This window comes from Eublepharis macularius, chromosome 18, assembly GCF_028583425.1.
Source record: "Eublepharis macularius isolate TG4126 chromosome 18, MPM_Emac_v1.0, whole genome shotgun sequence".
In the NCBI taxonomy this organism is placed as follows: Eukaryota; Metazoa; Chordata; class Lepidosauria; order Squamata; family Eublepharidae; genus Eublepharis; species Eublepharis macularius.
This window is the reverse complement of record NC_072807.1, coordinates 29641061-29713149: the sequence shown is the minus strand read 5'-3', so window position 1 is coordinate 29713149 and position 72089 is coordinate 29641061. Positions and strand designations below refer to the sequence as shown.

General features: G+C 43.1%; 2 protein-coding genes across 2 annotated transcripts in view; one reads left to right on the top strand and one right to left on the bottom strand.

The window, feature by feature from the left end:
* Positions 1 to 21819, bottom strand: part of LOC129345295 (tropomodulin-3-like) — a 40951-nt gene extending 19132 nt beyond the window's left edge. The window contains exons 1-3 of the mRNA XM_055002359.1: positions 21723 to 21819; positions 6295 to 6490; positions 5439 to 5595 (exon numbers count right to left, since the gene is read on the bottom strand). Of these exons, the coding sequence (XP_054858334.1) occupies positions 5439 to 5595; positions 6295 to 6420 (283 nt within the window). The 5' untranslated portion in view covers positions 6421 to 6490; positions 21723 to 21819. The remainder of the gene's footprint in view (positions 1 to 5438; positions 5596 to 6294; positions 6491 to 21722) is intronic.
* A 2933-nt stretch (positions 21820 to 24752) lies between these two features.
* Positions 24753 to 65571, top strand: TMOD2 (tropomodulin 2). The gene is made up of 10 exons (XM_055002628.1): positions 24753 to 24829; positions 36490 to 36682; positions 39005 to 39161; positions 49604 to 49726; positions 50951 to 51034; positions 58365 to 58495; positions 59358 to 59465; positions 60999 to 61142; positions 62583 to 62727; positions 65186 to 65571. The coding sequence occupies exons 2-10, from the start codon at positions 36557 to 36559 to the stop codon at positions 65218 to 65220; spliced, it is 1053 nt and encodes a 350-aa protein (XP_054858603.1). The 5' UTR covers positions 24753 to 24829; positions 36490 to 36556; the 3' UTR covers positions 65221 to 65571.
* Positions 65572 to 72089: the final 6518 nt, after the last annotated feature.

Below are 72089 nucleotides of genomic sequence, written 5' to 3'. Positions count from 1 at the left end.
AATAAACAGTAACCATGTGCGGCTGCAAATTTAAACAGAAGACCAGTGTGTGCATGTTTTGGCGGGGGGGGGGGTGTGCCTGAAGAAAGAGGATGCGGCCTGAACCTTTCCTGCAGGCTGCTTTTCTACTCAATCTCACGAGCAAGCAAATGCGTGGAGAAGCTGCTTGGGGCAGGTGGGAACCTCGCGCAGAAAAACAGCCTGCAGGGAAAGCCTTAAAGAGGTTTCTAGGCATCCATGGCTGCTCCACTCCTCCCTGCCCCATCCCCAAAGCAGCACCTGCAGAAGGCAACACACACTTACCACACAGCCCTAGGTTGGCAATCCTAAGCACACCTGCTCACTGACCTGCACACGACTTATTTCCAAATGAACACGCACAGGATTGGCTCCGATATGTGAGGCCCAATATTAATATCGCGGGGCTATTTTTAAATGCGGCAACTGAGCCTATTATGAGCGGCTTCCCTCTTAAAGAAAACTTCCTGCAACAGGAAGTTGGTGCCATAAGACACAGTTCTACCTACAAGCCTCATCTCGTTCAGGCTCACCTGTAATGAGCCTGTGCTTCAGCTTCAGCTTATTTTAGGGGTAAGATCTCTTCAGTCTTTGGAAACAATGACCTAACTTTTGGGCGAAAGGCCCAGAACACTTGGGAGATTCCCCAGCCCCCCCCCTCACACACAACGCAGCAGAAGCATTTTTTTAAAAAAAAATCTCAGAAGGGGTCGCAGAAGTAATTTTTCTGATTACTTCAGAACATTTCATTTACTTCAAGAGGAGATCACATGAGGAGACATGGCCGACTGCTTAGCTCGAAACTGGGAAAACACTTCTGAGCATAACACTTCTGAGCATAACAGCATAAGAGCTTTGGAGGACTACTGGGGAGATTACGTACAGCGGAAAAACAAATACAACTCAAGTAGGTGAGGTCACAGAGATTAGAGAACTAAGAGAACATCTGTTCCCCCCCCCCCCAATTACACATCAGGGTTCACTCAGCAAAAGAAAAATGTAAGGTTTGCAGAAAAATCAGAACACTTCTTTTTAAAAATTGTGTGTGTGGGGGGGGGGGGGTTAACCCCTCCCATATGGAATGCCTGCATTTTTGCAACTATCACAACTGAAATGACACAAAGAAACAACCCCAATAGCATTCCGAGCTCTGAGAAGGGAGATGCGAGGCCTTCCTTTGCAGTGTTGAGGGCCGCATCTGAGCAGCTCCTATGGCGAGGACGGGTGCTTTGTCCCCCCACCCTCACCAATTCAGAATCCTGCTCCAAACGGCCTGTGAACTGGTCTGTGCAAGACTGGGGGCTTGAAGCCGAAAGGTACGGTCCACTCTAAAACACCTTTGGCATTCAAACTAATATTCAAAAGGAATTTTTAAGAGGTATACAATTCCCTGCTGACTTCACCAATTACCTGAAAGCTTTGTTAACACAAGCACAGAGAACCACAGGGCTGAAGTGGAAATTTGGCTGTAGTTTCCAGCTTGGAATTTTCCAGAAGAACAATTCCTAAAGATTAAAAACATTTAAAAATGGATCTAATGCTAAGCCAGCTGACACTGGGTCACTCCAGATATGCAAACATACATGAGAATGCCTTTCAACTTCGTTATGCTGCAGTTTTAAAGAGAACTGAGAACCAAGCCACAGAAAACAATGGGATATAGATGTCGTGGAAAGTGTTTGAAGCAAAGCCTAGCGCATACGATAAGCAGTGTAATGTGTAAAATGGAATAATAGCCCATCCAACAATTTAATGTTTTACAAACATTAATGCAGAAAACTTTATAAAACTCTAGTCCAGCCCCGTTTTCCACATCAGCCAACCAGATGTCTGTGAGCATGGAGGTAGTTGCACCTCCCCCTTCACCCCAGTAATTGGCATTCAGAGATCCCTACCTCTGAACAGGGATAGTCCATTTAGGCACGATAGCTAGCAGCCACTGCTATCTCTAACCTCGATATGCTCACCTGATACTCTCCGAAAGCCACGTAAAGGCCAAACTACAATTTATCATGTGTAGGGTCAACTTGGCCAACAACAGCTAGGGGGCAGGGAGCTTCAGACCCCAGCCCTCATTTTCCCAACATGAAACTGGAGTTATTTGTCCCACTGGGGGACTTTGTGGGTGTAACCCATCAGTTCACATGCAGACCCCCCCAATGGAGCAAATCATGAAAACAGTACAGGGGGTGGGAATGGCTGAAGCCCCTTCGTCCTCACTACTATTTTATTTATTTGTTTGGGTTCTTTGTGTTTATTTATGTCATTTATAATCTGTCTTTCTCACTGAGACTCAAGGTGGATTACACAGCGTGAGATTAGTACAGTTGGTATCAAGGACATTTCCATAAACAATGCCATAGGGTAAATAAACACAAGTTTACAAAGACACGGCATTAGCAAGAATCCAAAACGGAGCTGAAGAGATGCTGAAACAGAACATAAGCAATTCTGGGACTGACATTAGACAACATGAAGCACAGGTAGCTCAACACATATTTAAAGCAACAGATAGTATGTAAGGCAACGCAGGGGTGAAGTTGATGGTCCCTAACTTACGAGTGAAGCATCTGAGACCCCCTCCCTAGAATACAGCCCTCATAACTGAGTAAAAAGCCTTTTTGAATAATTCAGTTTTGCATTGTTTGTGGAAAGCCAGGAGAGTGGGGGCTTTCTACTACCCATTACAGACATAGCACACAGTTCGGGTGTGGGCTAATGCCATCACACCTCAAAACAGTAAATTCATAAACTGTGTGTTATGTGAAAGAAATAAACACAATGAAGTCAATGATCAAGAGCGACTTGTGGACTGTAACACTTTTGGAGATGGACTGTCTGGAAACATAGGATCCTCCCATTTCTATGCTCAGTCAGTCTGGTTACAGCTTCAGTTACAGTGATTTCAACAAAGAAACAGCAGGCCAGCCTACTAACCTAACACTGCTTTGGTGGCAATAGCCTGCTCACTTATAGACGAGCAAGTCCCAGTGAACTTTGTGGGACTGACTTCCAAGCAGACATGTACGGAAAGACCAGGGTTGCAAACGGAACAGTTCTTGATTGCAATGAAGTTTAATTACAGCCCTTCCTGATATTCATTGACCACAAAGCTCCCATTGTTGAATTAATGAAATCTATACTTTTAAATGTCATTTCATGAAAGGAAGTTAGTTACATCAGTTCTCTCTTGGGTAACAATGGCCAATTGTATTTTTCATCAACAACTGGGACAGTACCAGTTATGGCAACTGGTTGATCACAAAGATGTGCTTTTTTACCCTTTGGGAAGTATAAACCAAGAACGGGAAAGACTCTGCTGTACTCCTTCTGCATGTTTCCTTTCTTTCTTTTTTTTGCAGTTCTACCACACTACATTTCACAGAAGCAAAGATGTAGGCGATACTTTTCTAAACTATTTGGTTTTCAGAACCACAAACACGAACATTTCTGGAGACTAAGAAACTACAGCAGTCACTCAGAGAACTACAAGCCCTGAAGACAGACTGGCTGTACACGCATTGCAGCGGCTCACATGGTTTTAACTGAGCTGCTAACCCGGGAAACCCAACACAACTTGAAGATTCACAGGTTAGCAAAGCACCATGGGTGACTAAACAGTGAGTAGTTTCCAGAGAAAATCACTCCACAGAAGTAATGTATGAATTGGGCTGATGGCTGAGCCTCTTCTGAAAAAAGGGATCTGTACCCACTAATCACCCTTCCAATTATTGCTCAGCCTTTCATTTTCCCTTTCTAGGAGCAGGTAATTGCAGACCAACATCAAACGTGTCAGGAAGAAACAGGTTTGCTTGTCGTAAACCAGTCTGGTTGGTAACATCGGTCTGCACAAAAACCTGTGTTATGCCTTAATGCCAGCTTCCAAACTGTTTGAAAATATTTCCTGCTTGGCAACATGAGATTGTTCATTTCTCAGAAACAGCAGCGCACAATACTCTGCAATGTTCGTTTGTGATAATACTCCTGCCTGAACTGCAAAGTATGGTTTGTTTCTTGCCTAGAAACCAAGATTAAGCCAGGGCGATTAATTCATTTGATCAGTCCTACTTTGGAATCCCAAGTAGAGGCAACAAACCATCAGTGTGCGGTTCACACTCAGAGACGAACTGTGGTTTGTTGCATACCAGGACACCTAAATCCAGAGCGGCACACAAGGGGAGGAGGAGGGTACATGCAAATCTGAGGTTCATTTTTGTAATGGCAAACTACAGTTTGTTCTTATGTTGAATGTGACATATGTCAAATGAAGCCATAACATTTAAAAGATGTTTTTAACACCCACACACCACGGTATACAGGACAAAAACCTGTTAATGGCGGGTGTTGTATGAAATCATACTGAATGCACCATTTGAAGAAATGCAAGGAAAGCTAGGTCAAAGCCTCTCTCCTCACCAGGAAATATCTGTGGATAAAGCCACTCCTGGCTGCACTAGGTCTTCTTTTTTAACAGCCATCTGAAGGCAGTCATCATTGCTCAGATTGATCAGGAAGCTCAATCTATTTGGAATTCTGAGATAGGGTGGTGGGTGCAGCTGCAAAATGGCCACCACAAGGAGGTGGAGCCAACCACAAAATGTCAGGAAATGAGGTAATGCATAATTCTAATAACTCTTCCACATTTCAGGCAGAAGCTCAGTTTAACAGAACATCTGGTAAAATGAGCGTATGGTTTAAAAATATTTCCTTGCATATACACATCTGCCCACTTTCTAAAAACATTGCACAGGTACCGCAAAAGGTGTCAGCAGGCACCATGGCACCTACAGATGCCACACTGGGGACCTCTGGACTACACTAAAGGAACTTATTATTCAGGATTGCAATATACGTGTTAGCTTGAATATAAAATAGCTCTTCCATCAGCAGAAGTATCTTCTGCTTGGGCATGGAGGAAGGGGGCATTGCCAGACATAAGGCAATATTGCCAATTTCCACCCTGTCCCACATTACATGACATTCTGGAAGGTCCCCCATTCCTTAAAATTAGCTGTTGGGGAGTTGCAAGTGGTTTGCAGTGGCAAATGAAGCGGTAAAGTCCACTTTGGCATGTGAAATGTCATACACAGTCCTTTGGGGCCATGGCACAATCAACCACACAGCACTGTAGCAAAATACCAAGTTAAGCGTCACCACGTGTAGCAGAGGGGCATGTTCCATCCCCCTACCATGTACTTAGTATAACTTATAAGCCAAGTGTTCCACTTGCATGTTCTCCTACAGTCAAGCAAGTTTAGTGCCTATGCAACTGGACATTGCAGTTGTGCAGGCAATAAACTTGCTTGACTATAGGAGAGCATGCATTTACATGGTTTGTGCGTTCATACAGAGTGCCTGAATCACAAGTGACATTATGCGCATGGTGGGAGGAAGTGAGATACATTCACATAAACAATTACCTTTCTTTTCTCCTGTGTAAGGGACAACGTCTTCCCTGTCTTTATGCTCCAGTGCTTGTTTCTCCAGATATGCAAGGAGTTTCTCTCTGTCATAAGGACCAGAGGGCTTTTTAATAGTCTGGTCCTTCTGTCGAAATCCTGCTGGAAGAAGGGCATTCTGCAAAACAAAGACCATTTTTACACAGTTAATTAGGAAACTAACTACACCAACTGTTCATTAAAAGGCTGCTCTTACTGAGACAACAGTGGAAGGGGCTATTTTCTTGTACTCTACAGTGAAATAGATTTTGAGGGAAGAAAAATTTCTAGGACAGTTTCGCAATGGAGTCAGTTGCCTTGGAAGGTTGCAGATTCATCTTCTTTGGATGTGTACCAGGAAATGATGGATGGGTGGTCTTGGATGAGTTAAGGGCAATCTACCGAATGACAAAGAATCTTTCCCCAGTGATCTATTGTTTCTTGTACCGAATTCTCCCACTCCAACCGTTAAGTTTTGTCCCTTCATTCACATACATAATCCGGGAATGAGAACTATTTTTTTTGCCAGGTACTATTAAGGCATTCATTTTTGGCTCTTACCCAAAGAAGAGCTGGTGTACAGTAATAGCAAGAGAATCAGCTGCGATTTGAGGTCTCCGCTTCAAATCTCATCCCAGCCACAAACTCAGTGAGTAACTTAGTAGGGAAGCCACTCTCTCTCTTTCCATTTCTGCTCCCCTCTGCAATAATGAGTTATTACCCTAGAGCTGTTGTAGGGGTTACTAACCAAGATAGTATATGAAGTGCTTCCATATAGCTCCAAAAAGGATAATCTAATTTAGCCCCCAGGAGCTAGTCTAGTTGGCTGAAAACACACCTCTGGATCAAGGTCATCCAGCACGGATTCCAGCTGCTTCAACTCTTCTTCCGACAACTTCCCCAGGATTTCATCTTCATCAAGTTCCTTGTACTTCTCCAATTCTTTTCGGAAGGGGAGCTCCATAATTCTGGCAGCAGGGGGAGAAGCGGCTTCTCAAACGTACAGCAAAAGCTGGAGACTAATGTGTTATTAACTGGAAGTGTAAAACGGGGGAGAAAAAAAAGAGATACTCATTAGCAAATGCATCTCTGCAGCCAAAATTTGCTTGCTGGTGGAAAGAGAATGGAATTCATTTGGGTTACAAGCGCACAGGATATTGCAGAGCAGCAGTTTTCGGTGGCAGAATTCCATCAGTGCAGGGAGGGTTGGGTTTTTAAAAAAATTATTTACTGAAAGCATTCTGCCTTTCCAACCCATTCATCCCCCCCAAAGCAGTTTATGATCAAACTGAAAAACAGTTGACCGTAATAAAACAAGGAAAGAAAAATAAAGGAAACAGAAAGTGAGAATACAGAAAGTGATAGCAAATATCGCCAATGTAAGTGTCAAAGGTCATCAAAGCCCAGAGTAAATTTTTAAAAAAGTGGCAGGCAGATATCTCAGGATAAAGCATTCCATAACGTGGGGGCCAGCACTAAAGTGGCTCCTTGCACAGTCATCAAGCATCGCTCTTACGAAAAATGCAGTACCCAAAGTAGGGACTCTGCAGGCTATCCTAATGCATGGGAGAAGACAGTCTTTCAGAGCTGACAGTGCAATCCTATGGTGAGTTACTCCAGTCTAAGCCCATTGACTTCAATGGGCTTAGACTGAAGTAACTCACCATAGGATTGCCCTGTTTGTTTCTACGGCATCAGCTTGAAGCAAAAATAGCCCCCAAACTACATTGCAATGCAAGAATGACCCAATAAAGCACATCAAGAGTGATTTATCCTATAATCTAAAATTATACCACCACTACCCACCGTGTTTGTAACACCTCACCTTCTTTCCAGTTTATTTTTAAATAGAAAATACTTTCAAAAAGTGTTATCCCCATGGTCATTTGAGAGCTTCAAACTAAGCAGTTAGCTGCTGTAGCATAGCAGTTAAGTGGTTGGGCTGTGAATCAGAACTCTGCTGGTTTGAATCCCACTACTGCCTTGAGCTCAGCAGGTGGCCTTAGATAAGACACTCCACTCAGCTACCAACTGTTGAACCAGGACTCCTTAACACCTATCTTGGCTGTGGTGTTGTGGCTGTGGTTGGGTTACAATTCTGCACTTGGCTGGTTTGAATCCCGCTACAACCATGAGCTCAGCAGGTGGCCTTGGGTAAACTGCTCCTCTCAGTCCCAGCCATACTGTGGGGATAATAACAACCTTGACTTTGCTCTCCACTCTGAGTGGGGCACGAATCTGTCTAGAAGAGTGGTATATAAGCCCAGTTCTTATATAAGCCCAGTTATTTTGTCTTGCTATGGAAACTCAAGTATGGACGCCTCTGATCAACTGTAAAGTGCACAAATCCCCCTTTCAAATACTCCATTAAGATTTTATCCCACCCTTCCTCCAAGAAACTCAAGAGCAGCATAATGTATTTCCCCTTCCTCCATACATTTTCACAATTACCCCGTGAGACATGTTGGGTTGAGAAACAGCAATCCAAGGGCATCCAGCACACCGCATGGCTGAGTTGAGATTTAAACCTGGGTTTCCCCCCGTCATCGATAGGACCTCAGCACACTGTACTGGCTCTCCCTCTTAAAGCCCAATCATTTCTGATGCCATCCTAAATAACCACAGTTCATGGACTGTGCCACATTCTGGCAATCACACTAACCACAGTTAGTTTAATTAATTTTGCACAGTGTTATCAACTATACCCAGGGCTTTTTTTCTGGGAAAAGAGGTGGTAGAACTCAGGACCGCACAATGACGTCATGTTGGGTCAGCTGGAACAAGGGGGGAGTTTTTTAAGCTTTAAATCGTCCTTGGCGAAAATGGCCACATGGGTGGTGGCCCCGCCCCTGATCTCCAGACAGAGGGGAGTTTAGATTGCCCTCTGCGCCCAGTGTGGAGGGCAATCTAAACTCCCCTCTGTCTGGAGATCAGGGGGCGGGGCCACAGGCCATGTGACCATTTTCAAGAGGTGCCGGAACTCTGTTCCACCACGTTCCGGCTGAAAAAAAGCCCTGACTATACCTCTGAAAACAGACATCTTTGCAGAAGACTCATGTATGAAAACAAAGGGATAAATACACGTAAGGATTTTGAAAAGGGAGGTGGTGAGATCTGCAATGTAAGTCCCCCTTCCAACTTCCTTGTTCATTAAGGGCCCATTGCCCTGCATCTAAGTCAAGTATTGCGGAGCTCAAGGCCAAAGGATGTTTAAATTACTCTCCCTTACTGTTTTACACCACCGCACATTTTTAAGAAGTGCACCTCTACAATTTATTTCAGTAAGCATTTTAGTCAGCTAACACCAAAGGGAAGCCCAGAGATACTAACTATCCTGTTTGACTGCTTGGGAAAGGCAAGAGCAGAGTACACACACCTCATGCTGAAGTCTTATCTGTATGCATAAGCCCCGGAGTCAGCAAGGTGTACAGAATCTTTAAGAGATCTCTCTCTATCCCTGGCTCAAGGTCACCATCACAGCTTGGCCATGAAGTCTGAACAAAGAGATCTTAAGCTATGCACTTGGCAAGTAGAACACAAATAAGGTGAGTAAACAGCAAATAATGGCTGAGTCACATTCTCATTCCATTTGCTGTTACTCAAAAAAAGAAAATATTTACTGCATTTATGAGCTGTCGCATCACTTTCAAGAGTGCTCAATGACTTGAGATGTGGGTTCAAACCCCTATTCACTACAACAGGGTGTTGTATCAGTCACATAGCTTAGCCTTAACTCCCAAGGATGCTGTAAAGGTAAGAGAAGGAAAGGGCTGTGTATGACACCCTGATCTCACTGGAGGAAAGATGGGACTATATAACAAAGCTGCCTTTATTGCATTTTTATATTTCTTTATTTAAAAGATTGACAAGCTCACCTCTCTCTCGCAAAACAAGCAGGAACTCAAACCAGGTAAGAACATGAAACAATACACAAAATCAACAAAGAATAATAAAAATCAAAATAAGATTATCACAAGTAGTACAATAGCAAGATTCAAGTCCAATAGCACCTTAGAGACCAACTAGATTTCCAGCGTATGAGCTTTCAGGAGTCCCTTCAACAAAGCAACAGCAATGGAAACACCGCCCCCCCCCCCCCCAGCAAACATCTAACCCCATCTCAACCCTCCATTTCTGTACTGCACCCCTTTAGGTGGGCCCAAATGCCCCCCAGAACTAATCTTACAGGCCCTCTGAAATACCAACTAAGTGGGTACTTTATTCCATAAAACAGGGGCAGCTACTGAAAAACCTGTGAATGGGATTGCATAGAGATCCCACCTTCTTATTCACCAGTTAATCAATCAGTTAGACCTATCCATTCTGTGGCCTATCCATACTGGCAGCCTTGAAGGTGGTTGACAAATCATAACTGAAAATAAAAACCAACACTATATTTAAAAAAAAACTGATTCAGAGAATATGGCCTCACTGCTACCTTTCATTCACTCTAACTCAAAAAGTTCTCTGGAACAGCACTTTAGTTTGTTCCGGGAGGTCCTGTGAGGTCTTCCATAAGGCATTCCATAACTGGGGGCAGCAACCCAAAAGGACCACCATATTTTTCTTGCTACCACAGAGGTTCAAGGACTTTGGACTAGCTGCTTTATATTCTTGCCACCAGATTTCAATTCATTAACATCAACATCGAGTGGCTGCTGCCGTGACAAGGAAAGGGGTACATGCTGTTTTCAGGGGAGCACATTTTCCTTTCACTGTTGCCCTAGGTAAACATGAAGAACTAATTCAGTTATTCTTACTTGATTAGAGAAAAATGCAGCTGCTGCTACATCCTGTGTGTCAAGCCCAGTGCTACATATTACACATCTCCTTGAGATTGTTCACACACATGCACACACACACACAAAATATTTCAACTCAATTGTTTACTTTAAAGGAAGTGCCAGATTATTTGATCTCCTCACGTGACTGCTGGTCTATTATTTGATCTCCTCATGTGACTGTTTGAGCTCGGAGAGTGAACACAGAATGATAGCAAAAATATACAAATAGATAATCATAAACTTGGTGTAATTCCTAACACTTTGGGAGGAGGGTGGGATGGGTGAGAAAGTTGACATTTACTAGTAAAACCAAGAACTATTATGAACGAGCACTAAAGAACATCTAACAACTGTTCAAGAACAGCAAAGAGACAAAGAAAACTCTATGATTCCCAACATGTCTCCGAAAGCAAGAGTCTTCCCTCTCTAAAAGGGCCTTGTATACTAGCAAGAGTTAAAATAGGCATTCTATTCAACTTATATTTATGAACACCAACAGAGATATGGAAAGCACACAATGAATGGATAGGCATGACATTCTGGAAAACTCATTTCATCCACTTCTGCTGGTATATTCTAGAGTGGCTTTTGGCTCCTTCTCCACCTCCAAGACCAAGTAAACCAAAGACAGACGGAACCCGTTTCACAGGATATGCCTTTCCACATTTTCTTAACCTCTCCTAGGACCCCAGCGCTGGGTAGGCTTTATCAGGGCCCAGGAACCCAGGAGGGCCAGCCCACACTGCAAGTCTATTACCAGGATATGATCTACTTGTGATGTTTCAGATATGCCTTGATCCTGAGGGCTATCGCAAAATCCTTTAGGCAGCTACGTTAGTACAATGAAGCTATGCAAAAGCAAACAACCTGATTATCAAAGCCTAAATTATACAGCTCACCAGATGCTGACCTAAGAAGAGCCTAATTTCCAAGACAAATTTTGATAGGATCTCCGTACAACTAAGTACAATTACTTAGTTGTACACAGTACACCCACAAATGCCTGTGGCCTGCCCAGATTAGCTGCAACAATATTTTCAAAATATGAAGCTCCTCTACATCTAGTCCAACTAGGTGGATCGCAGGTCCATTTAGATCAGTATTGTCTTCTAAGGGCTTGCAGCCAGAAAAAAAAGTATTTCCCACCATCAAATACCAAAGATTCTTTAACTGAAGATGCCAAAAACTGAATTGGGGACTCTCCTCATGCACATCAGGTGCTCCACCACTGAGCCATGATTCCGACAAACTGTTTGACTGCTAATTGTCCCTTCATGCCAATGGTGTGTATTTGTTCACGCATAATATAAATGGGAGCAACTGTACCTTGGGGAAAGTGTTATGCCTTCCAGTCAACAGGCTTGGTTTTAAATGGCAGGGCATCGAAAACAGCAAAACACCACTCCTTAAGAAACCAAAGGACACTTCCTTCTAGATGACTTATGACCCTTCAAACCTCCTTGATGGTGAATGCAGAAGGCCTGAAGGGTGGGACACTTCTTGCATTCTGATGCATACTGAGATCTCCATCCCTCTCATGAATAAGTATCGATGACTCCACGTGCATGGGACCTGATGCTTGTTCATGAAAGGACCCTAAGAGGTAACATGCTAAGGAATGTTTGTAGAGCCACTGATGTAGCCCACAGCCAGAGATTTGCCCAGAAGCCTGCCTGTCACAGAGTGGTTCACCAAGCCAAATCTCTTCTGGATGGCTTCAGCTGAACTGCGGTCTTCCTAAAGAAATGGCTGAGCTGCTTGGACCCTAAGGAAGAGTAGGGGGAAGCAAGGAGAACAGAAAAGGCCTGCACAGGGAACTGTCAAAGTAGAAGGAATGGGGCGGGGAAGGTTAGGAGAAAAGGAGTAACCTCACGTCTACCATCAAGCAGCATCAACACGTTGGTACCTTAGGGCCCATCTGATAGCACTGCAGCATCTGTTAGCATTGCTAGTGTAGAACATGCTGGGTCAGGTTTTTTTTTAAAAAAACAAAACACTGGAATAGCAGTTGATCTCATAAAAACAGGCAAACAAGCCTTCCTTGCTCTGCTAGCACAAATGTTCCCTTCCCTTCCCCTCCCCACTTCCCAGGCATGTTTTCAGTGCGAGCCCAGTATCTTAAAAGGAAATGGTTTCCTGCAACTAATTACGCAGCACTGCCAAGCAGCAGACTCCTTTGCCAAGTGAACATTATGGCTGGGTCTCCCCTCCCACCCCAGCATTGTGAAAATCTGTTTGTAGTCAGAAGAGATCAGAATACTTAGGGAAACTTCAGAACAGGAACGCCGCTGGTTAGGCACCCATGGAGAACATTTAAAAGGAGTGTACGTGCACATGCTTTGCCCCTTCCCCCCAATTCCAACAGGGCTAGCGCATGTAGCCTTATCCCATCCAGGGCTACTCTCTGGCTCTTTTCAGCCAGCCTGAATCTGAGTGTGCAGCCTTGCCACGATGCTACTCGAGGGCCCGTTTTTGCAGCCATTTCAATGACTTATCATGAAAAGCAGGCAGCTACCCAGTTTTTGGACACTGTACCTGCATCTACCACACATCACAATGTGATCATTGGTCCCATCACATGCTTCCTCTCTTTCCTGTGTGAACTCCCAATCACATGAGATGTCGACAGGACCGGCTGAACACTCAGCTGGCCAACTGGCTTTGCAGACTGCATATCATGCGGAGCAAGCAAGCAAGCCTTTATTGGCATATATAAAAATATAAGATTTTAAATACAGAAATGAGTCCATACAGAATGAGATTAAAATTACAGATAGGAACAGGGCAGCAGTACAGCAATATCATGCGGAGATGCAGCCAGCCAAACTCATCAGGCCATGCTCGCTTGAGAGTTTGAAGGATCAGAGACTCAGTTACTACCACACAGATGGCAACCGCTCTCACAACTTTGCAGCTGGCTTTATGACTGCCAAATCATCACACACTAAAATATCCTATAGAAATTACCTATGGGCTACACTATGGGGCAGAAAAAGGAAAGGAGGGGGAATTTGTGCAGAGAGTGGAACTCCTGAGCGCGCCCTTATCGCTGTAATGAGAAGGGATGCGTTTGTAAAGGTTTCATTCTACTCATGGGATGATCCAATTAAAAATAACGAAGAGTCAAGCACATGCTTCTCTCTCTGACATTGCACTGCATGTGAAAAAGAACACTGCAGTTCATGAAAGTTCAAGCCACAAAAACCTCTTCCATCATCTGCCTGGATTATAAAGACTCCTCCCTTTTTTCACTCCTTGTATCTGACGAAGGGAACTTTGACTCTCAAATGTTCATACCCTGGAAATATAGTTGGTCTTTAAGATGCTACTGGACCCAAAACTTGCTCTTCTAAGTCACAATAAAAATGCTAGTCTTTAAGATGCTGTAAGGCTCTAGTGAGAATTCCTTCACCACCTACACGAAGGTATCTGTGCCATTCTGAATTCAAGATATTATATATGTGTTTATTTACTTCATTTATATCCCACCTTTCTCACCACGAGGACCCAAAGTGGCATACTACATCTCCATTTTATCCTCACAACAGTAGGCTGGGCCAGTCAAACACTCTCGGCCTAAGTTCATGCAGTGAATTTCCATGGCAGAGTGGGGATTCGAACCTGGGTCTCAGAGATCCAAGTCCAATCACTACACCACATATAGACCCCCACACTCAACAATTCAAGATGTACTCAGAGGGTCAACAGAGAGTTTAGCTAAGGCAACGCTTGACTTGAATAGTGGCAAAACTGTTGTTTTCAAAGACAAGACTTCGTGAACAAACCACCCTATCATGTTCAGGTGCTGAACACAGCCAGAAAGGTGTATTGATTGGAGTATCAGACTATGATCTGGGAACCCAGGTTCGAATCTCCACTCTGCCAATGAAGTTTGCTGGGTAACATTGGATCAGTCACTCTCTTAGCATAAGCTACCTCTCAGCGTCCCTACAGTAAGGATAAAATGGAGTAGGAGAGAATGTTGTGAGGCATTTTGGGTCCCCCAAAGAGATAAAAAACACAGTCAAAATATATCTCCCAACAACTGCAGTATCAGCTGAAAGTTCAGCAGAAGTGATATTTCAAACCTGAGGTTTGGGATTCATGAAAATGCAAGGGAAAAGAGACATGAGCGTTCTGAGGCGGGCGAGCAGTCCTTGCACCGCAAGCAGCCATTGGAACTGACCACCAGCCAAGAGTTTCTTTCAGACTTCTAGACAGCCAGCTGTTAGTGTTACAAAACACACATTCTTGAGGCACCTCAAAGACTAACTATTGCCACATAAACGTCATCAGATGCTTGTAAGACTGCTCTCAATGGGCAGATTTTAGATGTGATTCTATAGACTCACGTAAGTGTAAAGAATAATAATTGAAAACAGCGGGGTCAAAAAGCCATGAAATGCACACGGATGTGCCTATCTTATATGCCTCTGTACTGTGCATAGAAATATAGTGCGCACACAGCACAGCTTGCGTTTGGTTGCCTTTTGACCCCACGGTTTGCAATATTTTCTCTCTATACCTGTATTGTAACTGTGGACAAAGTTCACAGGCCTCATGATCTCTAAAAGTTTATGCCACAACAAACAGGTTTGTCTACGACATACCTGAAAAGATGCTGAAAGATGCACAGTGTCTATGCTCAGATGAGGGGAAATTGCTAAGTTTGCAAACGTAAAAGTAATGTATCCATAACAAAGAGAGGAACCATGATGGGCCCTGAGTTAAAACCTAAACAAACAGTTCAGCAGATGCATGCAAAATACATGTAGTCTTGTGACCTAAAGCACTGTCAAGGCTGTTATGAAGAGGTGACGAAGCAAGCTGCCATTTTAGGGGTTTATTTTTCTTGCCACCAAGTTTCTTATGTAGGAGGGTGGCACCCGGTTTACTGATGGTCTCTGTAAATGGATCACCATTACTCATATTTTAAAATAGAAATGACATCATATAAAAACAAATGGAGTTGGCTTTGGCCCCAAGTTAAGAGTGATCCTTTTATTTTTTGCTCAAACCTTCTTCCAAATCGGCCGCTGGATGAACCTAAACCAGAGAAGGGAGGGCCAGGGAAACAGAGTTTATCAGTTTTCCACCATCAATCAGAGTCCTGAAATAGTTTCAGTTGCCTAAGGGAGAAAAAATTCAACATTCTCCCAAGAGAATCCTGACAGCAGCAGCAGTTTTAACTCTCCATTGTCACAAAAACAGGGCACTTCCTTCCAAGCAACTGCCCAATAAAATAAAATATGCATTTGCTTTTGATTGGTTTTGCACATCTTCTTGCAGGGCTGCACATCTGTTGGAAGGCTATTGCATTTTGCACCTGTGAAACAAGATTAATGCCGCCAGTATTGAATGTCCCTGCTGTGCTTGCATTGACTTATACTGTGTAATCAGCCTCAAGTCTCAGTGAGAAAGGTGGACTAAAAATAATATAAATAAATATGAGATGTCTCAGCAGGGGCTGAGAAATCGGAAAATATGCCCAGTGTTTATCTTCTTCATGAGCAGCTGCAAAAAGCATGCAAGTGCATACATTCAGAAACAAGGGGTTTAGAAGCTTCCTGTGAAAGCACTCTTGTTATGCTCTAACATTACAACAAGCAGAATGACCAGCGCATTGACGTCAAGGTTGAAAATCTTCAACAACTGTGGCAATAATGTTTGCAACACATGCACAGCTAAAATGTTCTTGAGGGGTATTTTAAAAGATGACGTAAAACAATAATCAATTAAAACAACAATCAATAACTTCACCAGGGGCATAATCAGGGCTTTTTTTCAGCAGGAACGCGGGGGAACGGAGTTCCGGAACCTCTTGAAAATGGTCACATGGCTGGTGGCCCCGCCCCCTGATCTCAGCACGGAGGGCAATCTCAACTCCCCTCTGTCTGGAGATCAGAGGCGGGGCCACCAGGCATGTGACCATTTTCTCCGAGGGCAACCCACTGAGTTCCACCACCTCTTTTCCTAGAAAAAAAGCCCTGGGCATAATAAAACAACAGCATTACAGGCAACTGCAAAAAATCCTAGTTTGGCCATGATAAAGAAGCAGCAGTTTTAACTTTAATAGGAGAAATAGACACACACACACACGAGAGAGAGAACAAACTTAAAAGCAGCGCTCCACCGTAAGTCTAGCAAGGAAAGTTATGTTATCTATTCATAGTTTCTTTCTCTGATCTGAAATGTTGGCACAATTTAAAAAATAAGCAAATGGGGGATTAATTCCAAGACAATCCCATCCAACCAGGGACCATGGAAGAAAGAGTGATGCCATATTACCAGGGAGTCTAACAGATCTGGCTACGTGATGATGTCTCAAAGCCAAGCCAGAGCAAACGGCAAGGTTTTTGGCACAACTTCTGAATAAGCAAATGTGTTCTATCCTTTTTTGCAGTCCTCTCTCTGGGAACAACAATTGAAATAGCAGGTGGGCTATTTCTCAGAGGTTGGGTTTTTCATCAGATCTGCTCCCCCATTTGGGGTCCGCCCGGTTCTGGGCCTCATTAGGGCTGCGTGGTTTTATTGGTTTAAATTGTCCATCAATCAACTAAAGCTCAGCTGGAAACCAGTTTTAATGGGAAGGGTTGTGATTCGAGGCGGCAGCAGAGGAAGAACAAGCGGGAGAGAGGATCGCTTACTATTTTTTTGCTCAGTATCGGAGTAAAAAAACAAAAAATCCTAGAACTTCATGTGCTGGAAAGCTAAACATGCCACGATCTGCCTATCAAAGATTCACTGCATAAGGTGTGCTCCTCGCCAGCCTTTCCCTTTCCTTCCCTGTCAAGATTGTAAAATTCCTCCGGGGGTACCTCCCCTCCCCCAAGCTATTCTATAAAGAGCTCTATATACAAGGCTGGCGTTATATTAACAAAACAAGCAAACCAACTAAGATGTGGATTAAACCTTTAAGTTAGCAGCAGAAATCAGGGTATGTAGGCGCTTTACAGTGCAACAGGCTGGATCTCTGCCCTGATGAGCTTACAATCTAATCTTAAGGCAACAGAGGAAGTAGGAAAAGGAAGGCAATAACCAATAAAAGAATGCTTTTAACTGAAGCACGTCACATACACTATCGGCTTGAAATGCTTAAAACAGCAGTGAAGCTAGGCCAGTATTATTATTCCCATATCACAGATGGGGGGGGGGAGGCTGGCTAGCTGCCATTCCTACAGCCACTTAGTGAGTTTGTGGCAGAGACGAGATTTGAAACCCCAAGTATGCACCACAGAAACATTTCTCAGAAGCTGAAAAAGGCACAGCCTGTATTTGTTAGCATGCCTGCCTCCCCCATCCCTTCCTACAAGTTTGTTTGTTAAAGACAGTTTGCTTTTTTAAAAATTGCCCCAGTAAATTTATCTCCCGGTGGCCAAAGCAAACACACTTCGGTGGATGTCCCAAGTTTTATGGAGCTATTTGAATACGTACACATGTACAGAACAAATGGGTGCAAGACAGTCATGTCACTCCTGTGCCATTTCTTGTTTTTTGTTTCTACTCCGGAGACAAGTTTTACTGCACTCCTCTGAACTGGAAGGTCTTTAATATTAGAGTGACGTAGCATACCTAACCTTTTATTAACCACAAATTACACGGCACGATCATTCCTTAGTAATGATACTTTTAAAAACTGCATACCTCTACACTTTTTTAAAAAAAGTCAGGTGGCATGAAACACAAAACTTGTAGACACAGCAAGGTTAAAATGCAAATGAATAAAGGAGGGACAAGCGCGGAATGCCCACAGGCAGCATTTTCCCCTCGCAGTAGAAATTTAAAGAACACTTTGACAGAAAGGATAATTTTGGAGATTCTACAATCCTCCAGAAGGTCTGTTGAGTGTAACAAGGGATGCTATACTTTTAGGGCAAATCTACAAATTATATAACACAGTCACCTGTCAAGGCTTCCCCCAGAAAATCCTAGGAGCAGGGCTTTTTTTCAGCTGGAACGCGGGGGAACGGAGTTCCGGAACCTCTTGAAAATGGTCACATGGCTGGTGGCCCCGCCCCCTGATCTCCAGACAGAGGAGAGTTTCGATTGCCCTCCGCGCCGCTCGACAATCAAAACTCCCCTCTGTCTGGAGATCAGGGGGTGGGGCCACCAGCCACATGACCATTTTCTCCGAGGGCAACCCACTGAGTTCCACCACCTCTTTTCCCAGAAAAAAAGCCCTGCCTAGGAGCTGTAGTTGGGTGAAATGTTGAGAATGCATGTGCAAGATCCATAACACAACCTCACAGAACTGTAATTCCCAGGGAAAAAGTGTCACTATTAAATCAGTTCAAACATAAATATGCCCACAGAGTTGAAGGAATTTCCACAAACATTAGAATGGGGCTCATTGACACAAACCAAGGGGTGGGAACACCTGCCACCCAGCATGGATTTGAGAAGCCATGCTCAGCTCTATTCGGTACACTTGATTAAATAAACCTGCATGTTTTTAATGAACTGTACTTAAGAAGTTGGATATGGCTTTTCAAATGTGAAATTCCCCTCCTTGCTTCCCTGCCTCTGAATTCATGCGAGAGGGAGGGGAAGATCCCTACCCCAAAGTGCTTTGATTTTTTTTTTTTTGGAAACTAACTAGATGATAACAGGGGTGAGGAGTATACAATTTGTCTAACCAAACGTTTAATCTGTTCCTATCTGCAAGAGTTCTGGTGTAATCCCCAAAAGATAGCAGTGTTAGCATGTTGCAGTAAAAACAAACAGGAGACTTATGGCACCTTCAGGTCTAAGAGTCACACCCCACCATCCGATGCACAGAGTGTACAGCCTCACATCTGATAAAGCAGGGTCTCACTCACAAATCCTATGTGGGCTGGAGTCAATCTACAGATACAGACAGAGCATATCTTTGGATCAGTCTGCTCGTCTTTAAGTCTATGGAGTTCAGATTTTCATCTGAGAGACAGATTTCCAACTTCCTGTTAAAAATGGACAGAATTAAAGGCATGGACTCCCTACCCAGAGACGGACTTCTGTACACATCGAGACTTTTAAATGTCTGTTTTAGATGCTGGTTTTCTCCCCACAACACCTCAGAACCTACTTTCAAAACTCAGGTCAATACAGAGTGGTGTAGGGGAGCATGGTGTTCAAGGCAAAGTTAGAAACTGGGTACACCCAAAGATACAGGTACACACAACGTCTCAGCTGATTTGTGTCACTGCTCCATCTAGTCTAATTCCCCCCACCCTATAATAGCCATTCAAATCCCCCAGAAGGCCCACAGCACAGGCACAAAACCCAAAGCTTCTTCCTATTGCTGTTCCATATCAATTATTATTCTAGGATATGCTGCCCCTGAACATGGAAGTTCCCTTTAGACATCATAGCTAACTGCCATTCCTTCTAATCTAGTGCCCATCCCTACATCTTGTGGCAGTGAGTTCTATGAATTAATTATGCACTGTTTGAATAAGCACTTTCTTTTGCACTAAATCCACTATTACTTTATATGCTTTTCCGAATTTTTGCCTGCAATGCTATTGGAACACCTTGGTATGATGACGTAAGTCTATATTTTGGGTCACACAACACAAACGAAGCTGCTCATACTTCCATCCTAAAAATTCCACACACTGCCACACAGTATGTATTCAGATCATTCAGAGAAGAACCCACACTGGGTGGTGACCTTGGGCGGGTCCGTTTCTTAGCGATTCATTTCATAACAGAAAAGAGTAGCAGGCTAGAATCCATATGAGATTAATCGTCTTGCATATGCAATGCGCTGTATCGATAGGAATAAACCCATCAGACACTTTTGGAGGGCAAGGGAACACACTCATGCTTTAAGCTTTAAAGCTGATCAACTAAAAAACATCTAGCGGTACATGGAACTGGTGGCCTCCAACAGCGGTATCAACAGATGTATTCAGCTAGTTCATGGGAACTCAGATGAATGTCTGAGGTCTGAAGAAGGGAGCTCTGACTCTTGAAAGCTTACACCCTGGAAATCTTGTGGGTCTCTAAGGTGCCACTAGCCTCCAATGCTGCTGTCCAGCTGAACATCAGTTGCTGATGCTCCATTTCAGCATTGTTTCAGCTCTGTGTTGGATTTCTGCTTGTTTTCAAATCTTAAAAAATTTGCATTTATATACCCTGAGTGTTGTTTATTGAATGTCCCAGCTGTCGACTGCATTGACTTACACTATGTCATCCGCCATGGGTCTCAGTGAGAAAGGTGGACTATGAATAACGTAAATAAATAAATAAAATAATGGGTTGCAAATCGAGCAAGGAATCCATACACAGAAGCCCTATTGCAGTCTCTTAAGGGGATGTGACAAACTATCCGCAAAATGACAGAGTTGTATTGGCAAAACAAATTCCTTCGCTCGAAACAAACAAGGTGGGAAATCCCCCTAACTTGTCTGTGGGCAACTGGACCGACAGACCTTGCCTACTTTGGCTGCAGGTGCTATGTATTCGGAAGTCCTACTGTGTTCAAATTGCAAGAAAGCGTAACTCTACTTAAAATTATTTCATTGATAGGAATCCTCCCCTCCCCAAAGTAGCACTGAGTACAGAAATAAACAGCACCCTTTTGTTTAGTTCATCAAGGAATGACAGTATTAAAAGTGACAAAGCAGCTGTACAAAGCCAGAGGTCCAAAGCGAGATGTGCAAATGGACAGGGCACCAAGCATCGTAAAAGGATGGCAAAACCAATGCGCTCCAGATCACTACAAATAATTACAGACTGATTTTTTTAACCTGAAGTTCTTTGGTTTTATGATTCTGCCTGATAGGGACGATATACACTATGGTTTCACTACGGTCAGAAGGGGGGCGACACACACACACACACACACACACACACACACTTTTTAAAAAAAAAGGCAGCACAAAAATCCAAACCACAAAAAATGTGAGAAAGAGGAACTGATGAAATTTCCCTGAGGAAAGATATTCATGATAAATGACAAACGGAGGAAAGGAAAAAAGTTTGCTCATTGTGACAAAGGGCGGAGCAAGAGAGTTTCCCGGGTGGGGATTTCAGACTAGGGGGGGCAGGAGAGGGAGAGAGGAAAGTGACTTTTCCCCCCTAAAGAGGGTGTTTGGGAGCCCGACCGCTCTCGGTCCAGCCTCCTCCTCCTCAGGGCTGGAACTTCTATCGCTGTCTTTTCCCCATGGACCCCCAAAGAGTTCACACTGCCCGGGCGCCACTCCTTCCGGTAAGCAAGTTACTCCCCCTTAACCCAGCCATAGAGAAACTCACCCAGGTGCAACGCTTCCACCATCCCTTCTTACCAACCCCCTTAAATATCAATGATCAGTGGGGAAAGGGAAAGAGACTGGCTCTGCCTGTTTCATAAAGTTTCCTCTTCTCTGCCCATTGCACATTTCCCTAAACTGCAGCAAAGCAGCAGGCTGTGAGCTTAGATGCAACCTCTCAGCTCAGATTCAGCCATCGCCATCCCAGCCAACGGACCCCCCGGGCTCCCTGCCCGCTCCAGACTCACCCAACCAGGAACAGGACTTCCACTGCCCAGCCTTTGAGAACGGCAAGGCTGCGGTTTTTCTCCACCCGATGACTGCGCCTGCGCGCCCTTCTCCTGTGGCACCATGGGAGCTGTAGTCCACAAGGGCAGGGTGCTGCCCCTTCTCGTTCCCTGCAGGGCAATTGCATGTTGACTGCGGGTTGCCTTTGTCGGACTTCCGCCCCTTTGTTGCAAAATGCACTTCAGCTTTGTTTGTGTGTGTGTGTTTTTGTGCCTGGAAGGCATGGGATGAGCAATATACGTCTGTTCCAAAGTCTTTTTTTTCTTATCAGAGCAGTTCCATGAATTGTAACTCACACCCATGACACGAGGTTGCCCTTGAATCAGGGTTGCCAACCTCCAGGTGAGGTCTGGCGATCTCCCCGAATTATCTCCAATTCTGAGACATCAATTTCCCTGGAGAAAATGGCAACTTTTACGGGTAGACTCAATTGCATTCTGCCCTGTTGAGGTCCCTCCCCACCCCAAATCCCTCCCTCCCCAGAACATTTCCAGAAATTTAACAACCCAAATTTGGGAACCGTGCTGAATGTTCGCCTCCCATTGGAATTACAAAAGTACAGGGCCAGAAGGCTTTCCTGGCCAACTAGGGCTGCTCTCTTGACCACCATTACCCGGAAGAAAATGGAAGCTGAGTTTGCTTAAATAACTGAAACCTTGGGTCCCTAAAACATTGAGCGATAATATCAGAGAACTGTGATTGGTTCCAAATCCCCAGTGCCATTTCCTTTTTTAAAATGTCATGAGGCGTTTTAGATGCTCTGATCCTGATAAACAGGTTTTGTTTGCTATGCTCCCTGCTCTTTTGAGTGCCTTCTATGGAAGATTTTACACAGTCTGTTTTCAGGAAAAAACCGGAATCATTTGAAATGTGGTGCTGGAGGAGAGTTTTAAGGATACCATAGACCATCAGAAGGTAAAGTTACTAAACTGAGGCTATTGTGATTTGGTGACATCATGAGAAGACAAGACTCGCTGGTAAATTAATCATGCTAGGAAAAGTGGAAGGCAGTAGGAAAAGAGGAAGACTCAGCATGAGATGGATTGACTCAATAAAGGAAGCCACACCCTCCAGTTTGCAAGGCTGTTAATGATAGGATGTTTTGGAGGTCATTAATTCATACAGAGGGAGCCCCATAGTGCAGAGTGGTAAAGCTGCAGTACAGCAGCCCAAGCTCTGCTTATGACCTGAGTTCGATCCTGGCGGAAGCCGGGTTCAGGTAGCCAACTCAAGGTTGACTCAGCCTTCCATCCTTCCGAGGTCAGTAAAATGAGTTTCCTGACCACCCCATAACAAAAAGTCTGCCACGAAAACATCGTGATGTGACATCCCCCCATGGGTCAGTAATGACTCGGTGCTTGCACAGGGGATTACCTTTACCTTTAATTCATAAAGTCGCCATATGTGGGAAGAGACTTGACAGCCCATAATACACACATTTCAAAGATTAAAAGACTGTAAACCTATAGGCGCTCACTTGAGTATAAACATAACCTGCAGCTGACTTCAGGTCAGTGAAAGCCAGCTACTTGATAACAATCTAAGAATACGGAATTTAGAAAACTGGGAGATGGAATCATTGGATCCTGCATAACCATTGCAAGGTTGCCCCAGGTTGTTACATACTTTTATGTGAGCTATGGATCACTTTGTGACCTGTCCTTCTGATGCAGCCAGGTGAGAGAAGCCCAAAGGTCCCACAGCCAGGCCAGCAGAGGAGCTTTGCTGTCTTGCCTCTCCCACTGGTGCAGCCAGGTGGAATATCTGCTGATGGAGGATGGTGGAGCATAACACATTGTTGATCTCAAGGTTATTGATTTAATGTAAATGTGTGATGTCATTTTTCTATTTTAAAAATCCCCAGAGTGACTCCCAAACCAAAAACAAACCAAAACAATAAATATCCAGTTTAAATATGAGGGGGAATAAATGGAAGCAGCAAAATAGCATTCTGTGAAAGAGCCATCAGCAGCAGACAAAAAACCAGAAGCATAAAAAGCTTTAGAGAATTCAGAAATTTAAACCTGGCATCTAAATGAGAATAGGATTGGTGCTGGACAGATCAGTCAGGAGAGGATGTTCCATAAACTGGACTCTACCATTAGAAACTTTCATTTCCCCCTTCCTATACGTTTGGAATGGAAGAGTCCAACACAAGAGAGCAAACTATCAGAGAGCGCTTTGTTTCCCAGCATGAAACATCCTCTGTATGCAAAACCAGGAGTGCTCTAGCAGGAGAGATCTGCATGGATTGTATAATGGCTGTGAGAGTTTCACTTGAGAATGATCCGGGGTGAGAGATGCCATAAAGCAAAGCCGAGTAGTTCTGGCACCCTGCCTATGGCTTGAATGAAGAGGGACTTTTGTATGCCCAAGAGCACGCTGGCCATTGTGTGGAGGTCTATTATAATTCTGCAGTGCTCCTTCGAAAGGCCGGCCTTTCACAAACATGGAGATAAATGCTCCAGCAAGAGCAGTCGAATACAAGATTCCTTCCAAAAAGGGCTAATGCCATTCCTGACACCCCTCATGTGACAGGGGGCAGCAATTTCAAATGCAGCAACTCTTGGAAAATGCAAAATACCAAAATACTTAGAAGAGATGTGTAATCAGTGGCAGGGCTCAGACATGGGGTGACAGTAAAGAAAGGCTCCAGAGGGAAATGAATGCCATGGCCCCAAGAAGAGGGCTACATGCCTTCGTGGTCCATTTATTACATATCCAAAATAAAACTTTTTTTTTCTTTCAAGACTCATGACATTGTAAAGATAGGATCGGGGAGGAGAGGCCAAGTTACAAACTTTGTACCAGGCTTCAAGATATTAAGCTTGGCTCTGGGTGGTGATGTGGGCATCTTCTTTTTAATAAGTAGGGCCATGGGGCAAAGAGCACTTTGGGCACACCCAAGTCATTGCAGTGGGAGTTTTCGTTTACTTTCTTCCTCTGACGCAGCAGAAGGAGGGTGCTTACTCATGAGGAGATTTCATGGCTAACAGGTCTCTTGCCTGCTGCTGGACATGTAGCCTTCTGTGGTCAACAGATCTGCTGCAGACCTGCTCTTACTCAGGTACAGATTTTCTAGCAGGAAAGGGGCTCTGTTTGAAAAAGGAAGGAGAGTGAGTCTTTCTGACCTGCAGGTCTCACCTGTAGGGCTCTGAGGGTGCTTGCTCCATTCTAGCCTTCCGTAATTGAGTGGAGTTCCTATGGCTGTTAAATGAAAAAAAAATTAACTGCCAGATTTATTGATTCATGGCAGGTCTTTAAGAGGTTTATCATGATCACTGTTTTAGACTTGGCATGAAAAGGAGACTTCAAGGGCAATATGCTAGGAGGTGCTGGGGCATAAGTCAATAAACAAACAAACAAACAAAATAATCTCAACCAGCTGTTGGAGACCACACCCAGACCCAAAAGTGGGGCTTTAAACATTGATGGTGTGAACTGCACCACCTTTTCCTGGAAAAGGGGGGGGCGTTAAGCACTAGGCTTGTTTTCCCGACTACAAAGATAAATAATGTAGCGACTTAACATCTCAGGGGTTTTGTGGGAAAAATACTTTGGGGTATGGGTGTAATTAGGGGAAACCGCCTGTATTGGTGGAGTCATTGGTTGTTTCCCTTTTCTCTTAATTCTTCAGAGTTGCAAAGAAGACTAGATGCAGAGGAGTTAGCCGTGTTAGTCTGTAGTAGCAAAATCAAAAAGAGTCCAGTAGCACCTTTAAGACTAACCAACTTTATTGTAGCATAAGCTTTCGAGAATCACAGTTCTCTTCATCAGATGCAAAGAAGACTGAGAATGTGGGTGGACAGTCCAGACAAGAAGAGAATGGGATACGGTCCGGAGTGGCTCGATTTGCCTTAACTGAACACGAGTTTCCTTTTTACAGGCAATTTCCGCAGAGAACTGGGAGCATTCTCTTGAACAGCCAATAGCAAATTACATGCCCGTTATCCAGCAATAGATTTATTTTAAAGGCTAAAAGTGAAAGTGTAAATATAAAACATACAAGCACAACATGCTGCCTGATAGGAAGCCTGGCTAGTCCTACTAGTCCTCCAACTGACTAGTCCTACTAGTCCTCCAACTGTGATCCTATGAGCTCCCCACAGCAAAGTATCACATGATAGCACAGCAGCTCTAACAACCACTCCCAGGGGCTTCCCTCCAGCCAGGTTGCTGCTAATTCATAACTCTTCACAAAGGGAAAGGCACAGATCAATGTGTGGCAATGGCTGTAACTGAACACCATGACATGCTGATTCCCTGTCCAGAAAATAGACAAATATATTAAAAAGTAGGTTCCTGTTCTGATAAATCTGAATGGCAGAGGGAGCTGGAGTGAGTGGGAGGGGAAGACTGGGCCTGGTGGGGTTTTGAGCACCACCAGGGGGCATCAGCCACCACTTAGCATTGAACGCTTACAGATGCAAATATTAATCTTCTGATTTATGGAGCATCATTTTGTTACAACCTTTTGGCGGGGAGGTACTTGTTCAAAGTACATTTAGGGAAATGACCATTGTGTGATACTCAGCATTATAAGCCAACAGCCCTGTGTCCTACATTTATACTGCAATCCTAAACACAGTCTAAGTCCATTGTGGGTTTAGCCTGGAGTAACTCTGCCTAGGATTGCACTGTTAGATTTGACCCCTGAGCAGTCCCTGGAGTTGCTTGTCTGAACTGCATGCTGGACAGCTGCCTTGAACATGTTGTCATGGCAAGAGGAGGATAAAAATATTTAAATTAATGAATGCAGTTAAAAAAAACAAAAGCATGTCCCTGCCTGGCAAGCTGGGCCGTCTGCTGAGAATCTTCTGTCTATACCAACAGGATATTATGTGGGTGGCTACTAGAGACAGAGCCATTCTCAGGGTGGTTCCTCCCAGAGGCAATGCCCTCCGCTCAGCAGGCTGCCTGGCTGCTGATCTTCTTAGCCTCAGAAGCACAGGGTTAAATCATTCTTGTTTACCCAGGGATTTCATTCATTTGCATTATTTTCTTTCTTACCCTATGCTCTTGAATTTATAACCTGTTTTAATCTCAGTTATTGTTTTCTTTTTCATGCTGCTATCTTAATTCTGTTTGGATTGATTACATTTTGTGTTTTATATGTATTGTTCAGGGAGGGAAGGCTGCATGGTATAACCTGATCTCATCAGATCTCAGAAGCTAAACACAGTTGGTACTTGGATGGGCAACCCCTAAGGAAGACTCTGCAGAGGAAGGTACTGGCAAACCATCTCTGCCTCTCACTTGCCTTGAAAGGCCCTTGCTGAGGTTGCCATAAGTTGGTTGTGACTTTACAGCACGCACGAGCATGCGCGCGCGCGCACACACACACACACACATTGTTCAGTGGCCTGGGAGCCTCGTGGTCAAGTAGCAGCATAAAAGTCTTTAAAAGCAAAAAAGTAAAAAAGATATGCATGTCAGTACTATACATGAACTGGGCGCACAAAGCACATTTGAAGACCAAGGTGCGGGAACACCCTCCCTAATGATGACCGAAATTAGATGAATATCTTACCATAAATCTTAGATGTTATATTTCAATATCTTCCTCATAATTAAGTCATTTATAATGTGATGCTATAAAGATGCACACTGTTTAATTAAATGAATTCATGGTTCGTTATACATAAATGATAGGGGAGGATTGCTTTGATGCCTACCAATCTGGTTTTACGTGTGGCTCCAGCTAAGAAATGGAATGGCTGCTGGGGGTTTTCAAGCATATACTTCAGATGTGCCCCCTTACAGAAGGGTTTTGGAGAGAAATAATTGGATGGGCCAATCACATGATTCAAAGGCTATCTTATTATGCTGTTTGAATGGAATTGTTCATATTATAGACCTCATTTATTTTATGAGAAATTGCTCTCAAGCAAACAAACTGATTGTGAAATGAATAACACTTTCAGGTGGCTAGCTGTGTTAGCTGTAGTAGAAGAGTAAGATCTGGGTTTAGTAGCACTTTAGAGACCAACTAGATTTCCATAGTATGAGCTTTCTGACCAACAGAGCTTTGACTCTTGAAAGCTCACATCCTGGAAATCTACATTGGCTGATTCCGCACACGTTGGATAATGCACTTTCAATGCACTTTATCGTTTGAGGTGGATTTTTTGTTCCGCACACAAAAAAATCCGTTCCAAATGCTCTATAAAGAGGATTGGAAGTGCATTATCTGACATGTGCGGAATCACTCTTGGTCTCTTAAGGTGCTACTGGACCTGGATAATATTTGTAACATATTAGAAAAATAAATTTCAAGACTGGAGGTGGGGTGTGTCTGAGTGGCAGCATACGTGCCTTGTGTGCAGAAGACCCTAGGTCCAATCACGCGCATAGCAGATTCTGGGAAAATCCTTCTCTGCCTGAAATCTCAGAAAGGCATTGCCAGTCACAGTAGACAGATGGACCAATGGTCTGACTCAGTTTAAGTCAGCAACTTCATATGCCCCAAACATCGTTCAACTATAAGAATTTCCTTCTACATTATCAGTTAATTAATCTGCATTTATCTATGTAATTTGGATTCCATTGTCTGTTATGAAATTCAAGGCAGAATATCACAAGGTTCGGGGGGAATGGTCCTTCTATCCAAGCAGGATGGACTAAACCTTCAGCTGCTTATGTTCAGCAAGTCGGTTGCATTTCTAGACCCCATCATTCTTTCTTTGCTTTGGATAGGCAGGCACCATTTCAGAAAAGGCATTATAAATGCTTACGCTGAAAAGAATTTGAGCTAATCAACATTAGCAACAATTCAAACGTTACTTGCAACCCTTCCAATAAGATATGCTTTTTAACCTAAATACTGGATGAAATACGATCCCTTAGCGTCCCCCCACCCCTTCACCTTAGGCATGCTGGGCAAAAATTCAACAGATGCAGCTTTTCTAGGCATAGAGATGATGGAGACGTTCTGTCTGGGAGCAGCTATTGAAGATGCCCGCTTGCTAGGAAGCAGAGGAGGATGCCGCTGGAAAGGGAACACCCTCTGGCCCCAGAGTCCTTGGGCGCCTCTGTGCAGCCTGGGACTACGAGTCCCATCGTGCTCAGCATTCAGAGATGGGATTGAGGCTGCGCAACCGCTCGGCTGGAGAGCGACCTGCCTGTTGACAGCCCTCTGTTTTGGGGAAGGCTGAATCGAAGGGAGGGAGGCACAGAGAGACGGCTGGACAGCTACCTCGTGCGTACCCCCAGCTGGTATTTGGAGGACAGGCAGGCAGATACGCAGCCGATCCGGGTAAGCCCGAGACCGCCCCTCCCTGTGCAAGATGCGCGCACGCTGGCCGCCTTCCTCTCTGCAGGATGCCCGAGAGCATCTCCCCCCTCCCCGCCCCCCAGCCCGCTACAGGGCGAGCCGGGCCACGGTGCGGTCCACCCCCCGCGCTCGGTGCCTCGCTTTCCCTCTCCAGCCCTGCCCGACTGTGGCCGCAGAGGAGCACCCTGCGCTCTCGCCTGGCAGAAGCGGCTGCCACGGAAACGGCAGGATGCTCCGTCTCGCCGAGCATCCGCTGCTGGCTGCCTGGGTAGGGCAGCCGATGTGCGCCTGCCTGAGGGTCCGCAGGGCCTTTTCGGGAGCTTTGCACCGAAACGGAGGCGGAGATGCAAAGGGAGTGGAAACGGGGCTAAATTGATAGCTGCCGTATCGCGATTACTATTATTACTATTACTCTTCTTGTTGGGATTGATGTCTTCTTTAGCAGACGTTTCCGTCACAAAGAAGCTGTTAGCCTTTACGGTGCCGGAGGAGCCTTTTAATAGCTTTTGCTGCAAAAGGCAACCCCCTTTAGGGTTAAGGTTTGCCCCTTTAGGAATTCCACTCTGCGCCTTTTCACCATCTGTGTATAGCTGCGGACTCGGGGGAGAGATTGTGGCCGATGGTTCTCTCTCAAATGCTGGGGGAGGGAGGAATCTGTATATTCAGTACCACCCTCTTATCTCTTCCAAGAAGAACACAGTGATGTAATGTTTTAAAAAATCAGAGGATCTATTTAAAATGGATGAATGGTGATGGGGGGGGGGGATTGAAAGGAGTCCAGTTGTCAGAGTCCAGCTTCCCTCCCACACTGAGACAGGGTTCTCTCCACCCAAGCATCCCTAACAGATGACAATTCTGCCTCCCCCCCCCCCCAGCTAGGCTGTAGTTGTGTAACCAGCAGATCAAGAGAAATGCAGACTGCCAGATGTGCATGCCAAAAGAAGCATGCCAGAAAGGAGCGCAAGAATGGAAAAGGACAAGGCGAGAGGAAAAAGTCACACCAGCATTGCAGGAGGAAGCAAGAAGCTTTTAGAATGAGCAGCCAAACATACCAAGAGGCATTCCCCCCCCTTCTAATGTTTGGTGCACATTTAAAAGAAAATATGAGAAATGATGCTCACAGCAGAAGATCTGCAGAATGTTAAGCCGTGTAATCTCCAGTCATTTTGAGGCGGTGGTCCTATTTCACATTGGAGAGGATTCCGAGCTCAGGGGTGAAAAGCTTTGTACACACTTGTTTCCGGGTTCAACTCCCATCTCCTCCACTCCTAAAAAGGTGACCTGCACAACATTTGCTTAGAACTCAGGTCCAGTTGACTGAATTTTTAAATATTGTGAATTGAATGCTTAATATTTGTCAATATTTAACCATGGCCAAAATTAAACATCACAGTAAAATATTGTAAGAGGCCAAAGAATGTTCAAAGTATGTCTGAGAAAACACCTAGGAAAGAATAGGAGCAAAATATATAATGAATGCACCATTGTGTTCTAATTCTGTAATTTTCTACCTTGGGACCCCTGTTTGGGTGGAAAGGTGGCATATAAATGTTTTCAATAAAGAAAGAATTTCTCTTCTTTGTTTGACATATCATCTCTGAAACTTTTTTCATTGTTTCTAATTTTTGTAATCCCTAGTCCTATCGCAGTGTTTGTTAGATATCTCATGCTATCATGGTGTTTGATTGTGTTGTTTTATACCATATAATCTGCCTTGAGTCTCAGTGAAAAAGGCGGACTATAAATAAAGGAAATCAATACATTAAATAACAGTCAAATTTATGAAAGATGTGTGCGTAAAGAGTGGAAGGCAGAAAACATTTGTTTGTGGAGAGCTGAGTGTCATTTACTGAGTTTTTGAAGAAACAAATTTCAGGACAGGTTTTAAAGTTTTTATTAAAAACCCTACATTTTACACACGCACACGCGCACACACACACACACACAGACAAGCAGAATCCAGCAGGTTCAGTCCAAGAATTCATCTGTCTCAGCATTCTGTCTTCCAAAATGATCAACCAGATCCCTCAGGAGAACTCGCAAGCAAAGCATGAAAGGCAAAAGCTCTCTAGTAGACCAGGCAGATTAGGTGATTTTTAATTATGACATCTGACAGCAAAGGCGAGAATAAAGGTTTATAAAAACAAACACAAACACATATACACAGCGAAGACTTAGCAACATACATCTCTCACCTATGATTACAAGCATATTTACATTCTGCTCCTATCTGTGTTTAATCAGAATTAAGTTCTACTTATTTCAATAAAATTTACTTCTACTCCTTTTTTTTAAAAAAACCTTCCATAGTTCTGTAAAAGAGCTGGGGGAATTGTGTGAATTATCATCATCATTATCTGTTTTTTTTTTAAATGGTGTGTTTTATGTGTCTAATTTAATGTTAAACAACATTTGAAGCTTTATATCTGTGAGTCTTGTTGGATAGTATTTGACTATATTTGACTGGCGAATTGACTCAGTAATTTTAGACTGTTCAAAAAGTGGACCCTAATTCTTTTTGAGGTGCCTCTGGGCCCTTGTTTTCTCCTACAATCAACTAACATGACTTCTCTACTAGTTTTTAAGTAGTACCCATCTCTGTACTGGATTTGTTGAATTTTTCGGCCAGATAGACCTTCTTCCCTCCCATCTCAGACCAACCCACACCTTACACTACTTTTGGGGGACAAACAGGGAAGGGTTGTTGACCTCCATGCTATTAGTGCCTTCTCCTGGAGGCATGTAGACCACCATTAGAAGCAGAATGCTGGAGTAGGTAGACCATTCTTATGTCCTTAATGGATAATTAATCCCGTAAGCCTGAGTCCACCATAGTCTGACTAGCCTCATCTAGATGGACTGAGCTTCTTTCCAAGGTCCCTTATTCTTCTAAAGTCATTGGAACAGGACCTGCTGAAAGACTGTAGCATGTTTTAGGTGACAGTGTGTTGTGGCAGCTAGTCTGGAGGGTCAGGCTGATATGTGCCTTCAGACCATGCTCAGCAATGAATCTAGGTGATTTTGAGCAAATAAGGTTACGTACAGACATACTTGCAAACAGGAGTGGCTGTGGGTTTTTCTACTGCAGGGTGATCTCTGCTTCTCCCTGCCCTTTCTTCTCAAAGAACTGAATGCTAATCGCCTCCTTCTTTCCCCCCATGAACGTTCTGCCATATGGGCATTGAATGCAGTGTAAGAATTACTCAACATACAAAGAAATATGTCTGCACCGCACATGGATTGTACATGCATTCACTGTAACTTGTGAACAGGGCTCATGTAGCTTGTGAACAGGACTAACTGCCTTAACCTAGTCTTCCTCTCTAAAATGCTATCTGGAGTCCTTTGGTAGAAGGCTGCAAAAGAAAGTCAGGAAGATTGGTTAGCACATAGGCTTTGTGAAATAAGGAATTGGCTTCCTCATTTGATACTACCCTGTGTTTGACACTAATTGCCACCTGTGTGGCAACATCAGAGGCAAGATTAAACTCTTGTCATCGTTCATCAGCACCCATCATTATGGCTGTCACTTAACGCTACTTGTTGCCACAGAGAGAGACTGTTTATGGGTGACCAGATTTTTAAGAGGTCCAGGAAGTGGTTTGCTTTTAAGTAGTCTGTGACCATTAGACTGAAGAAGTGGGGAAATTATGTGAATTATCATTCTTGTTAGCTGCATTTTTAAAAGGGTGTGTGCAGATGTCACCATTTCAATAAAACCAGTCTGTGTTCCCTTATTATCTCTGTGGGGGTGGGGGTGGGGGGAGATGACTAGTACAACTAACTTCAAGACTGTGACCTTGCTTACCCATGTATTTTGTTGCTGTTTGAAACAGAGGTTCTTTCTGAACAGAAATAGTTATTCTAAGGATAACTTGTGGGGTACACAATGTCACTGACAAATGCCTGAGTGTATTTACGAATTTTGGATTTTATGTGGCATAGTTTTGGGGGAGGGGTTGCTGCTAGCCTGTAAGGAATAGGAGTACAAAATTCCAGAAGGGTGGGCCATCCTGAAAGGCACCACTGGGGAGATATGCTGCTGCTGTTTGTTCTAATGAAGAATATTCTGTGCATTCTTCTGAATGTGGGGGAAGGTTTGCCAGCCTCCAGGTAGTGCCTGGAGATCTCCCAGAATTACAATTGACCTCCAAGCCATAGAGATCAGTTCTCCTGGAGAAAATGGCTGCTTTGGATGGTGAGTGGCCTCTATGGCATTATACCCCACTGACATCCCTCCTCTCCATAAACCCTGCCCTCTCCAGGTCCTACCCTCAAAATCTTTAGGAATTTCCCAATGTGGAGCTGGCAAACCTATAGTTTGGGGAGGGGAGAAGAAATCTTTGTTTGGGGTCTTACAATGGCTCTCAGCAGCCTTGTTTGTAGAAGCCTTTAAATGATGCTGCTTAAAAATGTATCTTGCAGGAAACATTGGTCACTATGACCATCTAGGACAACCTGCTATAGGTGACCGCTTTTTTAAAAAAATGTATGACTAAGCTTTGGGTGATCCTTTATTTCATATAAAAGAGGGTCGTAGGCTGCAAGAGTGATGTCTTCCAAGCTACGGTCTGGAGTGCCCCATGCTGCAGCCTTGCTGGAGCAAAGCAAGCGTGGGCCTTCTCAAGTCAGTGTGTGGAGGGGAAACCACCTGGGGACCTTATGTAGGACACCTTGAGTAGTGTGGAAGAAAGACAGGATGGCAATGAACTAAATAAATACTTTGCAGATCAGGGCGTAGTGTGAATATAACCGAAGAAAACTCCTCCGCCCTCTACCTGCTTATTCCCAACTATGTCCCCCCCACCCATATTTCTCTTGCATCACTACTAGTTGTCTTGACTCCGCTTTCCTCCATTGCTCCTGCACCTTTGTTGTTGCTTAGCCTTTCACAGCCCTCTCATTTTCTTCCCTTTCCTTTTCTCTGCCCCAATTCTATGACCAAGGCTGCATCCACACAGCGAAGGATTCCCTCGCGGTTGCTGCAATTACAGAGGCATTTGCAGCAGCAACAGAACAGTCAATATTTTTTTGGGTACCCCTTTGTGTCCACTAGTTCTTCCTCTTCATGCTGCTGGAAGGCTTTTTGCTGCTTTTTAAAAAAAATCTGTAGTTTTATCACTATAGTGTTTTAAAACTTTTATCAGCTACTTTTTTAAAAAAAGACAACATCAAACCTCCTGAGGGAGGTTGGGGCAAATGGGACAGGCAAAGAGAGGGAAAGAAAATGGCACTGCTGTAGACAGGGAAGCCCAAAATTCTGCACCTTCCTGTCCACACAGATGGGGTTGATGGTGTTGCTGGGAAATAAAGATAGAAGAACATAGTAATGGGGGCAAACCCAATTGACAATGGCTGATGCTCTGACCACTCCTGAGCGAGAGGAGTTCCTCGGGGGATGCAACGTCCCCTTGGGCCTACAGCAACTGCATGACTGAGACCCCTGTCTAAGCCTCCCTGCGCTAGCGTTGCCAACTACGGCTTTGGAAATTTGGGGATGGTGCCTGTGGAAGGTAGAGTTTGGGGAGGGGAGGGAACTCAACGAGGGTGTGATATCATAGATTTTGCCCTCTGAAAGTTGTCTGGAGATCAGTTGTAATTCCAGGAGAACTCCATGTTGCACCTGGAGGTTGGTAACCCTTCCCTCCACACAGACCTTGCTTGTCATAACAGGGCTTTCATTTATGAAATTACTTGCAATGAGACCGAGCCCTGCAGCCTGGGAGTTCTTCAGTTGTGCATGCCCTGGTTCCCCACATCTTTGAGTCAAGCTTGTTTTGACTTATCTGGAAATGTTATTAAAGTGCAATGAAAGCGTACAAACGGTTTAATATGTTTCTGAAAAGCCATAATCTTCTCTAAAGCCTTTTAGCCCCAGCAGGGACTGCTCTCTAGTAGTCTAGCATTTAATTATATTATATGGAAACATATCGATTATTGGGATTTTTTAAAAAAGAGGGCTTCCTGAAGATTTTGTCCAGATGTGCATTCCCATCTCCCAGCTCGGCTGTTAGCCATTTTAATATATTTCAGCACATTTCTCTTTAAAATAATAATAATAATAAAAACCCTTTAGTGCTCACAAGGGTAGCTTTGGCTCTAATATGGATCAAGTCAGCTTTTGTAACGCTAATGCTGGTGTTTAGCAGCACAAAATGGCAAAGGATTATATTAATTCTCTTCGGCTGTTGTTTTTTGCACAGGGTTCACAAACTAAGATTTGGACTCTCCTCTTTTAATTACTTCCGTCTGCTGATCTGGAGGGAGAGCATGCAAAAGCCTCTAGAATGAATATGCCACTTAAAGTGCTTTCCAGCTAATCTACGACTCCAACTTTTGGTGTGCATGTGTGGGGAATAAAAGGGCAATTTTGAATACCCTTGTGTCAGATTTCTGAACTGAATGAGGGAAAGTTGATTTACTTCCATGCTGGAAGTAGGGTTGCCAGCTCCAACTTGGGAAATTCCTGGAGATCTGGGCGGTGAAACCTGGAGAAACCTGGAGAAAGTGGGGTTTGAGGAGGGAAAGGACCTTGGCATGGCATAATTCCATAGAGTCCACTCCCCAAAGTATCCATTTTCTCCAGGTGAACTGATCTCTGTGGCCTGGAGACCAGTTGTAATTCCAGGAGATCTCCAGCCACTACCTGGAGGCTGGCAACCCTAGCTGGAAGGCTGATTTTCTGTTATGTTGGTGCACTTTATAATGCACCTGTTGAGTTTTAGCCTTCAAGAAGCAGAACATCTTGTCTGCTCTTAGTTGCGCTGCCTGCTATGTTTTTTCTCTAGACAAATATTTTTGGCAGAATTTCTAGATGGAATGCCTATATGCTGTCGTCGTGACTGACTAATGGCAACCCATGAAGTTCCATCTCATGGGGTTTTCAAGGTCTGTGAGGAGCAACTTCAATCTTCCCTGGTAGTCTCTCATCCAAGTACCAACCCTGCTTAGCTTCTGAGATCTGACGAGATTGGGCTATACCATGCGGCCTACCCACCCTGGAATGCCTAGCATAGATGAACTTGTGAACCTTTGTTATCTTGCTCTATTCTATGGTTAGATAAGACACTCCCAGCAAATTTCCCTACTGTGCTAGCTCTACAGTTTTTGAGCTAGGTGAGCAGGAACCAAATTTGGAGGGCAGGGGGAGAAGCAGTGCCACCTCAAGGTTTCTATGGCCACTCTCCCACTTTTTTGGCTAAGTTATTGTTCTTTTTATTTTTGTTAAATGCTGCATAACATCTCTAATCCATCTCTCTACTTTCTAAGGGTCTGCCTTGCAGCTGAACTTCTGGGCCTGAGCAGTAACATATTTAGCCCTGGAGCGATTTCTTTCTTAGCCCTGAAATAAATAAAGCTCATATTTTTAAAATGTGGAACAGTCTCCAACAAGCCATTTTTCTAACTTGAGTAAACAGCAACAGAGAGAAAAGTCAACTTCTCATTTTTAACAGGGATTCAGAAGACTGATTCCTGAATGGTGGACAAGCAAGCTTCCAGGGACACAGTCTAGAAGGAGCCATGGCTGTACCATTCCGGAAAGAGTTGGAGAAATACAAAAACATCAATGAAGACGAAATTCTCAGCAAACTCTCAGAGGATGAGCTAAAACAGCTGGAAAGCGTTCTTGATGACCTGGATCCAGAGGTATGTATTAAACAAAAGTTGCAGAATCACATGCTAAAATCTTCATAAGGCTCAAAGGGACACGTACAGAATGTCATAGTGTAGATTTATCGTTAACAAGAAAATAACCTGCCCTGAAATAACCTGGATTTTGTGCCTGGAAAAACTGAGTTTCAAAACTAGTAAACTGTAAACATTTGAAAAAAAAATTGTATGCTTTGCATCATTTTCTGCTTGCTACAAAGTGAGAGAAGAAAGTACACAGAGCTCTGAAGCCATCCTCAGATCTTGGGAATATATAAGCTACCTGATACTGAAAGAGACCCTTCGGGTCTTGGGGCCAGTATTTCAGCTTCCTAGTTCTCAGGCGAGAGCCTTTTCCAGCGCTGCTACCTGAGATCTTTTTAACAAAAGTTGTCAAGGACTGAAACCAGGACTTTATATATGTGCTGCATCAGTGAGCTAAAGCATCCCAATGTTTATGTATTTATTTAGAACATTTGACTGCCACCTCTTCAGGAACCTGCCCGAGGCAGCTTACAAAATAAAAATAATAAAAACAAAACATTAAAATATAGTAATTACAGTCCAGCATTTTAAAAAGCCCAACATAAAATATAAATAATAATAACAAACCACAGTCAGCTTAAAATAACTGTTCCACAAGCAACGTGCCACTTCTGTCACCACTGCCTCATCGCTGAACACCTCTGCAGGGCTTTTGTGGAAGATCTTAACTGGCGGGCTGGACAATATGGGAGGAAGTGATCCTTCCGCTACCCTGGCCCCAAGCCATTTAGGGCTTTAAAGGTAAGCACCAGCACTTTGAACCATGCCTAGAAACAAATGGGTAGCCAGGGCTGATCTTTCAGCACTGGAGCAAAATGATCCCTGACAATTTTCTAGCTGCTGCATTTTGGACAAGCTGAAGTTTTGGACCATTTTCAAAGGAAGTTCCACATAAAGCTCATTATAATAATCTAACCTGGATGTAATAGAGCATGGGTCACCATGGCCATAGAACTGAGTCAAGCCATTTATTTATTTATTCCTGTGTTGTCTACACTGACTAGCTTCAGGGGAAAAAAAAACTTTCTTAGAGCCTGATGGCCCACTGTTCTGTCTGCAGAGTCACTCTATAGAGTGCTGAGCAGATGGAAGAAGAATGCAGAGAAGGAGCTCTAAACCATGGTTGTACATTTGGAAACTCACACCAGGGTTTAGGTTCTAAACTGTGATGTCTGCACTGAGCCAGTGATTCAGAAAGAGGTTCCATTGAAAATAATGGAAGTTAGGGATACAATAGGGATACAATTATCACCTAAAACATGCTCCCACCTGTGCCCCGCTGCTGCCAGTGATGTATATTTTGCTGAGTGGAGCTAAGCCATCCTGTTGCGAGTTCCTATGCCTTCTCCAGTTGCCACCAAGAACGGGAAGCAGAAGCACTGCAATTCATAACATGATGGCTAGGCTCCGTGTGGTACAGGCTGAAGTGTGTTTGGACTGAGTGGTGGTCATTCACCACATGGAGGACACTATCAGGGATTCCTCTCCCAGCCAATGCAAAAAGGAGGCATGACAGAGAGAAGCCCTCCATAGCACTACTGAAACCCAGCCTTGGGAGGCACCTTGAATGGCCTTCCAATGGTTCAGAACGAGGGTTGCTGGGGCAGCTCTGGGCTAAGATGAGGCCCTAAGGAACAGGGGCAAGATGGCCCAGTTGCCCAGGGGATAGAGACACTGTCTCTCTCTGCTGAAGCTTGGAGTTATCACAGGAGGCCAAGTGACCTCAAGGAATATGTGTGGCTTGCTGCTCAGGTTTCAAAAGGAAAGAGCAAGTGGCCCAACAAGCAGGTGGGTCACCAAGTATGAGGAAGAGAAGGAGAATCACTAGGTGTTACTTTACCAGGAGATAGTTGCAAAATAGTAAAGATCCCAGTAGCACCTTTAAGACTAACTAATTTTATTGTAGCATAAGCTTTCGAGAATCACAGCTCTCTTCGTCAGATGCATGGAGGGTATGAAAAAACTGGGCCAGTTTCCTTATACCCTCCATGCATCTGACGAAGAGAGCTGTGATTCTCGAAAGTTTATGCTACAATAAAGTTGGTTAGTCTTAAAGGTGCTACTGGGATCTTTACTATTTAACCAGGAGAATAATGGGAGTGACACTGGTGGCCAACAAGGATAAGTCACTGTATTAGTCCCATGACAACTACATTTTGCTCTGATTGTTCCCCATCAAACATGTAGGGGTCTGGGAATGAAATGGCGGGTCGTGTGGAAATAGTTACCACCTTATTCACTGACTGTTTCTGTCTCTTACATCTGCTTTGATAGAATGCACTTCTGCCAGCAGGCTTCCGACAAAAGGACCAGACTGATAAAACTGCTACAGGACCCTTTGACCGGGAACGGCTGTTGTCCTACTTGGAGAAACAAGCATTGGAGCACAAGGACAGGGAAGACTTTGTACCTTTTACGGGAGAAAAGAAAGGTAACCATTCATCTGTAAGCATGCCTGAAATGAGGAGGCATGTGAACAAAGCAATTTATCCTAGTTGTCTGCCTGCCGAAGAAAGATCAAAAGCCAAATTATAGTGTTTTGTATACAACTCGTGTAAGCAAATCCAGATAAATTGCTAGTTTTGCTTGTGGTCTGCCCGCTAGTTCAGAAGCCAACAACACCAAAGTAGTTTTTTTTGTCCTAGCTTTCCCCTTAAGCTCCTATTGTGGTATTTCCAGGGGTCATTTCGTAGAAAAAGAGCTGGAGGAACTCATTAGCGTAACTCATTAGCATATGTCACACCCCTTGCCATCACCGGAAATGAGTCTTTGGCATAACTGATTTGCATGTGCCACACCCCCTGATATCACCTATCCTGGCTGTTTTGGACCCAATTCTAGCTATTCAGGGCCGAAATTGGGCCCAAAATGGCAAAAAGGGGCTGAAAATGGCTGAAAAGGGGCCCAGAATGGTCAGGATCAGGCAGCTGCTGAACAGAAGAGTGATCCACCACCTGTCAGAGGCCCGATCCGGGCCGTTTCGGCCCCAGTCCAGGATGAAGTGGGCCCAAAATGTCCGAGAGTCAGGTGGCCAGGGCCACCTGACATGTGACCTCTTTGGGGAACTGCCGGAACTGCATACCTGTGCGTTCCCCCTCGAAATGAGCCCCGGGTATTTCTCAAGATCAGGTCTGGGACCCTTGACTCTGCCAGCCTTGTTTGCTACCTCCCTGGGATTTGAAAATTGTAGGGGTCAGTTATTTTGTAGGGCACAAAATATGGGTTAAAAGCCATGTTTAATTGGGTTGTGCAGGCTTGGGCATGGACAAAACACTTCAGGAAAGACAAAAAACTGCTTTCAGGATGTTTGTTAATCTCTTAATCCTAGCCACCACCCCAACATATGGACATAGTAAATGAAGTAATATATGCACTAGTGAACGAGGTTTGCATTCTGCCAGCAGGGCTATATGTTCTTTGTCCCCTTTGGCAAGAGGCAACAGAGGTCCCACAGCCCAGCATTTCTTCCTATGTATGGCTCAGCTTCCTCCATGCTAGCTTCTGTTAGTAAGTGATCTTCCTTCCCAAATTTTGAATGTTAAGTATCAAAATTCCCGTTTCTAGTAATCAGTGTGTTTACCAAATTTCAACTTTCCAAATTGTCCAGAGAGACCTAAATCACTGTGGGGTTTATTTTGAAGACTGAAGAACAAGTGTTCTGTTTTCAGATTTTTCCTGGTGATCTGGGTGCCTTTGTGCATGCATGTATGCCATTTCATGGCTCTTGTCAGACCCCGGTGTCTTTGAATAGAATATATAGTATCTTTATATGTGAAGACACAAGGTTGAACATCTCTTTAAGATTGTTTCCCCAGACTGAATGTTTCCCCTTTAGCCCATTTTCCTTGGCTTTCTCTCCCTTTCCCCATCTCTTGTTATGTTTTACCCTTTTCAATTATAAACCTGAATGTGAGGGTTTTTTTAATACTAGTTATAGAGAACCTAATAACTTTAGATGCTTAATTAGATACTGAGTCATATTTCAGTAGGAATTAAGAGATTTTTGTGGGGGGAGAGGAACGCTCCTGGAAACACTAAAGGTTAATTAACAAAAAAGCAGTGTTCTTTAAAGAATATTTATTGTGTGTGTGTGTGGGCGCACGTGCACGTGTGCGTGCATAACACCTCAGAATAACCACAGCAATGTTACTAACACAGAACAAACAGGCCTCTCTCTCTCTCTCCACTGTTGGCCTTTGGCATGCATTCCTCGTCCATAGGCACAATTTAATCACATATAACAACGGTCACTCTGTGCTGAATAAGTGAACTGGACAGCGATGTACATATTTCCAAGATGTTTCACCTGAACTGCAGCCCCCATCCTCAGATGGTGCCCCTGTTAATAACAATTATTATATCCCAACACTCTATAATTCTCCCTCTTGTATGGAGGTGTCGCATAATACAGAATCCTGGGGACACGGTTCCCATCCGAGTCCCTGGACAAAGGTCACTGTCCTCCAAACACAGCTGGCTAAACCTGCAAATCTTGTTGTCAGCCTTCCAGATATGATAGGTCGCTGCTTGTTCCTTCTTTTTCTGCTTGAGCCACATATCTAAGTTCAGGCCCTCTGAAACTGGATTCCTATAAACCTCGCCTTACTGAGATGACCCTCCCACTCTTCAAAGAAATGAGCCCTGCGGGAAATCTCTGGGCTGTTACAAGATGAGCCTTCTAATTTGAAGCTGGCAACATGTTCTAATTGTTGCGTAAGGGTCAGGCGTGAGCGTTGGCTGGCTGTACATCGGAGATGTGGCGTTTTTGACCCAGCCTTTACTTTGGCAGGCGCTGTTGAGTAAATAACTGTGGGATGATTATTTTGAAAGCTTAAATGCACAATTATCACTGGAAGCGATACGCTGCCAGTTACACTGGTCAAAGGGCTACCGAGAAGCATAGATGGGCCTTTCCTGTAAATGGGAACTAAGCCGTAGTTTTCAGGACTGGTGCGATGGTGTTCCCAATCAGGCAGGCCAGCCAGGGTCCACGAAAATGGGGGCAGGCAGCCTGAGAGCTGCTCAGTCTGTGTTTGCCTGAAGGTTGCTCAGAGTGGAACTAGGCTCTCAGGTGGAACTTGATAGGAAGATTCCATGCTATGACCTGAGCACAGCCATGTTTACTCAGAAGTAACTGCTGATCCCAAGAGGATCTCCTTCCTAGTAAACATGCACCCTTAATTTACTTAGCAGTAGCCTCTTCTCATATATCCATGGCCACCAATAGTCAGAATCACACTCCCTCTGACATCTTTGAGTTTTTCGGATCTTGTGTAGGGTATGATTCTGTGATGGAAACGTTCTGTGTCCATGGATATGTGATCCACAGACAGCTACTATAAAGCACTTCAAGCTGAGACTGCACACTTTCCTGAGCCTCTATACAATTAAAAGAAAAAGATATGTGTGAAAAAGGATACGAGCTCGTCATGTACCCCTACTGAGTGTTACCAGAACTGCTCTTTTATTATAATGGGGAATTAGCTGCAGCAGTCTGTAACTTTAATATTAAGCGAGGATCATAACCTATGTATACGGAGGTCCCGATCCCAGACACTCTAGTGAAAAAGAGGCAGACAACGAATAAGTTCCAAACACGTGTATTGAGTGTAGCGTAAGCCTAGCTTGCACAATCATACAAGGAACACACAAGGTCTAAGAAATACAGAGTAGGAAATACAGAGACATTCGCATTAGCGGGTTCCCAACGATGGTAAGGGAAATACTCACAATCCTGGAGCGAAGCAGAGACACGGCAGCGAGGGTGGCCCAATGCCAGCACTGGGACCACAGACGGACAGCAAGGAGGTCTGGATAGGGAATGGCCGAGGCACCGAGTGGTCTGGGAGACCAGCTTAAATACCCCAAAACGTACCCTGGGGCTGGTGCTGTACTTGGTGGTTCTCACAGTTTAAAACAAAGGGTCTAATGGGCTACTGAATGGCTTAGATGGGCCACTTTGGTAATCAGATTGGGATAAGTGACACCTCAGGAAGAGGGGACAAAAGAGGGAGGGGGAAATCCAAGTGGGCTGAAAGGATGTTCCAGCGGACAGGGCTTGTCCTGATGTCATCAGCTCTGGAATGCGGAGGTTTCTTTGAGATGCATTCTCTAAGTGCTTGGGATGGTCGGCACTTAGTTCCTTCTCTGGGGCGGCTCCTAAGATATGCAGAGCGGGGCGAGGGGCTCTCGCTGCGGACGTGGTGTGCCCGCTTCGCCGAAATGGCTTCCCAAAGCAGTCTTCTTCCCAGGATCTTCTGGCTGCCTGAGAACATGGATGCCGGCTGGGCATAGCTGGGGCTGGATAGCAGGCTGCCCGGTGGCGAGGGCAAGCTCGGCGACCGGCTCGCGGGAGGCTCCAGGCGGGAACTGACCAGGGAGCGCCTAGCCAGGCTCGCTGGAGGTTTCCCCCGGCTGGCGCCCGGCTGCTAGCAGCAGCTTGGGCCCATATGAGGCAGGCTTTCATGGAGGCAGCGGGAACAACACTTTAAAACACAGTCCAAAGCAGGGAACAGGCACGGTCCGTGGCAGATGGCAGTGCAGGCACGGGGCACACTTGTAACACAGTCCAAACACACACTTGGAAGTCCAGATACAGGTCAGGGCAGGGCTGCCCAGAAAGAGAGTCCTTTGTGCAGTTATCCAAACATGGAGTCAGTAACTACACAGTCTATAGCAGCAGCAAGGCAATTGACACGCAGGCAGGAAACTGACACGTGTATCAGAACACACACGTGCAAAGCAGTCTTTGTGCAGCAGTGAAACAGTAACGCAGGAAACTTTAACACAGTTCATAGCAGGCTTTAAAGCAGGGGAGGGGGCCTACTTGGCAACATGAGAATTGACTGTTTATCAGCAGGCTCGAGGAGCATCAACAGTTAGCTGAGGTTTTTCATTACTCTGCTGCTCTTTGCCCCTTCTATGAGAATACACACACACACAAACGTATTTTGTGGATTAATCGTGAAAGAAACCTGCATTAATAAGCAAGAATATAAAATTCATGGGCCTTTGGCAGTGCTTTCGCTTTGATCTTGATTAACCTTTGAAGTAAGCACAAGGAAATGTTACTATGAAAACGGGGGATTATATTTTATTGCATTGTTTTCATGCGAAGTGCCCTTATCGTCCACTAATGGTAAAGAGTGTGGGCTATGTAAATAAAATAGACTACAGTTGTAGTTCAAATCCCCTGGTACTTTCAGCACTTTCTTTGATCTTTCCCGCAGAAACGATGGGACTTAAAAGTGCTCAGCTAGAATGGGCCCATTATTTATTACTGTTGATCCCTGAATGGGATCCATTGGAAACACAGCATGCCAAAAAAAAAATCACATGGAATAACCTATTCCACAGTATTTTCCTGGCTTCATACATTAGACCATTTAATGCAGGGTAGCTAATACCTCTTGATGTGTTCTGCCGCTCTGACAGTCAGTGGTAGAAGGGTACATCTTCTCACTCTTTCAGTTACTGTCCTCAACTGACTGGGGGAAGAATATTCTGCTTTTCTTCTCTTCCCATAATTGCAGCTTGGTTCTCAGAAATCAGGAGATGAGGATTTTCACAGTACGGAGATGTGCTTTATTACCCGCTAATAAGATAATAAGGTAATGAGCCAGTTTGGTGTATTGGTTAAGAGCGGCAGGACTCTAATCTGCAGAACCAGGTTTGATTCCCCGCTCCTCCGCTTGAAGCCAGCTGGGTGCCCTTGGGGCAGTCACAGCTCTCTTAGAGCTCTCTCAGCCCCACTCACCTCACAGGGTGATTGTTGTGAGGATAATAACACACTTTGTAGTCCTGAAGGGTGGTATATAAATCAATCGGTATGATGATGATGATGGATTAGATTGGATTCATACTAAATTTTCCATCAGAACTTTCCTGCCTTCCTGCTCCCACCGCAACCCACAGATCGTCACAAAATGCTTCTCCTAGGTCACAGAGGATCAACATGAGGGGAGGGGATCTGCAGTGGGAAGAAGGAATCAGTGGAAATTGCAAAGTTAGTCTGGATCCGACACAATGTCTATAGACCAAGGTGCTATTAAAGGCACAACAGCAGGGGCCAGCAAAACAAATTTGTAATACTTACTTCTCTTCCAAGACATGCTGGTATTTAAAGTGGGGAGTCTAATAGGTATGGCTGATCTGAAACAGGGAAGGAAGTGGGAGGGAGAATTCTTTCAGAGTATGTGTAGTACAAAGTTTGACCCTTCACGTGGCATAAATGTGACTGCACTCACACTAACCCACCAAACCCTACATTGGAATCAAGCCCAAGCTTGGTGTGACTCATGGGGGAGGGGGAGGAGAAGTGGAAAGAACATCAGAGATTTGACATTAAATCCCAGTCCTTCTAATTCTTCCTGGAAAGTCTGCAGTTGGTTATTTTTTTCCAACACCAGTTCATTTGCCTTTTGTCTGAAATGGATTGCTTCTCTAGGGAATTTTTGAACAAAAGAACTATCCAGCGTCAACTAGCTGGCAGAAAGAAGGAACGTTTAGTTGCTTGGGGTGGTGCTCTGCATATGTTGTAGCTGGCTGTATGGTTTCAATTATTTTGTGGAACAAGGAAGGAAGGAGGGGGAGAGAGAGTGTGCATGTGGTGGCGTGAATTCCAAAACTTACTAGGGGACAGTGGAATCAGGAAGGAATTTAACATCTCTCCTAGCAACTGCTCATATCTTCTTAGGAAGGATTATTTCACACTTTGAAAACCAGGGCCTCAGGAAACTGGGTGTCTAGAGAGGTAATATAATATGGTGGTGAGGAATGTGAGCTTGAAAATCTCTGGTTCAGATCTCATCTCAGCCACAAACTCGCTAGGTTGCCATAGACAAGGTGCGTAACACCTCATCCTCGGTTCCTTATATATAATACCTGATTGCAGAGCCAGTGTGGTTAGCACTTAGTTAAAAGTGTTGGACTAGAACTGAGAAGAACTAGATTCTAACCTCCACTGTGCTGTAAAACTTACTAGGTGAGCTTGAATCACTCATTCTCTCAGCCTAACCCTGGCTGCCACACACAGTGCCTACCGATGCCTTTCCTGACACGAGGTAAGGCCTGTTTCCTACACCTTCTTACCCCTCTCTCTGCTCCTTTGGTAGCCATTTTGTGACTGGCTGTACCTCCTGCAGCAGCCATTTTGTGGTTGCGGCATTGCGTCCATCCCCCGTGTCAGAATTCCAGAGTTGCCCACAGGCTCAAATAGTTTTGGGATCCTTGACCTAATCTTTCTCAAAGAGTTGGTGTTGGGATAAAAAAAGGAGGGCCATTTATGCTGCCCATAGGTCCTTGGAGGATAAAAAGTAAAAATAATATTGGGACCATCAAACTGATCTACTTTATAAGGTGGTTGTACTGAGAATTTCTGTAAAGTTATTTTGTAAAGGCACTGTCCTTTTTTTAAAGATGTTTCTTGTCTGAGAGACATCCTACAGCACACATAAAGCCACATGGGATGTCTTGCTATTGCCAATTCCAAATGCTGAATCATTTCCCTAAAAACAATACAAGCAGCTAAACGGTATGGGGATTCTGAGCTTTTCATTTTGAAGCTGCCACATACCGTGTCAGGTCACTTGTCCTTCTAATCCATTATCTTTTGTAACTGGCAAGCAGCTCTCTGGGATCTCAGGCAGACTAGGGTCTTTTCGAACACCTGCTACCTGAGATCTTTTTAAACTGATTTGTGACTGTGGAAATTGAACCTGGGATTTTGTAGCTGTAAATCAGATGCTCTGCCATTGACCTGTGCCTCTTTCTAAGTCTTAAAGGCTCTCGTTGCAGTTACGCTACTGAAATAACTTGTTTAATAGAACTGGCAAAATGGATTCAGTAGCACAGCAGGTACATGTTTGATCCACAGTATTTCCAGTTATGGTATCCCAGCAAGAAGGGTCCATGAAAATAGGAAGTTAAATGCCCCAGTTCAAAGCAGCAGATGTGTTTAGAGTTTGGGGGGTTAACCAAAAGGTGATCAATTATGTATTTCAACATAATGTATGGTTTGAAATTCAGCCTAGTCCAGTGAACTCCAGTCTTTTATTTCTACATCTGTTCACATTTTCAGAATCTACAGTATCTCTATGTTGGCCTCAGTGGAGCAAACAGCAGCTCCCAAGGGCCATTTCTGATTGGTAAAATGGTGCAGGAAGAAAGAGTTTAACCCCTCCTCCTCCATGGTGCCATCCTAATCTAAATTAGGGCCCTGCACAATTTTTTTACACACTTGGAGGCACTGGGCATGCTATACTAAGGAAATCAGTACTGAGCTAAAGATGAGTCTGGTGTGTGAAAACAGTAATCAAGGCCATGACAAGAGGAAATGATAAATACAACAGAAAGGTGAAGCGGTAGAAAAGCAAAAATATAGAACAGCTGAGAGTTACTCAAAGGAACAATAGTTAGAGGGGCATCTGGTTAAGGTGACTAAATCATTTCTCTACAAGAACAAAGTAATTTTAGAGCAATGTCTGAAATATCTGCCGATACTCCAGGTATTTCATTTTTCATGTTAGAAGCTGCCAGACAGTTGAGAGAATTTGAAACTGGGCCAGTCCACCTGCATCTGAAGGTCATTGCAACCCTAGAACAATAGGTTTAGTTAATGCTTGATTGAAATACGCTTTTTTATGAGTTAAGGTACAATGAAGATCGCTGGTCTTTTCTGCAATGTCCATAACAGATGCAAAGCTCAAATGGAAATTGTCAGTCTTGAGGGTGAAGGCTGATGCTGGGCAGTGTGTTCTTCAAGTTCATGGCCAAACATAACTGGTGCATAATACATCTACTCAGCAGATAAAAATGTGCATTTACTAAAGTAAAACAAAAGGGAAATGATGTAGTCAAGTAGTTGGCCCGGTGGTATCTTGGAAGGCAGCAATACTGAACTTGGTGTGAGATTGGTCTACCTGGTCTCAAACTGCATGGCTCCACTGGGGAGGGCTAGTTAAATTTAAAAGTATAATGCTCACTACACAAGTCCCATTTTCTAGCTCCGGGAGTATTTGACAGAAATAAACAGCAGAAGCTTCATTTGCTTTATCTATGTTTGGATGGCTATTTTGAAAGGCAACAGGATCAGTAAAAACGGTGTCACATCTAGAGAAATTTTTTGCACAAATTAATCCATGAAATGGCACCTCCGTGGAGTGCCTATAGATCTCTGGCCATCTTCCTCATTCTTTACGCTTAATGGCTATTGTTTTGTCTTGCTGTATTTCAGCAGCTTGCTTTACGCTAGTTCTGCAGCAATTGCAATGTGAGTCCGTAGAGAGGAACTGTCTTCAGTTCCAGCCAGTTAGGCTCCAAATCAAGATGGGCCTGGATAACTGTTTTTGCTTGGATCTTTTATTATAAATGTATAGTTTAATCACAAAAGTGTCTATTGTTGTGCTGTACCCACAACAGCTATTGTTTACAAACGGATTGGGCCAATGGGTTAGGTACGCATGGCAAAGCCACAAATTCCTTTTATGGGACCATTTTATACTTTGTTCACTGCTTTGAGTAGGGCACTAATCTGTCGGTATATAAGTGCAGTTATTATTATTATTATGCTAACATTACTGTAATTAATTACAACTGATGTTCTTAAAGACATAAAGTTGTGCTGCTGCCCCCCCAAAAACACCCAGAATCAAGGTGCAGGTAATGGCTCCTGGTCTGGGACTCTCATCAAACTACATGTGATGCTGGAGTTCTGTGAATGGAAATCCAGATGTGTGCAGATTTAAAAAGTAGCCTCAGGGGATGGATGGTCCTCTGTAGATCAGAGCTGTGGCTCTGTGGAAGGGATGTTTTAAGCTCATTTTCTTGCATGGTTTCCCTGACTTTAAAAAAAGGACTCCCCTAGATCATTTTTTAAAAATCACACTTCCCCCCCAACCCCAGGGCTAAGCAGATTGGGGGGGGGTGCATTTTCAATCACATAAACAGTATATTTAAATCACCCCCTTCCAGTAGGACATCTCTGACTGATTTGAGATACTGGGTCTCTGCGTTTTGCTTAAGGGAGGAAAATCATGTTTAATAATTCACATATTAAACATTTGTAGATGGCTTTGCAAGATGCACTCCTCTGCATCACAACCATCAAAAGGCAATTGCATGGGAACAGTTGAGTACTTGTGTGGCTTTTTACAGGCTTCTGTATAGTGGGAAAGTTCCTTTGGAGGGATGCCTCTTGAGCACATGCCAGGTCCTTGTAAAGTCCTTCTCTATGAAGTGGAAATCTAATAGCACTCAGTGTTGTCCTAGTTCTGCTCCCATCAGAATCAATGGGGGTGGCATTGGAGGGAGAATTTAAGCCAAGTCTTATTATCTCTGAAAATCCTCCTCATAAAAACCAGATGTTAAATACTTGGCATAAAGACAAGAATAAATTACATCAACCTGCTGCTGAAGGGCTGTCAATAAGCATTTTCTTTAAAAGACTGAATGTGTGGGGTGTCTTTTTAAGTTGGGATTTATGAGCTTGGGGTTTAGAGTACAGTTCAGTATGATTTGTATAGGTTACAATAGCTGCCTGAAACTTGGTGAATTTCAATAGATCAGTGATCACAGAGAAATTGTGTTTCTGTTCGGGAACTCAACCTTCACTAGCGAATGCTCACAATCCACTCATGGTACTTAGCAGTTTCTTGTGCAAGTCTGAATAGGTATCTATTTTGGGGGGCTGCTACCATTCACATGGGAATGATGACATTGATAAAATTTTGGAAGTTTCACGTTAACATTTACTACTTCTTCCCCTGCATAAGTTCTGTCAGATAAAATTGATGAATTGTCCAAGTATTTCTGATGTAGTTAGTGGCCACATCATGGCCATCATGTTTAATTTTCCTTACTGATTATTTGTTTAAGGAAAAGTATTTGTCCCCAAAGAAAAACCCACAGAAACCCATACAGAGGAGAAAGTGACCCTGGATCCAGAATTAGAAGAAGCCTTGGCCAGTGCTTCTGATACTGAACTGTACGATCTGGCAGGTTTGTTGCTATCCTTAAAGTATAATTTCTGTCTATGTTTTAATTTCCTTTTAGCAGCAGTTTCAGTTGTCTCAAAATTGAGTTCATTACTTTGGATTTTTTGGTACCCTAACCCATAGCCTGGTTGCCCTTCCTGCACTGTGTTCACGCCATTCAAGTTTGCTTGGCAGGGAAGAATTTGCTTCAGCAGACATCCTTGAGTTTTGGCCTCTGATGTGCCTCTCATCTGATTGCTAGTACACTTGTAGCTCTTATTTTTTTGATGCCAGAGGCTCCACTACACTGCTATGCAGCTGGCAGAGACATACCAAGCCAGTGGGATGTGGCATAGTTTGTTTTTGGACAGTCAGAGGGTGCCAAATTCTTGTTGCACCTGCTGTCCTCTCTCCTAGCCTTCATTTATTCACCTTAAAGTCTAAATAGAGTCCACACATCTACTAGCTATATACACATAGGCTCTTTCCAAGCAATCTGGAATCCAGGAAAAGGGAGAATTGCTGATGGAGAGTACAGAGCCACCTTTCAACATTTCCTTCCTGAAGTGGTCTATGGAAAATATACATCAAACAGAAATTAAGCGAGACTGCCTGTTGTACTGGTTGCTGTTGAACAAAAGGACACATGTTCTTCTGTAGGGATGGATGGTAGCTGATGAAGTCAGAGAGGGAGGGACCTGGTGAGAGCTGGCCAGATAGGCTGATAGAAGAGGAGACTTGTTCTCTCCCTCCCTCCATTTCTGCAGCATAGCTGGCCATTGATGAAATCTGGCAAGTTGAACATGCTGCAACTTGTGTTTAGACATCCAGATGAGTTTGTGGAGGTTGGGAGGGGAGACAGCGTATGTGATCCTGATTTTCTCCCTCCTCCATTCATTGAATGTCTGAAAAAGGCTAATGATGCACATGTGACTGATATCGACTTCACTCTTTTTTTTTCTACATGTGACTCTCCGTGTAACAAATGCAAAAACATTTGAAGCAGCTGTGGAAGTCTGAATCCCTCCCCCACCTATATTCCACTTTCGTCACAGTTGGATAGTGACAGAAAAATGTTCCCTGTAGTTGCCTCTCAAAATTATTTGTACTAACCCTATCATGCCCTTCCTTGTTTAATTTCCTGATGATTGTTAATGCAATTTAAGAATGCTACCTTGAACAGGCAAGAGAATTTGTAAAGATTATTAGATGTAACTCTAAACTCTTGTTGGTGTTTTTGGGCTTATAGCTGTTCTTGGAGTGCACAACCTGGTCAACAACCCAAAATTTGATGAGGGAATCACCAGTAAAGATGGTAAAGAAATTGTGAAAAGTAAGTGCATGTTTTCTCTCAGTGTCTTCTATATATCCAGTCCAATGCAGTTGAGGGTAGATGGGACGATTGAAATGTGCAATGTAGTCTACAATTGCCATATAGCAGCTGAAATATACAGTACTTAGGTATTTTTGTGTCACTAATCAGTTTGCTTTTACTAGGATTAGTTATATTTTTATCCTGTCCTTCCTCCAAGGAATGTTTTTACATGGAAGAGCATTAATAAATGTGATCCTTTCTGACAACATGAAATAGTACAGCTCATTCTACCAAGACTTTGCTACCTCAATTCCATCTTTCATGTGTAACCAGGTAGGATTGCCAGGCAACCCCTGGGACACTTTGCAAGGGAGGGGCATGAGGAAAAGGATGTTATCTATGTATTGACATCACTTTTGGCTAAAAAACGGAATTGCTGTCACCAAGACTCTAAAATTTCACCAGTCTCCATGATAAAATCCATAGAGATCGGCAAAATCCTAGAGTGTCAGTGACATCATTTCTGTATTTAAGTCAGAAGTGATGATAATGACGCCCTCTCCTCCATTTTCTCCTGTAGCTCACTTGAGCACCAGTGGGGAACAGGGCTGGTTTGGCAGGGGTTTTCACACCAAAAGCAGGCAAATGGAAATTCTAAGATGAGAACTTAGGCTCAGAAAAATTATAGGGTTGCCAAATCCAGGTTGGGAAATTCCTGGAAATTTAGAGGTGGAGCCTGGGAGGGCAGGGTTTGGGAAGTCAGGGTCCTCAGCAGGGTATAATGCCATAGAGGCCACCCTCCAAAGCAAGACATTTTTTCCAAGGGAACTGATCTCTGTACTCTGGAGATCAACTGTAGTCCCCGGAGATCTCAGACCCCTCCAGGAGCCTGGCAGCCCTAGAATAATACAGTTCTGGGCTACATGGTCCATTTCACTATTATAAGGTGGTTCTAGAGATTACATATTATTACTATTGTTATTATTATGATTCAGTGACCACTGGGACAGTTTCTAGAATTAGGCTAACTTGTATTTAATACAGTAGAAAAAGGTATCTGCAGAAGAAAAAGAAAAGTATACGTTTGGGTCTCGGTCCAAAGAAAAGTAATTACATGTCAGCAAGACAAATTAAGCACAATTAATGTAAGTTCCATTCATATCAAAAGCCTGACTAACTTTGTTTGGTATCTGAAGCCTTTAGCATATATGGCTTGTGAAAGATTGATTGCAATGGCAGTGGCTGTCAAGGAGGTTTTGCTTCTCCCCGTACTTCTAATGAAAATGCCCAAGGGAGGGAGAAGAATGAGTGGAAGAAAACCTGTAGTTTTTCTTCTTCCATCTGAACTGAGGCTGATCTTTAGCCCTCCCAGCTGGAGGCTAGCATACCACAGCCATCAGGTGCTGACACGGCTAATTCACGTGTCTCTGTGATTATTTTTGCAAAAAGGCCAACCTTTCAGCATGGTGGGTTGGCTAAACTAAGCTGCTGTCAGGAATTTAGCAGCCAGAGGAATCTGCTCCGTCAGGCTATTTTGTTCCAAGAACAATACCTTTCCCTAGCCCGGGGTACATTTTTAAAATTAGAAGGGGTGGGAAGGAGTATTTAGGTCAGGAATTCCAGTGATTTAAGAATTACGATTAAAAACATAGTAGATCATGCGGGGTTGCACAGCTGGATGAAAGAGCTGTTGATAATTTCCTATAAGAAAGAACACTGAAGCTGTAACAGCAACTTTCCCTAGGAGTAAGCCACTTTGAATTACATGGTGCTTACTTCTAAGCAGGGCTTTTTTTCTGGGAAAAGAGGTGGTGGAACTCAGTGGGTTGCCCTCAGAGAAAATGGTCACATGGCTGGTGGCCCCGCCCCCTGATCTCCAGACAGAGGGGAGTTTAGATTGCCCTCCATGCAGTCGCGTGGAACGGAGGGCAATCTCAACTCCCCTCTGTCTGGAGTTCAGGGGGCAGGGCCACCCGCCATGCGACCATTTTCAAGAGGTTCCGGAACTCCGTTCCACCGCATTCCAGCTGAAAAAAAGCCCTGCTTCTAAGTAAAATGCATAGAACTGCACTTTAAATCAGTTGAGAAATTCTGTTAGAATATATTAATGATTTAGCATTTGTTAGTGTTTAACAAATACAACTGTAAAATATGGTGTAAAGAAATATTTGAAACAAACCAGAGCGCAAAGCAATTCGGTGCCTTTCAGAAGAGGCCTTAGAGACCTTGCCAGGCCCCTGTTGGGAATGATTCATATATGTGATTTTAAATGTGATTTTATTCATTGTTGTTTATCCACTCTGAGCCTGTATTGAGTGGAATACAAGATTAATAAATCAAATCATATCAATCACTAATTTCTTCCTCCCCTTCCATATGATCCCTCCCATTTTTGCCACGTGGAAAACCTTCAGTATGAACTGAGCTATACAGAGAGAAAGTCCAGAGTCCTTTTAGTGATTCTGGTGGCAATTTTGAAGCTATTAAATCACAGCAATAGCTATGGCCAGTCTTTGCGCACAGCCCAGTTCATGTTGAGATGTCTCCGTGTGATCCCATACATTGGAAAGATTATGTTGAGAGAAAGAAAAGAGGAAAGCTCATATGTGTCTATCAGCTGTCAGTAAAAATATTATTTCTTGACATATAGTTGAGCATGATAATTGCCTCTATTGGAAACTGTCGAATTTGTGCTGATAGGAATGCTCCATTTGTGGTGTACTATCAGTGATGGCTGTTTCCATATTTGTAAAGGGGTAGCCATGTTAGTCTATTGTAGCAGAATAAACCAAAAATTCAGTGACATCTTAAAGATGAAAAATATTTATTTAGATTTCTACTCTATATGGCTAAATGCAGTGCCCTCCGTGATGACAGAATGTATGCCATCACTTGCTGCTGTGGTCATCTAATATGTAAGTGTGAATTTTCCCTTTGCCTTCAGTACTTAAGTAAGCTGGGCAAGACCAAGGGAATGCTCTGTGATGCTCTACCCATGCAACATAAAAGGTGCTGCCTACACAGATACACAGCTGTTCAAAGCAACTCCTGGGTGTAAGTGCCTCAAACATGACTTAAAAGTAATGCTGAGCATGTTAAAAAACCATTGTAACTCATATACTTAAAATGGTTCATCAGCTTGCTGATACAGGATTAGCGTACAGTGTAGTCCTGGGATATGAATCCTTGTTTGAAAGGGATGTTTATTGCATGCAACTCTGAATGGATTCTTTTACATCTCTGGCATCACTTTTAAACCAGGCCTTGGAGTCTCTCTAGCGGTCTTTGTAGTAGACTTTCAAATTTTTTGAGCCAACAAAACTGTTCTGACACATTCACCAGAAGAATCACTGTTTGAACTCGCTGATATATAGGTACTCTTACTATCATATAAAATAAAAGAAAAAAAATCATCCAATATCATTAAACAGATATATGATAAAAATGGGAAACTACAATTCAAAACAAAAGAAATTCTTGATACTTTTGTCAATTATTATAAACAACTTTATTCATCTAAAATACCAAATGAAGAGAAAATTATACAGTTCTTAAAATCACTCAAGAATTTAAAACAATTGGATGACGAACACCGTTTACTCTTAAACAGCCCCATCACACATCAAGAAATACTTGATGTTATTAAATCACTCAAAAATAACAAAACTCCAGGACCTGATGGCTACCCATCAGAATTTTATAAAAAGTTTGCCACACTAATTGCTACTCCACTAATGCATGCTTGCAACACAGTTTTAAATACCGGACAAATACCCCCATCATGGCTCACTGCAACGATCATAGTAATCCCTAAACCAGGTAAAGACTCAACTAAAACAACTTCTTACAGACCTATTTCATTACTAAATCAAGATTATAAAATTTTTACAGCTATACTAACTAAAAGGTTGAATTCATTTATTACACATTACATACACCAAGATCAATCAGGTTTCATTCCAAACAGAGATTTAACTAATAACATCTATAAGACACTCAACTTAATTTCACACAGTCAAAAAAAACAATTAGAATCAATATTTCTATCTTTGGACATAGAGAAAGCGTTTGATTCTCTAGAAATATCGTACTTAAAACAAGTTTTACACTGCATGGGATTTGGAGAGACATTCCTCAAAATAATAAATGCTATATACTCACAAGCAACTGCCCAAATAACAATTAACAATCATCTATCCCACAAAATATTAATCCAAAGAGGCACGAGACAAGGGTGTCCTCTCTCACCAATCTTATTTGCGTTGGCTATCGAACCGTTGGCTATAGCTATTAGGGAAGACCCCAAAATACAAGGAATTAACATAGAGAACAATCAATATAAATTAAGCCTTTTTGCTGATGACATGGTTGTATATATTACAAATCCCATAGATTCTCTATACCCACTCCAAAATAAACTACTGGAATTCGGCTCAATTTCGGGCCTTACAGTCAATCAATCCAAGTCACAGCTCTTTCCAATATTTCTCCAAGCAAACACTGTTACACATATCAAACAATCTAGTCAGTACCACTGGAACCATAAGCAAATGTCATATTTAGGCATAACCATCCCTAATAACCTTAACCAATTGATGGAACTAAACCACATCAAAACAATCAACCAAATTAAAGCAGATCTACATAAATGGGGAAGGATTACACCCTCATGGTTAGAACGATACCACCTAATTAAGTCATTTGTACTTCCAAAATTACTCTTTTTTTTGAGGGCAATACCGTTAACAATTCCACAAAAGAAAATTAAATCATGGCAACAATTATTAAACCAATTCTTATGGGGGAAGAAACATCCAAGAATAGCCTTTAAAACTCTTAAGCTAAGAAAACAGCAAGGAGGCTTTAAATACCCTGATCTAGAACTCTATCAGACAGCCACCAGACTATTCAATACATTACAAATTTTAATTACAGCAAATAAGACTGACTGGATCGCAATCTTGGAGTCAGAACTTAAACATTGCAATATACAAAATATGTTTTGGAACACAAAAAAAGATCGACCCCACAAAATAAATAACCCTTTTCTAGAATCAATAATCAATACCTGGGATCGTACAAGATTCAAACTTATACCACAATTCTCAAGATTCTCTTCTTTTATAGAACAGCATTGGTTCCCTTCAGGGCAAACTAAAGCCTTTAAAAATATATGGCTCCAAGCAAATATGATCCGCATAATTGATATAACAACAAAAAAGGGAATCATAAACAAAATAGAATTAGAACAAAAAATAAAACACAAGATTCACTGGTTTGCCTATTTTCAACTCTCAAACATGCTACAACAAATAAAAATACAAGAATTACTTAAAAAGAACGCAACCGATTTTGAACTCCTACTTGATACCAAATCACTCAAACAAAAGGGATTAATTTCTAAACTATACAACATCCTTTTATCTCTCAACCAAATTAAAACTCTAAAATGCCAAACAAATTGGCACTTAGATTGCAACATAGAGCTAACACCTGAACAATGGGTGTTACAAATGTGCTGCAAACATTCTAAAACCTAAGACAGTTACCTCCCAAATCCAAAATTACAAAATCATTCACAGATGGCACATAACACCAAGAAAACTCTCACTAATAACTAAAACAAATCCTCCGCTCTGCTGGAAAGAGTGTGGAAATATAGGAACGTTTAAACATTGCTGGTGGGAATGCCCCCGAATAGAACCTTTTTGGAATGATATATTATGTTATATAAAAGAAATAACGGGCTACAAAATCCCCCTTGATCCAAAGATCATATTCTTGAATGTATGGGATCCTTTCGAAATTCCACAAATAAGAAAAGATCTAATTAGCAACCTTTTGGTTGTAGCTAAGAACTTGCTAGCTTTACATTGGAAATCAAAGACGGTTCCCACAGCAGAAAAATGGTTAGAAAAAATATGGGACCACTATATACAAGAAAAAATATATGACGAATTATACCAGAGTGAACACTATTTGAAAGAAACTGATTTTATTGCAAAATGGTTACCATTCATTGAATTCATTTCCAATACAAATCACTCTCCACCTAAGCATTTACTTTTTGTTACTCAGATTTGAAGCAACGACTATCAAATAATTGAAAAAAAAATGCTAGTTGTCTTTGTTTTAACTATATTGGCATGACGTTTATTGTATATAGTTCACTAAGACTTTGTTGTTGTTCTATTTTACTTCTGTACATTGTTTTTGTTTGTTTGTTTGGTTTAAAAAAATAAAAATAAAAGTATAAACTTTCAAAAAAAAAAGATATATAGGTACTCAGTGAGAACAGCAAGGGACAACATATGGAGCAAGAGAGAATTTTGTTGACAGCTAGCATCCCTCCTGTTGGCTGGGCATGACCAGTTGCTGAAGGCTAACAGATAGCCTTGTCCTTAGATGGCTTGAGCAGTCTAAGCCTGTTTATTATTCATCCCATTAGTTTAATGTTGGAACATTATAATTGCAAATTAGTGTTGTAAGCCATGATTTATATACCTATCTGGGAATGGTCAGTGCTCATCTATAGCTCATTGCTGCCTGCGCTGAGAATCGTATGTCTCTCGAGTAAGGCTACTCTAAGAAGACTTAATAAATCATGGGCTGTCAGAGGGGCAGATTTGATGGTTGTATTGCACACACTGTGCAGATGTTGCAGTTTTACAAACACTAACTGAATTGGCAGATGAAGCGCTAATGTAAGAGATGAAAGTGAGAGCAGATCCTCTCTGTATTTAGTGAATATTTATTCCTTACTTCAAAACAGCAGGGCTCTATAGAGCAAAAGGAGCACCTCTTATTCCCTGTAGAGAATGAAACCATTCGTGGGTTTTCGTAACAAGACTGAGATTAACCAGAGCTGCACTGTCTAAGATGCAGCCTCTGGCAGTGATCGGCCAAAGTGCCTTAATAGCACAGAGGTACTGGAAATGTCCGAAGACAGAATGAGCCTTGAGAAGGCATCAGATCTAGGGCCTAAATGCAAGTTAGATTCTCGCAGTGTCCTTGCAATCGAATGTGTATTGCAGGTTCTAGACTGGGAGATTACTCCCAGGAAAGCATGGACCTGACTTGGATTGGGACCATGGTGTGCAAGGATTGGGGGGGGGGGGCTTAAGCCTTTTTCCTGTACAGCTTTCCGGACCTGAAACAGCCTGGGGGGTGCTATTTGCACCTTCGGGGCAACCTAGTTGTACCCCATCAGTGGACAGGGGAATTCTGGTTTTTAATATATACCTAACACCTCTTGAAGTAGGCATCAGGGAAATTGTGGGGGGAATCATATGTACTTCTGATAATGCACTGATGGCATTCCAATTCAGAACTGGTTTATGTTTTTCAGATGTGGTCAAAGGAGAAAAAGTCAAACCAGTTTTTGAAGAACCACCTAACCCAACCAATGTAGAAGCCACTTTGCAAAGGATTAAGGCAAATGATCCTACACTCCTGGAAGTGAATCTGAACAATATAAAGGTACTGAAAAACACAGGCCACTGCTTTTAATTTGTTTTCCAAAGTATTGCTTTATTCACACTGTAAGGACAGAGCAAAATCCCTGAGAGCTGATCCTCATATTCAGCAGTATGGATGTACACAAAGGGTTTGCACGTTTGAATGCTCTCCTAATTAAAATCTTTGAGAATGGGTAAAATGGGTGAGAAAACAAGGTCTGAAGGCACTGGGCTGAAATCTCAGCAAGCTTTTGGAGATATATCAGAACATTTATAAGATCAGCCACACCCACCAGGCCAAGAAAATAAACTCCTATGAACACCAAGTGAAAATCTTTTCTGGTTTGTAGGGCAAGCACAAATGACAGCTTGCCAGTTTAGATGTAAAAACAGTTAATGGCTTGCTGCAGAAGAGAGGGAATTAGAGCACATTAAGGGGGGGAGAGAGATTACAGGCATATATGGTTTATAGGGTTGCCAACTCTGTCTTTGGAAATTCCTGGAGATTTGTGGGTACCTGGGGAGGATGGGGGTGGGGGCTCAGCAGGGATGCAACGCTATAGAATCCACCCTCTAAAGCTTCCGTTTCCTCCAGGGGAACAGATCTTTTAGTCTAGAGATCAGTTGTAATTCTGGAAGAACTCCAGGGCCCACCCGGAGGCTGGCAACCCTAGCTTGATCATGTAAAGTTGGACCATGGCCTGGCTTTAGCTAGGAACTGCCTCTCAGGATTGCTACTACAAGCCAATATTTGAAATTTTTGCATAACTGAGGCTACACAGATACCTAGCCTGCTTTCTCTGATTGAAACACTTCATTTATTTATTTAAATTAAAATTAATTGTCTAATATTGTTAATTGCTGTAATTTTTTTCATAATGCAGAATATTCCAATTCCAACACTGAAAGAGTTTGCAAAAGCTTTGGAAACTAATACATATGTGAAGAAATTCAGCTTGGCCGCTACTCGGAGCAACGATCCCGTTGCCATTGTAAGCTGAACAAGTTATTCTTGAAAAACTTTAATCTTAATGGCTAAATTGCTATAAATTGCTATATATTTATAATTTTCAGATAACACCATATATATTTATAATTTTAAACTATGTAATTGTTAGATGTATTTTAAATGTATGTAAATTGTAATCTGCCCTGAGCCTGCTGGTGTGGGGAGGGCAGAATATAAATCTAATAAATTAAATTAAATTAAAAAGAGCTGTAGAGTTGCAAATGTTGAAAAATGTCTAAGAGAATACACATTTGTACATTGCTTCAGGGCTGTACCATTTTTAAGATTTTTCTCTTCAGTGCCCTTCCTCTGTCCTGTTTGAGGAATGTGCTTTCTATCCAGTATTGTCATTATTTTTCTGACTGGACCCCTTTGTGTTTACTGGACTAGCAGAAACTCAGCAGATGCAACTGTCCCCATCACTATATTTTTATGATAGGGGGAAAAATTACCTCTTGGATTACTGCCTGCTATGTTGTTGTTAAAGGCACCAGAAAACCACCAGGAAAAAATGAAGGCAACCTATTTATCCAACATATTAAATGTAACTTGTAAGCAACAACTATATTGTTTTTGCTTGGATCTAGATTACAGGGTCCTTGTATCTTTGATGCATAAAATACGTTTTGGATATGAGGAAGACTGTAAGAACACAAGCAGGCACATATAAAGATGACTACTTCTCTCCACCCCATCAAACCATGCTCCTCAATGATAATATTCTGCTCTGCTGCTTATATTGGCCAAGCTCCAATATATTAAATGCTCAACTTGTTGAGAACTTTCACCACGAGCCTCCCATCTGCTAGGGCCCCATGTAGCATGAAATATGATGTATGCATGATGGGGGGGCACAGTAACAGAGCTGGGCCTTCTCCGTTACGATCTCAGAATTCTAGAGTTTGTTACCTGAAAGGGCTGATGTGAGCAACAGTCTTCTGGAAAGCAAAGGAAGTCCTTGTTTGTGAACGAAACCTCTTAAGGAAGTTTCATAAAGTTGTCGGTGTTCCTTGAATGAGTAATGCCTCGTTCCTCAGTTGTAAAAATTTGTCTGAGAGTGGCTGCCCCAAAGTGGATCCCTGAGAGACCTGAACACCTTCTCTCCATGATTCTGGGTGGTCCAGCACTTGTTCTTCTCTTCGACTTGTTCATCTCTTGGATGGTTTAATACAAAAAGATGCCCGTTTAGAGTCACTTGGTGGGCTTTCAGATAACACCTGAAACTGCCTTCAGTTAAATGTGACATGTAATTGAACAATTTTATGATGGGACTAGTACAGTCCCGAAGCATGGTAAAAATGAAATGAATGTCCTCATATAATTGTACTGATGCACACCCCTCCCAAATTTCAATAAATTGTAAGAGAGAACTTTAAAGGGCACATTCTCAGCTTGGGGACATTGTCAGATATATATGCTGTGGCAGAGACATATATTTGGTTGGGACATTTCACATATCGTGTTATGGATAATCTTGAGATCCTCCTAACTCACTCATCTATTCTTATGTCTTCAGGCTTTTGCTGATAGTTTGAAAGTGAACAAGACGTTGCAAAGTCTAAATATAGAATCCAATTTCATCACCGGGACTGGCATCCTTGCCCTCATTGAAGCCTTAAAAACAAATGAGACACTGACAGAGATCAAAATTGACAATCAGGTAACGACTGGACCATGGAAGCTGGCTGTGGCTGAAATCTAAAACAGGTGTTTTGGCAACATAAAATCAGCTACATGGAGGTGTTCAAACCATGGTTATGAGATATTTCTGAAGCAAGACAGAGGTCTGAGTGGTAGGGTTTTTTTAATTACCTTGCAGCTTCAGAAATGTAATACAGCTGCAGTTCTCAGTGGAAGCATATGGAGAAAACTGTGTACAAAAAATAAAATACAAAGAACATCAGAGGTGGGGTGCTAGGTCAGATCAGAATGCTGTCTCACCCAGTGCTCTGCCTCCCAGCTGAGCACCTAGACTACTATAATATGGAACTTCTGTCCATAGTGAACACATGAAACCAACTTATACTGAGTCAGATCACTCGGCTGTCAAAGTCAGTGTTGTCTACTGTAACTGGCAGTGGCTGTCCAGGGTCTCAGTTCTTTCACATCACCTACTACTTGGTCCTTTTTAACTGGAGATTATAGAGTTTGCATGCAAAGAAGACAGATGCTTTACTGCTGAGCTATGACCCCCATCTCACAGAATTGTGTTGCTGAGTCAGACCAAAGTTTCATCTAGTCCAGCATTTGGTCACAGTATTTCACTATTGATGGTTCATTCACAAATGTAAGTCACTGTTGGGTGATGAGCATGTGTGAACAAGTGCCGGTATTGTCAGCTTCCACTATACAAGGGAGCCCAACTTTTTAACCATCTATACTTTAACACTGACTTGCTATGATCTATCCTACTATATAAAAGGATAAGTGTATTCAAGACAACTCACTTTCTACCCTGGTGCGCCTCCAGAGGGCGCTGCTGTGGAGGGAAGCCCAGATGAGGCAGCCAGACCTCCAGAGAGTGTGCCATGGCGGGAAGCCCAGGCCAAAATCAGGTGCAGAGGTAATGCCTACCTCCCGCCTTCACCCAGCTGGGATCCAGAGCGGAGCAGGTGGCAATGCCTACCCCCCCCCCCCCGCCTTCACCCAGCTGGGATCAGGAGTGAAGCAGATGGCAATGCCTGCTCCCTCTCTTCACCCAGCTGGGATCAGGAGCGAAGCAGATGGAACGCCCGCCCACCCTCCCCTTTCTAGAGCCCATTGTATTTTCCCCCCACAATGGGCTTTGTTGCTAGTTAGTCCATATCCTCAACTAAAATAATGCCTTAATATGTGTTAGCTGCATCTGTAAATATCTGTTCCCTATTACCCCTGCCTCTCTGTCCCCTCCTTTTGTTGTCCCTGTCCTTCCCCCAATACCTCAATTTAGACTGCAAGTTCTTTGGGGAGAGATCTGTTTTTAACTTACTGTTGCTCTATTAAGCACCATCGTTAATAATGTGATCAGCAACCATGTGGTGTACACGCATGGTGTGAATCAGGCCTGCTTCTGTCTCCTTTGGGAGTAAATGTTTGCTTCTCAATTTAATTCATTTCCCAGAGACAGCAGCTTGGCACAGCCGTAGAGATGGAGATTGCTCAGATGCTGGAGGAGAATGCTCACATCCTCAAATTTGGGTACCAGTTTACAAAGCAAGGCCCAAGGACAAGGGTAGCAGCAGCCATCACTAAAAATAATGACCTAGGTAAGACACTGCACCTGTCAGACCAGCAAGAACACTGGAGCCTCCTTATCTGTTTCTGAAGTGACATGTCACCCAAGCTTTGCTGAGAGCTAGATTGCTAATAGGACAAGTATAATTTTAAGCTACAAGATACTTTTTCAGAGTTGTAATTTTGGACAAAATGGGGAAAGCCCACCTCATGTACCCAAACTTCAACCTAGAGAGATGCTGTCAGGACAAGACACTGTCCTATCTCTTTTTGGTCATAGCAACATGACCCTTATGTACCCAGGACCTCCTGAATAATTATGGCAAGGAACCTAAGGCCAAGCAGCCAGAGGTGAAACAAAAGATAAAGCTTGACAGTGGGTGATATGGAAGGAATGATATGGAAATACTTCTCTCCAATTGCTGGATGGGGGGTGGGGGGTTCTGAGCTCTTGGGAGTCACCATGCATTGCTCAAATATATATTTATCCCTGTCTTTGCAGCATAAGGGCATTTTTTCTGTGCCTGAACAGAATTCGATTGTTCTCAGCTTGTCTCCTCTGTACTTTTGCTCAGCAACGAGCTTTGTCACTTTGAAAAGGGAATGGTGATTGGTGGGCCAAGGTCTGAATCTTGGCCCCCCCCCGCCCCCCGGTCTCATGCCATAAATACCAGTTTTCCAACACCTCTGTTGCCTTAAGGATGGGCTGGTAACTGAGAGGTCATACAGCAACAGGAACACAAGTTGTTGGCCCAGGAACACAAGTTGTTTATTACTACCATATCTCTGCAGGCACAGGGGCAGCCACTTTTCATTCTAAGTGAGTGGCTAAATGAATTACAAAGCTGAATATGGATGCATCCTGAGATCCTAAGGTAGACTTCACTCTGGTAAAAACATTCTCTTTATGTGAAGTTTGCTTGTGTCTTGAAGAGAATTGAATTATGCAGACATCTAAGTGTTCTTTGAACTTCTAGTAAAGCTTAATCTGTCACTGAAATTATATGTTGAAAGGTAGTACCCAGAATTTTTGCATCCCACAAGTTGAAGCAGAATAAAAATACTGTTAAAACATCCCAGTAAGTTTATTCTTGGTATTTCCGCAATTTCTCATTCTTGTTTATTTTAGTTTTCCTGACCTGTGCATGAAGAAGCCCAAGCAGGAATGTCTAACATTTCATAGCAATCAAAAATACTGCATCCATTTGTCTGGTCGAAATAATATGAGACAGAAAATGGACAATGCCATCTCTCTGCTTTGCTTCTGATCTTAGGAGAACTGAATATTTTTATCTCTTCTTTTAAAGATGCATACATCTTTGATTATATGAGTTTTTTCAGAATCTCTTCATGTGGTAGGGTTAATCTGTATCAATAATCCCTATTTAAATAATCAAGGAAGCCTCGAATATGTAGCATTCTTTGAATAAGTGCTTCCTCTTTTTTTTGTATCTAAGATTCTGACATAGGATTGCCAGTTTAGGGCCAGCTACCATCTCTCAGCCTAGACTTCCTGTCAGGGCTGCTGGTGTTTTATTATATAATGCAGGGCTTTTTTTCAGCTGGAATGCAGTGGAACGGAGTTCTGGAACCTCTTGAAAATGGTCACATGGTCGGTGGCCCCACCCCCTGATCTCCAGACACAGGGGAGTTTAGATTCTAAACTCTAAACTCCCCTCTGTCTGGAGATCAGGGGATGGGGCCACTGACCATGTGACCATTTTCTCCTAGGGCGATTTAAACTTTTAAAAACTCCCCCCTTGTTTCAGCTGACTCAAAGTGATGTCATTGTGCGGTCCTGGGAGCATGTGTGCACGCATGTGGTACTGGGACACCACCTCCCGCCAAGAGTTGCCCCCTCTGCTGGCAACCCAATGAGTTCCACCACCTCTTTTCCCAGAAAAAAAAGCCCTGATATAATGTATTATATTATATAATAATATATTATATTATAAACCTCAGGTAAGCTTCCTTAAGCTCCTTGGATGAAGGGAAGGATGCAGATGTAACAAACTCAACACCATCATTATCATTATCATTAATGTAATTTATAGTCTCCCTTTCTCACTGAGACTCAAGGCGGATAATGCAATGTGAGATTAGTACAGTCAGTATCAAGGACATTTCCATAAACAATGCCATAGGGTAAATAAACACAAGTTTACAAAGACATGGCATTAGCAAGAATCTAATACAGTGCGGAAGAAATAGAGCATAAGCAATTCTAGGACTGACATTAGAGAACATGAAGCACAGGTAGCTCATAGGAGCACATATTTCAAACAACATTAGAGAACATGAAGCACAGGTAGCTCATAGGAGCACATATTTCAAACAACAGATAGTACGGAAGTGGTGAAGCCTATGGTCCCTTACTCATTAGCGAAGCATCTGAGACCCCCTCCCTACAATACAAAATCATGAAGGTTTCTGATTAGAAAAGTGAATCTTGACCCTGACCAAACTGTGTTTTGCCTCCTTGCTCTCTAGTTCGCAAGAAACGAGTGGAAGGAGAACGCCACTAGCCTTGCCTCTATCAACCTGAATAAGCTGCCCATCAAAGAGAGCGGGTCAGTCTGCAGTCTCAGAAAATTCTCTGAAGGGAAGACACTGGAAAGCCTTTAGGACAAGGCTGCTCGTGCTCCATTACTCTCATTCTTTCTTTTTAAACAAAACAATCAAGTCTGATTTTCTTTTAAATATTGGTGAAATTTTTTTTTGATTTATTTACTTAAAGCCGATATACACACCATGCAGGGCAAATGGGCTTTCCTGTGGAACTTCTGAAACCACTATGAACATTTTGTTGGCCTTTCCCTCCCTCTTTTTTTAAAAAAACAAAACCAGTTAAAGGCTGCTAGATATAAAATGAGGTCCTTTTGCTGTGGAGCCTTACTAAATAGAATAGGCCTTTCTCATGCAAACTATGTTGCTGAGTTCTACCTATGGGAGTAAGGAGCAGGCAGTGCAAAGAAATATTTGCTGTGCTGCATTCTTTGTTTCTGGTCCAGAAATCTACAATTGCACTCTGAATGCCAGTTGCCCTGATTTTGGTGCTCGGAAAGTAAAAGCCAGATGTCACCTTCTCTCTCCCCCGCCCCCTTCAATTAACCTGGGGCATATTGTGAAATTCTCCCTTTGAAATGAATACTGCCTCATGGGTTGTGTCATATGTCTGTCTTCTGCTCTTGCACCTTTAATGGTACCTGATATTTAACATCTCGCCTTGCCCCCGTGGTAGGGCCAGTGTCGTTCTGTACTTATTCAAAGCACTACTTTACCTTACTGGGTAGCACTTTCTGTAGATCATAGAATTATCAAGCTGAAAGGGACCAAAAAGTCGTTTGAACCAACCTCACACTGCAAAGTAGGACCACCCCTTCACCAACACCCTAATAGATCAACCTACGAAAACCAGACTACAAAGTGCCATAAACACAAAAGCAGTATCACCACAGAAATGAGCGGGTTGAGCAAGCAGGTGCAAGAATAATCACAGAATGAGTCAAGTTACATGCTCTATGAAGGGCCATAGCCAACCCCTTCCCCCAGGTCACCAGGAGAAAATTCCTTCCTGACCTCAAATATGGTCACCCTTTAGACCTTGAGAACACAAGTCAGCAGGAAGGGTAATTGAACTGGGTGCACCTTCACACGACCAAATGTCCCTTTCCTCATCAAAGTTAGGTTGTGTGGCCCCATCTGTGGAATCTGGGCTATGTTTGTAAGTATTGTGAAAGCCTACTTGTTTACATGTTTTTAAGTTAGGCCAGCCAGGTTCCAGATCTGTTGTCCAGTGATGTCTTGTAAAAAATACTAGTTTTGCCAAACCTAGCATAGCTTCAAGTCACTTAGGGTTTAAAAATATATACATATATAGTTGTTGTTTTTTAACATGAGGCCAAAGTTGCCACTAAAAATCTCTTTAAGCTAAACCAGTGTTCTAATAAGCAGAAGCTGCTGTATTTTTAAACCACTTTTTTGTTATTCTCGTGAATTTTTTACTGGTTATTGGGACTGAGTGCAGACCTGTCTTATATCTATAATAGGCTAGGGCCTGGGCTACCAAGTCAAAAGCCAGGGACATTAATGTACAACCAACACAAGAGGGAATTCCATTTATATATGAAAAAATGGGATCTGAATAAAATCACAGTTCTATCAATTAGGATGTTTAGCTGCTCTGTTAGGGTAAAAAAATCACTAAAATGTTAAATACAGCAAAAGCTGCAGGTCTTTTTCCAATCAATGAGAAAAGATGGAAATAAGAAGCAGAGGACAAAGGTCTGTTTCATGCCGGACACCAACTGAACATTCAGCAGGGGCCACAACCAAATGTGAATTTAGTTTATGTTACAGGTGTCTGCAAGCATTCTTGATGCATTCACACTTTGCATTTTTGGATATATGCAGCTTAAAACATCCAAGGTTTGCAAGTGAGATGCATCAAAATGTAACATACAAAAAAGCCCTATTGGAAAGAACCAATTGCCTAGTTTATGTTTTTATCTTAGAAAGTTGCACTTTCTCCAGATGCAGATAAAAGAACCATGGTAAATAAAACACCCGCCATGGTTAGATGGTGCAAGAGTGTTTAGTTTTAATTCAATTACAGTCAATCTTAAATGGAGTTACTCCAGTTTAATCTAATTAAGTGGGCTTAAACTGGAGTAACTCTGTTTAGAATTGCACTGTTAATTGTCTGAGGTAGCAGATATACTTGTGGTATGTGTTTATTGTCCTTGTCCTCATTTGTGTCTATAAAATAAGCAGAGGGATTGACTACCTGATATTTACATACTATTATGAGTTCTAGATTTCCTGTTCCTTTATTTGGAAAAATGTTTTTTTTTCCTATTCTCCTAATTTCAGAAACCCTTCCCCAGGTAGTGCATGTGTTACCTTCAAGGAAGCAGGAGGAAGTGCTTAAAAAAGAAAACCAACATACATTTATCTTTAAAAGGTTGCCCTTGAAGGCTCCCTCTCCCCTTTCAATGCCTCCATCACACAATTAAAAGTAATCAATATAGAAAAATGCAGAAACAGGCTGGAATTGTAGCACATCCGCTGCATTCTGGAAAATAAGGCCTTTTTTTCCCATACAAAGATTTCCAAACATACATCCCTGAGTTAATACTATCAGATGTATGAACACCGTGCCTTCATAATACCTGTATGGCCAGCTGCAATTTAGCAAAGAAGTGCATGGGCTTCCAAAGCAGACCCACCTTCCGTTAAGCATGTCCTGAAATGCCTATTCCAATTTTGAAAGTGCAGTATCCACATTGGGGGGGGGTACTTTATTATATCCTCTATCCAGTCTTTTAATGTTAACTCAGTTGCCAGTGGCAAGATAAAATCATCTCCCAAATGACCAGGCAGTGAACCCTTACAAAAATTGCTTCCCACCCCCTACCCCCTGTAGACTAAAAATGATCCACACATGTATCTATGCCAGTTTCTAGTAATATGCATGAGCTAGAGCTGCTATAGCATAGCAGTTAAGTGACTGGATTGTAAATCAGCACTCTGATAGTTTGAATCCCATTACTGCTATGCGCTCAGCAGGTGACTTTGGATAAGCCACTCCTCTCAGAGCCAAGCTACAAGTGACGAGTTACACTTGCCTGGCAAGTGAACAGACTCACGTGCATTCCTCCCTGTTCACTTGCCATTCACTTGCGCTCCATTTGTTCAAGTGGAGCGCAAGTGAATGGCAAGTGAACAGGGAGGAATACATGTGAGTCAGTTCACTTGCCAGGCAAGTGTAACTTGTCACTTGTAGCTTGGCTCTCAGCCTCATCTTCCCAACTGTATTGTGGGGAAAATAGTAACATTGACTTTGTTCACCACTCTGAACAAAGGGTAGTATACAAGCACAGTTGTTATTATTTGCAAGGCTGCCTTTATCCTTATTTGCCCCTGCTCGTGCAATCAAATTTTAATGTGACAACAGTGCTGCCGTGCTGTTTCCCAAAGCCTCACACAAATTAGAAAAGATGACACATGTGATTGTTTGAAGTGACTCAGTGTCTTATAAATCTGTTGAAATAGCCATAATAAGTATGAGATCTTGACTCTTCACACATATTGCTGTTGCAGCTAATAATGCTGGAAGGAACTCTTAAACGGGTCATAGTTCTAAGGAACTTCCAGAACCCTTCTGCTACACAATGACTGAGAGTCAAAGGGCAAAGAAGGATATATATTCAAAAATGCAGCAAAAATGATTTCAGCACAAGTTCTTGGCATTCTGAGCCATCTGTTTTCAGGGCTGAGGATGTATGTCAAAACCATGTCAGTCTTTATCCAAAGTCTGTCAGGGACACACTATGACATATTATAGTGACCCCTTTACAATTAGGCAGCTTTTGTGAAACTTGGACTACTGGAAAATGCCGTTTGTGCGAACCAGCAGTTCCAAATGAGTGGTGTCTCTTGTGCTGCTGCGATATCCACAATTGGTGGCACTTTGAGCCATCACCCATTGTGAAGTCCGCTTTGTACAAGTTAGCTTCTCCCGTGCAATTGCCACTGCAGCATTTCCAGGCAGCAGTCTTGCATGTTCTTCAGAGTTTGCATGGGGGTTGCTGTCATGTATGAAATGGCTTGTGAAGATCTCAGCAACAGCACCATGATGATTTCGTATGAATATAATGCTCACACACATGAAGCCCAGCTAAGAACCCAAGTATGCAGAGAAAACCTATAATGCTAAAAATTATTGTCTTCCCTTCTACCCAAAGATTTCCAAGAGTGACAATCTTATCAAGATTTTCCCCTTCTAATTATCATATAGATTAAATGTTTCACAGAGAATGGGATTTCAGATCATTTTGGTGAAGACATACTTTTACAAATGGAAACCTGCTTAATGTCTTTTCCCCCAAGGGTAGCAAGCTTTCTTTCCCGAGAAAATATTTATTTACATGAATTGTTTGTCAATGTCCCTTTTCATCACGAAAAAACAAGAGAACACCTTAAGATCAATTTAGTAGGCTTAACATGACCCCAGTTCATTCATTTAAAACCCCTTCCCCCAATGCGAAATGACTCCCATCACCACAGCTGAGTAAGGAAAGAAACGCGCAAGCCACTGGAAAATTCATATTGACACCCAATTTCTCATGTGATTGACTTTCCTGTCCTCAAAAGAAATAGAGAGTTTGTGTGTGTGGATGTCTCCCCTGGGGAATCGGGCACTGATATGGATGTCCAGATTTACATGTTATTTCCCCTCCAAGCCAGTGGCAAGAGGACTGCTTTGTGTGGGACAGTTTAAACAAATGAACTGGGGCATTGTGTTCCTTGATTTTTCTTTTATCGGGGCTTCCTGTATGCAAAAGAGCATGATGTAACTATAATTGTAACCTCTTATATGCAATGCTGCATTGCGTGTGATAATTTGGTTGTGGGCGTCATGGCTGTTTATTACAGTATGGCAATTTGTCATTGTTGTATTTGTCCTTTTAGCCAAGCCATATAATGGGTATGTTGTGTACATATGTGCAATGTTTTGTAATATTCCGCTTGGTTGCCTAGCTTAGCCTCATAGCCTCAGTAATTGTTCATTTTCTCTCAGTTCATTTTGCCACTTCCTTCTCTTTCACAAGATTACAGACAGCTGTTTATCAACAGGTAGGTTATTGTAGCATGTATGTAGCCAAGCCGGTTATCTGGGAGTTGACAAGTGACCGTTTTACCATACATCTGCATGCAACAGCTGGTAAAATGCTCCTTTCCATTTGGCGGGTTGATGCAGATGACCACGCCAGTCTGATGTGAGAACTTATGCTGGCATCATCTGGTCATCTGAATGGCCTCAGAGTGGTGAGGAGGAGCAATGCTAGCTGGTGAGGAGAATTTTTACCCTGCATCCACACTCATTCAGAAATCTGAGGGGGGCAGGTGGATGGCAAAATTCTCATAACTTGCCTGTCTCCAGAGATATAAACGGGTTGAGAGCCAGTTTTGTGTAGTGGTAAGAGCGCAGGACTCTCATCTGGAGAACCGGGTTTGATTCCTCCTCACTCCTCCACTTGAAGCCATCTGGGTGACCTTGGGCTAGTCACAGCTCTCTGGAGGTCTCTCAGCCCCACCCACCTCACAGGGTGTTTTGTTGTGGGAATAATAGTAACATACTTTGTAAATCGCTCTGAGTGGGTGTTAAGTAGAGATAGGCACGATCCCAAAAAAATTGCCGATCCAGCTGATCATGGATCGTTGCCGGTGACGATCCCGACTAAACGATCCACACCGATCATCTCCTGTTCCCGATCCGTGGATCGTGGAGGCCAAAGCAGGGCGCGCTGCTATTCCCAGCTATGTGGGAAGATGAGTGTTGGCGGTGGCCACCGAGCACAGGGAGACGGCGACGAGTCACCTCCCCTCAGGGGGCAGGGGGTCTGGCCGCTTGCCGGTGGCACCCCACATGTGCCCACCCGCCAGGCCAAAAGGGAGTGCACTGGTGAGAAAAGAACGGTGGGTGATGCCGGCGGCATCTGTGTTTGTGTTTGGCCTTCTGTGTTTGGCCGTCAGAACTGCCTATCAGGGTTTGCAGGGATGAGATTGGAGTGCCCATGGCTACAGAACACCCCCTTACCCCTCCCTCCCCTGGGTGTCTTCTCCCAACTGGTGACTGCTTTGCTGCTCCGTGGTTGGAAGGAAGCCCTGCTGATCAAGGAAAGCTGGGCTTCCATTCAGGTTTCTAGGGCAACAGAAGGAGGGGAAACACAGCTCAGGCATTCCCCTGGCTCCGTTGCCCCGGGAATAGATTACTGGCGCCTGAGTGTCTGGCTTCCCGATCCAAGCATGATCCAGCCCCGATCCAGCCCCCCTCCCAATCACTGGATCGTTGGCCATGGCCGATCACGATCCACTGAGTCACAATCGCGTGATCACCATTATCGTAGTTTTTTTTGGATCGTAATTCGGATCGTGCCCATCTCTAGTGTTAAGTCATCCTGAAGGACGGTATATAAATCAACAATTATTGTAATTGTCCTGTGAAATGCTGGGGACAATCTTAACTTACTTCTTCAGTGTGATCAGAAGTTCACAGAAGTAAGGGACTAGCAAAAGAGCAAGATTCAAATCCCATAGTACCTTTAAGACCAATAAGATATCCAGGGTATAAACTTTTGAGTCAAGCTCCCTTTGCCAGATACTAGGGAATAGTAAATTTCTCTTCAACAGTTGCAAGGAACCTAGAGATGACCAGCTTTTTAAGTACATGTACAATAAGTTACCTCTTGGTAAATGACTCTCTCTACACAGTCTTCCATTGATAAAAAAATCTAATTTTGGGGAATCCACTCACAAATAAATGTCATGAACTTTGATGCTTGTTTTAAAATTCTCATAGACCACAAGTTAGTGCTCCAGAATCAAATGG

Bases quoted from the DNA above. Each gene is read 5' to 3' on its own strand.
- TMOD2 (XM_055002628.1), top strand. From the start codon at position 36,557: ATGGCTGTACCATTCCGGAAAGAGTTGGAGAAATACAAAAACATCAAT. The intron at 51,035-58,364 runs GTAAGTGCATGT...TATGTTTTTCAG, and splicing joins TGGTAAAGAAATTGTGAAAA to ATGTGGTCAAAGGAGAAAAA. The intron at 62,728-65,185 runs GTAAGACACTGC...CTTGCTCTCTAG, and splicing joins CACTAAAAATAATGACCTAG to TTCGCAAGAAACGAGTGGAA.